The sequence below is a fragment of the Zea mays genome, chromosome 3, assembly GCF_902167145.1.
Source record: "Zea mays cultivar B73 chromosome 3, Zm-B73-REFERENCE-NAM-5.0, whole genome shotgun sequence".
NCBI classification, from domain to species: domain Eukaryota; kingdom Viridiplantae; phylum Streptophyta; class Magnoliopsida; order Poales; family Poaceae; genus Zea; species Zea mays.
Genome location: NC_050098.1, coordinates 223,315,632 through 223,381,110, shown reverse-complemented (window position 1 = coordinate 223,381,110; position 65,479 = coordinate 223,315,632). Strand labels below are relative to the sequence as shown.

General features: G+C 45.6%; 4 protein-coding genes and 1 pseudogene across 54 annotated transcripts in view; 1 reads left to right on the top strand and 4 right to left on the bottom strand.

Moving 5' to 3' along the window:
• Positions 1 to 16,667: 16,667 nt before the first annotated feature.
• LOC100217230 (uncharacterized) lies at positions 16,668 to 22,218 on the top strand. 6 transcript variants are annotated; one of them, XM_008674088.2, is made up of 4 exons: positions 16,679 to 17,030; positions 17,820 to 17,873; positions 18,685 to 18,752; positions 19,766 to 22,218. In XM_008674088.2, the coding sequence occupies exon 4, from the start codon at positions 20,029 to 20,031 to the stop codon at positions 21,961 to 21,963; it is 1,935 nt and encodes a 644-aa protein (XP_008672310.1). In that variant the 5' UTR covers positions 16,679 to 17,030; positions 17,820 to 17,873; positions 18,685 to 18,752; positions 19,766 to 20,028; the 3' UTR covers positions 21,964 to 22,218. The 6 variants fall into 6 exon arrangements, with proteins under 6 accessions (XP_008672306.1, XP_008672310.1, XP_008672307.1 ...); XM_008674085.4 differs by having other exon boundaries at positions 16,715 to 17,030; positions 19,763 to 22,218; XM_035965704.1 differs by having other exon boundaries at positions 16,715 to 17,030; positions 17,815 to 17,873.
• A 607-nt stretch (positions 22,219 to 22,825) lies between these two features.
• Positions 22,826 to 33,716, bottom strand: LOC103651477 (glycosyl transferase family 1 protein). Of its 2 annotated transcripts, none has more exons than XM_020550544.3 (14): positions 33,011 to 33,716; positions 32,813 to 32,899; positions 31,573 to 31,682; positions 31,377 to 31,427; positions 31,091 to 31,304; positions 30,668 to 30,988; positions 30,362 to 30,562; positions 29,763 to 30,251; positions 29,429 to 29,638; positions 28,828 to 29,016; positions 28,311 to 28,474; positions 24,700 to 24,858; positions 23,997 to 24,075; positions 22,826 to 23,688 (listed from the first exon to the last, which is right to left on the bottom strand). In XM_020550544.3, exons 1-14 carry the CDS (start codon positions 33,476 to 33,478, stop codon positions 23,245 to 23,247), a joined length of 3,186 nt encoding a protein of 1,061 aa, XP_020406133.1. In that variant the 5' UTR covers positions 33,479 to 33,716; the 3' UTR covers positions 22,826 to 23,244. The 2 variants fall into 2 exon arrangements, with proteins under 2 accessions (XP_020406133.1, XP_008675339.1); XM_008677117.3 differs by having other exon boundaries at positions 22,829 to 23,688; positions 31,091 to 31,262.
• An 11,996-nt stretch (positions 33,717 to 45,712) lies between these two features.
• LOC103652579 (DNA (cytosine-5)-methyltransferase DRM2-like) lies at positions 45,713 to 47,436 on the bottom strand (annotated as a pseudogene).
• On the bottom strand, positions 47,035 to 57,463 carry LOC100383208 (uncharacterized). Of its 9 annotated transcripts, none has more exons than XR_002267893.3 (6): positions 57,257 to 57,460; positions 56,799 to 57,187; positions 55,629 to 55,913; positions 54,778 to 55,013; positions 47,204 to 47,789; positions 47,035 to 47,126 (listed from the first exon to the last, which is right to left on the bottom strand). XR_002267893.3 is itself a non-coding variant. In NM_001318963.1 (5 exons), exons 1-5 carry the CDS (start codon positions 57,384 to 57,386, stop codon positions 48,342 to 48,344), a joined length of 1,209 nt encoding a protein of 402 aa, NP_001305892.1. In that variant the 5' UTR covers positions 57,387 to 57,429; the 3' UTR covers positions 47,916 to 48,341. The 9 variants fall into 9 exon arrangements, 3 of the variants coding, with proteins under 3 accessions (NP_001305892.1, XP_020405476.1, XP_008673163.1); XR_002267894.3 differs by having other exon boundaries at positions 47,058 to 47,117; XR_563532.4 differs by lacking the exons at positions 47,035 to 47,126; positions 47,204 to 47,789 and adding exons at positions 47,886 to 48,144; positions 48,251 to 48,510 and having other exon boundaries at positions 57,257 to 57,451.
• A 124-nt stretch (positions 57,464 to 57,587) lies between these two features.
• The window catches only part of LOC103651476 (uncharacterized), a 7,953-nt gene continuing 61 nt past the window's right edge, over positions 57,588 to 65,479 (bottom strand). Inside the window, exons 1-19 of one of the 37 annotated variants that reach the window (XM_035966470.1) lie at positions 64,990 to 65,479; positions 64,729 to 64,899; positions 64,556 to 64,609; positions 64,232 to 64,428; positions 63,960 to 64,109; positions 62,424 to 62,512; positions 62,078 to 62,202; positions 61,900 to 61,980; positions 61,759 to 61,819; positions 61,562 to 61,616; positions 61,096 to 61,360; positions 60,062 to 60,142; positions 59,827 to 59,888; positions 59,676 to 59,754; positions 59,499 to 59,581; positions 59,143 to 59,356; positions 58,958 to 59,012; positions 58,818 to 58,893; positions 57,588 to 58,068 (exon numbers count right to left, since the gene is read on the bottom strand). The exon at positions 64,990 to 65,479 is cut by the window's right edge and continues 59 nt beyond it. In XM_035966470.1, coding sequence (XP_035822363.1) covers positions 61,328 to 61,360; positions 61,562 to 61,616; positions 61,759 to 61,819; positions 61,900 to 61,980; positions 62,078 to 62,202; positions 62,424 to 62,512; positions 63,960 to 64,109; positions 64,232 to 64,428; positions 64,556 to 64,609; positions 64,729 to 64,899; positions 64,990 to 64,999 — 1,026 coding nt within the window. In that variant the 5' untranslated portion in view covers positions 65,000 to 65,479 and the 3' untranslated portion in view covers positions 57,588 to 58,068; positions 58,818 to 58,893; positions 58,958 to 59,012; ... (4 more) ...; positions 60,062 to 60,142; positions 61,096 to 61,327. Of the gene's footprint in view, positions 58,069 to 58,817; positions 59,582 to 59,675; positions 61,820 to 61,899; positions 61,981 to 62,077; positions 62,203 to 62,423; positions 63,117 to 63,392; positions 64,110 to 64,231; positions 64,429 to 64,555; positions 64,610 to 64,728; positions 64,900 to 64,989 lie in introns of all 37 variants that reach the window. The other 36 variants (XM_035966468.1, XM_020550535.2, XM_020550534.2 and 33 more) reach the window with 36 other exon arrangements.

The window sequence follows — 65,479 nt, the reverse complement described above, 5'->3', positions numbered from 1 at the left end:
TGTCATGCGACCTAACTTACCATTTGTCTCTGCAAAACACACGTTAGTCACATATAATATTACGTTGTCATTAATCACTAAAACCAACCAGGGGCCTAGATGCTTTCAGACTGTAAGTCAAAACAATCAACAGTGTGTGTGTTTGCCCTTTCCTTTGCCTTCTCTAGAAAGGTCTTAGGCTTTGGAGCCCATCTCTCTCCCTCATTCTGCAATCCAACTGCATGGGTGTGTCTATCATTAAACCATGCCACAAGCTTGTAAAAGGTAAATGTCACTATAGCAGTGACCGGCATACCACGTATGCCCAACAATAATTTGTTGAATGACTCGGCCATGTTACTACACTGGAACTCATATCTCCATCCACCTAAGTCGTGGGCTCTCGTCCACTTCTCCAAATCCGGCATCAATCCATTCAACCAATCTCTACCTTCGGCATTTGTTGTGACTTTGAGCTTTTCTAACTTTTCTCTAAAGAACTTGTCTTCCAGCTGTCGACATGTCTCCTGCACTACCGGAATCAATAGCTTCGCCGAGTGCCGGAAGCACTCGGCGAAGCCTTAAAAACACTCGGCAAAGCCTTTGCCTAGTGTAACACTCGGCAAAGAAGGCTCGGCAAACAGTGCATCGGCAAAGACTTCTTTGCCGAGTACTTTTTCTCGGGCACTCGGCAAATATCTTTGCCGAGTGTCAGGGAGCACTCGGCAAAGAAAAGCGACCGTTACGGCGCCGGTTGACAGAGACGGCGGCTTTGCCGAGTGTCAACGGTGACACTCGGCAACGAAGATATCTTTGTCGAGTGTCCTCCTGGCAGCACTCGGCAAAGCCGCCTTCTTTGCCGAGTGCCAGTTGGGACACTCGGCAAAGAGCCCGCCAGGGAGGGTCCCCATGTCAGGCTCTTTGCCGAGTGTCCCAATTGGCACTCGGCAAAGACGACCTCTTTGCCGAGTGCCAGCGACATAACACTCGGCAAAGAACCTAAGCCGGTGCCCAGGTCTGTGCTCTTTGCCGAGTGTTATGACCCAGACACTCGGCAAAGAGCCTCTTTGCCGAGTGTTACACTTGGCAAAGTGACCAGTATGTACCTTTTTTATTTGTTTTTTGTTTTCCATCCACACAAACAGAAGATATCACATATATATCACATATATACATCACAGATATCATCACAGACATAAATAGCCAACACAAACATAAAACCGTGACCACAAACATAAATATCCATCACAAACATAAGTGTTCAACACAAGTATTAAACACAAACATAAGTCTCAAACGTCGCAAGCTCTCACATAAGTATCAAACAGAAACATAAGTATTATACATAAGTTCTGAAGTCTAAAACAATGACTCATGGAGGTGGGCGGTTTGGCCGGGGTTGCGTTGGGCTGAACCCTTCCGGAGGGTTGTTGGATGCCGCCCCAGATTGGCCCTGCACAGAGAAGAGATAGCATGTGTTATACCAGATGCATTACAAACATCTAACTACAATTTTGATACTCACAGGAGTGTGGAAGAGAGTAGGGTCAACTGGGGGGAACAATGGAGGTGGTGGAGCGATGCCCTGTGCGGCGCCAAGGCTCTACATGTACTGGAACATCTCCGCCATCCTCTGATCAGCCGCCGCCCGCTCCGCCATTATCCTCGCCTCCATCTCTTCTAGTTGGGTCTGTAATATTACAAGCCAACGTTATAGTAACTCAAAGACTAGGTATATAACTAAAGGAAGGACGAGTTACAGAAGCACTAACCTCGAGTTGTTGTATGCGATGCTGTGAGCTGTCGTGCCGAGGTCGAATGGCTGGGCTCGAGCCTGTGCTCCTTGCTCTCACCTGAGACAGAGTGGGAGTGGAGGACGAGTCGATTGCCTCGTCGGCAATCCAGTACCGCTCATGTCTCTTGCCTCCTCCGACCCTCATGAGCACATCGGGGTCGATAGGCTCGGTGCTCGGATCATAGTCTGGGCCATGGACCTCCTGCGCCATGGCGGTGTAGTCATGAAGGCGGCTGTAGACGGCGGGGTTGGTGTAGGCCTCGGGCCCGTCATCCGGGTTGTAGGTGACGTCGGACGTCGCCTTACCCTTATGGGCCATAGCATAGGCCGAGAAGGTGGAACAAGGCCTGCCACCATGTGACGCCGACTGCAACGAAAACCAACGAGATAGTTAGAAATAATATCTAACTTAGTGCTATATATCTAAATAAAAAAGGTGGCGTACCCATGCTTCGGCATATTGGCCCAGGCTCCGGCTGCCTTGGTGGTGCGAGGGGCCTTGCATCTGCAAACGCCGTTCCCGGCTAGCTGTGTGCGCCTCGTCCCACTCAGCCGAACACCACCTATCCACCATCTGCTCCCAGCACAGAGGATGTGCGGCGCACCAATGTGGAATCACCTGCAAAGTAAACACATAAAGTGCATATCAGAAGATAAAATAAAATTCATGCATGGAGTACTGGTACCAAACATGCATGACTTTACCTGCAGGTACTGCTCCCTGGTCAACGACATGGTTCGGGCTTGAGGTTTGGTCACCTTCTCCCCAAGGACGGAGCCGTGGTAGGTGATGATGGCCTGGATGCGGGCCTCATAGTGCATGTCCACGACGAGCTTCTTACAGCACGTGGTGGCCACCACATCCGCCCTAGCCTCGTATCCAGCATCGCATCTGAAGAAATCCTGCATACAAAAACGATGTATCCATACATTATTTCAAGAATTTGCAACGAATGCGACATATTTTACATTATACTAAGACTTACCCACAGCTCTTGCTTCACCCGCTCCGCCTTGTTATTGAATTCCCTGCCGTCCCGGTCTACTGCATCGGGGGCGACGGCGTAGTGGTCGAAGGTGAAGGCTGGGCCCGTCACTCCGGCGTACTCCACAAGTCCAGGGAAGTGTTCCCTGCACAGCAGTTCGAGGATGTTGTTGGGGGGCGACGATGACCCCCAGCATAATCCAAAACCGTCCAAGACCTGTCCAAGTGATAAATAAAAAGTATTAGTTTATATTATGATTTTGAACACATAATATGAACAAGAATGAAGAACATAAAGTTACATACCTCTCCCCTTCCGGCCGAATCAACGGCCGTCTGTCCCGAAGTATGGGACGCGACGGGAGACTCGCGGGGCCTCGCAGGTAGATGCTCCTCGAACTAGAGCCGCCTGAACCTGAGGCGTCCTGCTGCTGGTCGTCGTCGTCCTGCTGCTGGTCGTCGTCGTCCTGAGGCGCCGCCTGCTGCTGCGCTGCCTGCTCTGCCTCGTGCTGCTACGCTGCCTGCTCTGCATCGTCCGCCGTCCTACTCCTCCTCCCCCTCCTCCTCCTCAGGAAACCGCCCACCATATTTGTTCAACAACCTGCAATTAAGAGTAAACAAATAAGCACATATAAAAAGATGTATTTAAAAACTGGTGCGAAATAAAAAGTCATATAGCATTACATCGATTAAAAATAATCTTCATATGTGTCGGGGTTAGCCGGATCATAACTCTCATCATCACTATCAAGCATTTCAATCTCAACACCATCGGAAGACGCAACCTCATCATTGCCTTCAAGGATTACTAAGTCATTATCATTTTGCACCTCATCATCCTCCTCATCAACAACCATTTCAATATCTACGTCCATTCCGATAGCTTCAGTTAAGTCTATCTCAAATCGCCCTTCTAGCCCATCTTCTTGGAAGAACTCTCCATCATATGTGTCCGGGTCTAAGTTGTAATCTTCATCGTTAGGAACAGGTAACCTCCCGTGCGGCGATACCTTATACACAACATCCCAACCCTTAAGATGTTCTTTCATTTGACACGCATATGGGAGATAATACACTTGTGTGGCCTGTTGGGCCACGATATAGACATCGTCTCCTGCTAAGGTGGAATCTTGTCGAATTTTGACTATCCCAAGATTAGAATGTGTCTGTCTCGTCACTTGAGGGTCAAACCAATGACATTTGAATATCACTGGAGTAAGAGGTTTGGAACCATAAAAATTGAGCTCATATATTTCTTCAATTCGTCCAAAATAATCGACATTGTCAAGGCCCGGCGTAAAGACTCCAGAACATGTTGTTTTCCGATTGGGCCGACTTTGGTCGTAGTGTGTTGTGCGAAAACGGTATCCATTGACGTCATACCCAGAATATTTCTTGACCCTATAAGCAAAGTCGTTGGCTACTTGTCTCAACTCGGCACTCATAGACGAATCTCTTTGGCCCTGCAAGTATTCGCAAGTTAAAAGACGCTAAATTGAGTTCAAAGACGTATCTCTTTTACAAACTAAGCACGTACCTTACGTTTGAACCAGGAAATGAAATCGGGCAACCCATTTCTCGCACCCTTTCTAAGAAGAGCGTCATATTCCTGTGGAGTGGGGTCCCTTGATCGACGCCAGAATTCATGAAGAAATTGTTCCATGTATGGCGTCACCTCTTCAAGGTTGGTCAATACGTATAGCATGATATGTCGCCACTCTTCATGTGTCAGGGTCTTCGTGGTCGAGCCACTTGCGCTTCCGAGTTGGCCTTGAAATATGCTAAGGTTCGATTCATTGTCGCCATCATTGTAACGAGGGGGTGGATTATGCACGCTCGGCTGTTTGTCACCATAATAAGTTGTTGTGAAGTTTGAGACCTCCTCTAGAATGTATGCCTCTGCAATGGAAGCCTCGATTTTGCATTTATTTCTACATTTCTTTCGAATAGTCTTTAGACATCTCTCGATTGGATAGCACCAACGTCCCTGCACGGGGCCCCCCATTCGTGCCTCATAGGGGAGATGAAGAATCAAATGCTGCATTGGATTGAAGAAGCCGGGTGGAAATATCTTCTCAAGCTTACACAGTAACATGGGGGCCAATCTTTCCAAGTCTGCAACCACGGTCCGAGATAACTCTTTTGCACAAAGCTGACGGAAGAAATAGCTCAACTCTGAAAGCGTTAGCCAGACATGCTCAGGGACATAGCCTCGAACCATCGCAGGAAGAATCCGTTCAATCCATATGTGGAAGTCATGACTCTTCATCCCTAATACTCACATAGTAGATAAGTTCACCCCCCTACTCAGGTTAGCTGCATACCCATCAGGGAACATCAACATCTTGATCCACTGAAGTACTTCCTTCCTCTGGGCCCTGCTTAGGACGAAATCGGCCTTAGGCCTTCTCCACATCTTTTCGCCACTTGGCGGCTTCATCTCTAGTTTTGGTCTATCACATAACGCTGCCAGATCCACTCTTGCCTTCACATTATCCTTTGACTTATCAGGAATGTCCATAATTGTTGCCCACAGTGCCTCAGCAACATTCTTTTCAGTGTGCATCACGTCAATGTTGTGTGGAAGGAGCAGGTCGTCATAATAGGGGAGCCGAGTCAAGCCAGACTTATGTGTCCACATATGCTGCTCACCATATCCCACAAAACCACCTTCTGTATTGGCCACGAGCCCATCTATCTGTTGACGAATTTCGGCACAAGTCATCGTTGCAGGTGGGCGGTCTGTCACTACGACACCTTTCGTAAAGTTCTTGATGTCTAGGCGGAATGGATGGTCATCAGGAAGAAATTGTCGATGTTTATCGAAGGACGAATATTTGCCACCCTTTTTCAACCAAATGAACCTGAGAGCTTCCATGCAAACTGGGCATGGGAACTTACCGTGAACACACCAGGCACAGAATAGCCCATACGCCGGTAAGTCATGCATGGAGTACTGGTACCAAACATGCATCCTGAAGTTTGTCTTCGTAGCTCGGTCATACGTCCATACCCCTTCCTCCCAGGCACGTACCAATTCATCGATCAAAGGCTCCATGTACACGCCCATTTTGTTCCCCGGGTGTCCGGGAATTATCAACGACACAAATATATTCTGCCTTTGAAAGCACACACCAGGGGGAGATTGATTGGGATAACAAACACGGGCCAACATGTGTACGGGGCAGCGCTCATTCCATAGGGATTGAACCCATCTGTGGCCAACGCAACACGTACATTACGAGCCTCTTCGGCTTTCTCACGGTGAATGTCATCAAAGTGTTTCCATGCTTCACCATCTGATGCGTGCACCATCTTGTCAGGATTGTATCGTTTTCCATTTTTGTGCCATGTCATCTGTTTCGCGGATTCCTCTGTCATGTAAAGACGCTGGATCCTCGGTATGAACAGAAGGTGTCGTAGGATTGTCAAGGGGATGTCGAGCTGCCTCTTCTGTCCATCACCAGAGTCTACCTCCATAAACCTAGACGAATTACACTTGGGACAGTACTTTGCCTCCGCGTATTCTTTCCTAAATAGCACGCAGCCCTTCGGACAAGCATGAATCTGCTCATACGTCATCTTGAGTGCACGAAGTAGTTTCTGTGCCTCGTACATGCTCTTTGGCAGAACGTGATCATCCGGAAGCAGACTCCCAATAACCGTCAACAAGCCATCGAATGCGTCTCTACTCATGCTGTACTGCGACTTGAACGCCATTACACGCCCAATGGCATCCAGTTGAGAAACCTTTGTCTGGCCGTGAAGGGGTTTCTGTGCCGCGTCGAACATGTCATAGAACGCCTTTGCAGTCGGCTCTGGCTCGTCATCCATACATCCTCCCGTGTACTGTGCCTCCTGATAGTCGTTCAACATATCTGCTACCCCCGCATCCGCGTCATAATCCTCGACACGTTGTCTCAACACCTCCTCTCTCGTACGATGCGCTTCACCATGAAATATCCACCGAGTATAGCCCGGCGTAAATCCATTCTTCCAAATATGTTCTACCATGACCTTCTTTGGTTTTCTTTTCCGATTGTCACATTTGCCGCACGGGCATGGGACTAGCTTCGCCCCTTTAGCAGCTTCGCCATATGCCCGTTCCACGAAATCATCGGTCTTTCTAATCCATTCAGTGGTGACATCGTTCCTTCCTATACGGCCCGTGTACATCCACTCACGGTCCTCCATCCTATAACATATTTAACCAAAGCCTATCAACAAAAAAATCCGGCAGCACCTCCCCTGCACGGGGAGGTTTTCAAAGCCTGTAAATATAAGTAGCAGCACGATGGCTGACATCCACACATATACATATCCACACATATACATTAATGCTTAAATAACCACATAAACATAATTTGTGCAATTAAAAGACTTACCTAATGCAAGCAAAGTGACCATTAGAAACCTAACTCTATTTCACAATACACAATCACACACAAAAAAACTGACTCTATTTCATACACAATCAAAATGAGTTTGTACCTAGTTGCTCGGCGTGGACGGTGCACGACGGCGAACGGGCGTGACGGCGTGGAGGTCGCGACGGCGTGGAGGGCGCGACGACGGGCTTGCGAGGGCGTGGAGGGCGCGACGGCGGCGAACCGGATGGCGAGGGGCGCGACGGCGGCGAACCAAGCGGGCGCGGCGGCGGCGAACCGGATGGGCACGGCGAGGGGCGCGGGCGCGGCGGGCGGCCCCGGCACGGCGAGGGCGAGGGCAAGCGGCGCGGGCGGGCGGCGGCCCCGGCGCGGCGAGGGCGAGGGCGAGGGGCGCGGGCCGGCGATGGGCGCGGGCGGACGGCCCCGGGCGGCGGTCCCGGCGCGGCAATGGCGAGGGGCGCGACGGCGGCGAACCGGGCGGGCACGGCGGCGGCGAACCGGATGGGCACGGCGAGGGGCGCGGGCGCGGCGGGCGGCCCCGGCACGGCGAGGGCGAGGGCAAGCGGCGCGGGCGGGCGGCGGTCCCGGCGCGGCGAGGGCGAGCGCGAGGGGCGCGGGCGGGCGGCGGTCCCGTCGCGGCGAGGAGCTCGGGCGGCGAGGAGCTCGGTCGGGCGGGCGGCCCCGGCGCGGCGATGGCGTGGGCGGGCGGCCCCGGCACGGCGAGCTCGAGGGCGGGGGGCGCGGCGGCGGCGAAACGGGCGGCGAGGGCGCGGCGGCGGCGACGGTGAGTGAGAGAGTGAGAGTGAAGTGAGGAAGAAAGGTTAATTGGCGTATGTATACTGTCTTTGCCGAGTGCCCGCGATCTGGCACTCGGCAAAGATTCTTTTTAAATTTTAAAGTACGCTTTGCCGAGTGCCCTAGTTGTGACACTCGGCAAAGAGGGCTTTGCCGAGTGTCAACCGGGAGACACTCGGCAAAGATTCTGTCCTTACGCTTTGCCGAGTGTCACCCTGTTGACACTCGGCAAAGCCCTCTTTGCCGAGTGTCATCTGTTGACACTCGGCAAAGTGTATTTTCATTTTTTAAATTTTGTCTCCCAAACTTTTTGTGGTATGTTCCTACACTATGTAGACCTACATGTATCATTTATGGATAATTATAACATAGTTTCCATAGTTAGTAGATTTAGTTCGTTTATTTGAATTTCTTCGGAAAATTCAAATTTGAACTGCAGGTCACTCGAAACTTGGAAAACCGTGCATGAAAAAATGATATTCATGTTACTTAGCATAAGTTACGACCGATTGCAGAAGCGTATCGGACACTTCGAGCAACATGCTCACTAAACATGGCCGTGAACTTGGCATCCACATGTTTAAAAATTGTATAAAACACAAACAAAGTCAGAAAATCATGAAACTTGTCCACGTGTCATGATATCATATGTACAGGCTGTGATAAAAATTTTAGAATGTTTGGAGAAAGTTGTGAGACACTATGTGTAGAAAACTAGAGGACTACACATGAAATCAAAGAGTTTCAATGTGGATCTCTTAGGTTTCTACACATAGTGTCTCACAACTTTCTCCAAACATTCTAAATTTTTTATCACAGCCTGTACATATGATATCATGACACGTGGACAAGTTTCATGATTTTCTGACTTTGTTTGTGTTTTATACAATTTTTAAACATGTGGATGCCAAGTTCACGGCCATGTTTAGTGAGCATGTTGCTCGAAGTGTCCGGTACGCTTCTGCAATCGGCCGTAACTTATGCTAAGTAACATGAATATCATTTTTTCATGCACGGTTTTCCAAGTTTCGAGTGAACTGCAGTTCAAATTTGAATTTTCCGAAGAAATTCAAATAAACGAACTAAATCTACTAACTATGGAAACTATGTTATAATTGTCTACAAATGATACATGTAGGTCTACATAGTGTAGGAACATACCACAAAAAGTTTGGGAGACAAAATTTAAAAAATGAAAATACACTTTGCCGAGTGTCAACAACTGACACTCGGCAAAGAGGGCTTTGCCGAGTGTCAACTATGTGGCACTCGGCAAAGAAGCCTCTTTGCCGAGTGCCAACCGTTGGCTCTCGGCAAAGACTGACGGTCGTCAGCTCTGGGACGGCCGCTGACGGCCCTTTACCGAGAGCCCCCTTTGCCGAGTGTTTGACACTCGGCAAACCATTCTTTGCCGAGTGTCGCCCTGTGCCGAGTGTTCAGCACTCGGTAAAGAGGCTCTTTGCCGAGCGCCTAACTTTACCGAGTGCGGCACTCGGCAAAGCCTTCTTTGCCGAGTGCCCGACAAAAGGCACTCGACAAAGAAGACAACACTCGGCAAAGCCTCGGATTCCGGTAGTGCTGGAAAAGCTCAAAGTTATCCTTGACACCATCCTTACGCAGAAGATTCTCAGCAAGGTGTCGAGTACACCACCTGTGATGCAAAGGAGGGTACCCATCGATCTGCTCACGGACCGCGTTGAGTATTCCCTGGTGCCGATCTGATATTACACCAACTTCCTGTCCTGGGCCAACCACATGTATCCGGACCAGTCGCAACAACCAGCCCCAACTGTCTTTGTTCTCTTTCTCAACCACAAGAGTAGGAGTCTCTCCTGCAACATGTACAAGATGATCAGTCCCACGTCAAATGGAATGAGCAAAGTGCTCATGGTCCAAAATGAAGATGTAATGCCAATAAGACTTACTGCAATTGGTTTGGGCCAAAGGGATACACGCAGCTAAATCTGTCTGCATACCATCTCCTGGCTGACTTAATGGGATCAAATTGGGGCCAGATTGAGCATCAGGAACAGTTGGCACGTCATCGATAGCACGATCAAAGTCTTCAGGGGGACGGTCTACTACAACCGGACGCACCACAACCTCCATGAGTTGCAAATGGGTCTTCATAGCCGAAGTAATATAATTATCCCAATCCAGTTGACAATCAATTGGGATGACTCGTCTTATGACATTTGGTGGATGACCGATATTAAGCACTCCGTCAACCGCAATGTCATCAGCTTCATGGTAACCTAACTTTTGTTTAGCCGTTGTAAACACATCTCTCAAGGAGGGTCTACCATCGAATAGTACCGGCACGTGTCGCATGTCAATGAACTTGGCATTTCCATATGGATCTTGTTCCACATTGCCTCCATGATACAAGCTCAAAAAATTGTCCATCTATTTGAAACACCAATTAAACATTCAATATAAACTGTGGATGGTTATTACCTAACCACAAACCACTAATTACTACCTAAATAAGTATAAATATAACCACCACCCACTAATATACTAACCACCTTATAAAATACTCATATATAATAATTGCAAATTTTGACAGCACCTCCCCTGCACGGGGAGGATAAAAAACATGCACATTTGACTCACATTCATAATATTCAATCAAATTAGCATTTATCACAATAACTAACATTCATCACATTCAAAAAACAACAAATTATAGCAAAACAATCTAACATAATTAACACAAAATGCTTACACAATAACAAAAACCATATAAAATTTACCTAGACGGTCGGGGTCGGGGATGGACGACGACGACGCGGGCGAGAGGCGGGCGCCGGGGCGGGGCAGCGTGTCGACGGCCGGGGGCGGGGCGCCGGTAGGGGACTGGGCTTCGCGGGGTTGGCCGGAACGGGGCGCGGCCGTGGGACGGGCGCGGGCGAGACTGGGCGGCGGCGCTTGTTGGGCGGCGCGGCGGAGCTTGCGGGGCGGGCGGGGTCGGCCGGACGCGGGCAGGGTGGGAGGGCGGCGTGGGCTCTGGCGGCGCGGGGGCGAACAAGGCGGCGCGGCGGCTGGCGAAAAGTTCTTGGGCGCGGGTCAAAATTAGGGTTAGAATTTGATCTATGTTGAATATAGGGGGTCGGCGCCAAGATCTATGGCGCCGACCCCCTGACACGTCACGTCCAGCAAGGCATCCCCGTCAGGCAGACAGTCGACAATAATATTGGCGCCGACACACACAAGCTCGGCGCCAATGATGATGGCGCCGAGCATAGGGTTCATTTTTTGAAATGAAACTGTCAGGGACATAATTGTGGGAAAAAACCCGAAAAGGGCCAATTTGCAAAAAAGTTGGTCTCCTGGCGCTCTGGTTTGTGATTTGGGCTACCTCCTCCTGCTAGTGCTAGGCTACCCACGTACGGGATGACGGGATCATGTGATGCAAGCGAACTATTCCAACAAACAGCGTCGGCCGGATCCGGTAATAGACAGACAATGTTTTCTTCTTCGGGCCAATATTTGAGTGAGCGACAGCGGCCGGGCAGGAACACAGAGAGAGAACAGGACGAGACAGACAATGCCTCTGAGTCTCTGACGCCAAACAAAAAAGGGCCAAAAAAATAGAGTCACGACTCGTGGCCGCGCGCACCTTGTCTGATCATCGCAAGGTTGACCTGTACACGCGGCCGGGCATGGAGCCCATGGAATGGAGGAACCAAGAATTTGTTCCATCTGCCACGGTACCCGACGGAAGATGCATTGCCGGAAAGGGGAGGCCCTCCGTCACCGAACAACTGCGGCCACAGATCTCCACCGACGCGTGGGGCCCAAGGGAAGACTTGCACCTGTTTTTTTTCGGTGCATTTGGACGTGTTTGAATATGCGTAACATAATAAGGCTCTCATTGTCAGCAATAAACATGTTTACCTAGCCACCATAACTAAGAGTGGCAATTGTGATCATATCCTTCTCCAGCATTGCAATTACGGCTTTGCCCCTTGATTTTCAACTTTGTGATTTTATCTCTCTCTTTTGAAAACGAAGTTATTGTTTGCCCCTCTCTCTTAACACGGTTAGTCAAATCAGAATTAGTGATTAAAAAATAAAAAAATAAGAGGTACATCAATTCTGTTCTTGCCTCCATTCCCACCTAATACTTCATGCGTTCTTAAATGTATGACGTTGATGACCTTTTTTTGAAAAACTTTGATCACTCATCTTATTTAAAATATTTATTCGAAAATATAAAATCTTAAATCATACTCAAACAACCTTAAGTGATAAAACAAATTATAACAAAATAAAATGTCAATAATTTTTTTCTGAATAAGACGAGGGGTCAAAACTTCAAAAAAAAAAATCAACAGTGTCATATATTTAAAAACGAAGGTAAAACATGTCTACAATTTTTTTACAGAACCTTCATGGATGAAATTACGGTCATCATTCGTCATTCCCGGAGGGATGTGTCCAAGAAAACAGTCTCATAGCCGTAATTGCAGCTGCAACATTAGTCTAGCGGAAAATAAACACCCCCAAACGAATCGCACAAACCTGCTGCTTTTGAACCTTACTAGTTTATTCTTATAAAATATAAATCACTCTCTAGACCCAACCTAAAACTACATTTAGGGCTTGTTCGTTTCTTCTTAATCAATGTGGATTGAGTAGGATTGGATGGGTTTAAATCTCGAACAAGTTAAAATCTTTCATATTTTTTTCCAATCTCATCTAATCTATATGGGACAGGAATAACCGAACACGCCCTTATGTGTGGCAAGCACTCCTAAAATGAGCTTCGAACCTCCCGTTAAAACCAAATATACACTGTTTACAGGTGGACATTTATATACTTCATCCGATGTCCTTTTATTTATAATTTTGAATAAAATTTGATTTAAACTTATAAAATTTTAACTACAAATAACTATTTTGTTATTTAATTTTAAAACCTAATATTTAGGAGCGTACATTTATCTTTAAAGTACTTTTATAGAAAGTATAAATACATCAAGAGTTTATTTATATTTTAACAAAAAATAGTTAAAGCTATATTTAGGAGAACGTGTCATTATTCTAAGTTGTTCTAAGGGCATGTACGATCACAACACTGCTGCAGGGTACTTCAAATATAAGGCACAATTAAAACAAAATATAATACAATGTGTCTAAAACTTTTGTCTTACTATATTCATCGTTCCAAACAGAACATTTAATAAATTAAATTGATCAATCAGCTAATTTTTATGTTTCAAGCATAGAACTAAGACACAGTGCCTTGAGTTTTTTTTACATTTACCCTCTCACACATTTATCGATTGTACATGCTCTAAATCATAAATAATAGATACCGGAGGGAGTACGGTGCTGATGCATTTTCGGTGCTGACTGCCGTGCCGAGGCACGAGGGGCGTGTGCAGTCCACTCACCCGGGGACACGGCGCGCACAGTGGACAAACGTGCAACAAGGCCACACAACAAAATCAAAGGACAGGGGGCGGCAGGGCACCACGGACGGTGGCGAGCCGCTGCCCCGGGCGGGCGGGCCCCTGGCTGGCGCCGCGCCGTGGCCACTTGCCGTGCCCCGTCTTCCGTCTGATATGTGGGCCCACCAGTGCATCGGGCCCCTCGGCGGGAAACGTGCGCGCCCGTGTGCTGTGCTGTGCTGTCCTCGGCACACGCGGCTGCTCGACGGCCTGTTTTTTTTTTCCGGGAGGGATAAAGTACTAGCGTCACCCAGCCATCGTCCCCGAATCCTGCGCCTGCCTGGGTGACGCCACTGCTGCCGCCTGCCGGTGCCGGTGCAACCACGGTGGGTGACGATCAAGACGGAAACGCGGGCAGGTTCAATGGATCTGCCGGCTTGTCATGTTCCGCGCGCTGCCGCTGGATAGATACCCATGAAATCATATACTTAGTACGCACTACGCAGTATACATAGTATGCTATTATCTACTTATTTTTATTGGATGTATAGATACGGTTTCAAATATTTATAGGTATAGATATTAATACAAAATGAACAGTCCCAATATAAAGCAGAAAATCGGGTGGGCAGAATGTAGGAACGAATATGCAATCATGCATGCTGAATTGACATTTTGAAATACGAGGTTATAGTTAGGTAGGCCAGTCCCAGTGACAGTTTCATGGTATTATTTGTAAGATAGTTTGTTACATAGAATAAAATAAAATGTGAATGAAACATCTATTCTTGATGCAAAGCTTTTATTCCATGACTTTACATACATTTAATTCTGTGACTCGTAGAGTTGATAATTGTGCCGAGAGAGTCTTATTTTCACGAAACTTATTTTTTCTCTCTTCGTAAAACATCGTCATGTCAGAAGAAATATATATAAGTTATTAAATGCAAATAAAACTCTCATGGCTTTAGAGTTGGAAAAAAATCAGATAGAGGACATGCTCATCATTTTGTTTTTTATATGCATCCATGTAATATGTGAGATCTTTTCATTGATATACTTTGTAAAAAAACTTGAAAATCTGTGAACCTTAGATTTTCATCACTAACGGGATGACATCAACGGTCCATTTTGTAACGCCCAATTGGAGGGTGGCGCACAAGACATCGCAACCCAAGAGCGGATGAGGCACACAACGAGGGAATTTTTTTTAACCAGACCGAAAAAATCGATTGCAAGGAGAAACAAACTCGATACTTGGAGATGCTACTCGAAAGCCCTTAACCACTAACATAGAAGCCCTTTCATGTCTATTTTGGTTATAGAGAAGAAAACACACCATGAAAAATATCAACAAGGGCCAAAAACTAACGTGACCTAGTTTAAAATATTTTTGATCTACTTTTAAGGGAAATGTTGGAGAAAGGGTTTAAATGTATCGCAGTGATTTTTAGATGCCCCTAAAAGCTGGGTTTTAGGAGTCAATTTCTAGAGGTGGAGATGCTCTAAGAACCACCTCTATAGTTGTGTCCCTGTATATTATTACTAAGAGCAAAGTTAATAATATAGTCGGCTGTTGTTGGGGAAATGATCCTTGGTCCCTGGGAACAATCAGTCAGAGCATGCTCTGAGGACAGAGCCCCTGGTCGCTAGGGCCCATTGGTAAGTTGAAAGAGGTGGATGCGCCAATCCTGAAAGAACTCGTCCCTCAGTCGAACCTCGCAGCACCGAGCCTGGGGTCGGGCGTGGCGGAAGGGAACCACTCAAGTGGATCCCATGTCCGGACCCAGACTAACCTACAGTAAATAACCGCCTGCATTAACCACGTCTAGCACCGAACCACAACACGGGCCTCGGTTCGCTTCACACTCATGACCTACGAACCCCTCGGACCGCATAGCGCTCATGACCTTTGAGCCCCCCGGACTGTGGCACATTTATGATTCGCGCGCCCCTCGGCCTATGGTGCACTCATGGCCTATTGGACTAGGCCAAAGTGCGTAGACCTCTAGCAGGGCGCAACACGACGGGTCGCGCCGAGCCTCAGGCTACAAAGGCCAGGGGTCGACGTAGCCTAAATGATGGCGCTTGGGACCCTCGCAGCCCCGCGCCATCCGCTACGGTAAATACGAGACTAGCTAGGCGATCCCGGGCACCACGAGTACATGTGGCTTTACCCTAGGTAGAACATTAGATCTAACATTGCCTTATGACTCCTTCGCAAGGAAGCCACCGCCGACCGACCCCTCTCACTGCCTATAAAACGCCTATAAAACGGAGGGTTGGCCTCTAGGCAAGGTGACGCTTCCAAAGGTAGCCAGATGACATTTTCAGATAGAGCCGAGCTCACCCGGACACGCACCCATAAGGACGAACCCCATACGAACAGGAGAAGGAGGAGCGCCGACGAGGACCAAGAGACCGGAGCTCCGCCACCAAACCAAGACTTAGTTAGGACTCCATTATGTAGCTTCTAAACTTCACATCCACCTAGATAATGAGACTTGGGAGCCTCTCCTCCCTCTCTCGCCCGCTTGTAAACCCCTACTACAAGTTTTCATCGTCAATGGTGCCGATAGCGTAAGCTATCGATGTCTGGAAGTAGGAATGTTCTACTCGAACCAGTATAAATCTTGCCCAACGTGCACACTCTCCGGAGCCCAGGATGCGTAATTGTCAGAGCGAGGTTCGAAATACGGACAACTGTGGGTTGTAAGGATCTTTATAGCCACCTCTTAGTCTATATGTGTAGTAGTTAGCTCTTCACTATTAATGTATGCCTCATTTGTCTGTCTTGCAGAATATTTTGGTATTTATGTTTAAGCTAGCTGTAAATTTATAGCTCGTTTCTCTCCTCCATTTTAACTTTCAATTGGCTTACAAATTATATACTACCATATAGCACATGCTAACGTTATGATCCCGGAGAAGGGTGAGTTTAATGATGACAGTAGCGCCGCGACGCGAGTGAGGGGAGGGGAAGGGAGACGCTCGAGGTGGCGGGATCAAGAGAGAGGTGAGACATGATACAAATAATATTGTCGTTGGATTTGAGTAAGGGAGAGGGAGTTAGCCACCGTTGTTTTTTATGGTGTATTAAATATTGTTGTAATTTGTTTGGTAGATAAATTTAGTTAATATTATGAGTGTGTAGATGATTTAGTTGGATAAATTTTACAGGTATTAAATTGATGCATTATATACTAAATCCATCCAGGTTAATGTCAGTATACAGACGATCGACGGTTGCATCTGGACGACAGGTGGCAACCCGATGCATGTGCAGTGTGCAGATACATCGCCTTTTCCCCCCCTTTGGCGTCCAGCGTCCTACACTACCGATAAAAGTGTACTAGGTGGGCAGCGGCGGGCGGTGTGTCCGCGTGTGGTGGTGGCCTCAGCGATTTTGCTGCCCCCCATCTCCTTTTTTTAGCACATCGCTTGCGTTCTCTCTCTGGTTTCCTCCTCTGCTCTGCGCTCCGCTTCCCACCGCTCCTCCCCTGCCGTCTCTCCTACCACAAAGCCGTGGCCCGTGGGCGCTGTTCGCGGCGGCGACGGGTCTCTCATCTCCTCTACCCTCTCTCGCGCGCAACGGCCTAAAAAAACCCTAGCGACTCGGTCGGCGCTCGACTTGGATCGTGCCGGGGGGCTAGGGGCAGGGGCAGCTCTCTTCTCTCGTCGTCGTCCAGGTGCGTCGGCTGTCCAATTCCCTCTCGTGTTGTTCGTGCCCTGTCAGCGCTGTTGACGCGTGTCTTCTCTGGGTCGCCGTTGAGGTGCTGGGTCGGCGCGGTTTAGGAGTTTGCGGTCGGTTGTGCCTGGCCTCGACTCTGCGTGCGTGCGTGCGTGCGTGCATAGCTCGTTTCGTTTGGGATCCTTTCTTCCGGTTCTTGTTTGATTCGTGGAATTACTTTCGCTCGCCGTCTGTTCCTCGCCGCAAGGGCGAGGTGAGCCTTTTGTTTTCAGCCTTTTCATCGTGTGATCTGTGATGGACGAACTCGTACAACTCTTCTTGGTTCGATTGGCCATACAATAAAAAGGTGGGATTCTATTCTAGCATGCCACCTCCTCCCTGCCGCGTGACGCGATCTTATTTATTGCCCCTTCTGTGTAAAGTCTGTTCTGGGTGGCCAATTTGGCGACACGAGGTCTCACGATCCAATCTGTTGGCCTGCTCCTTTTCTAGTCGTCGATTAGTTTACAGATTGCTTGCTCCGGTACAGGACGGACGCGTTAACCCATTTGATTTCGTCGGCTTTTACCGTTTTACGTCACATTCGTCTCTCTTCGCTTGGTCGCATTTGTTAACTGGTTGATGAAATTCGAGGGCCTCTTTTTTCGAACGGTTTTGAGGACCCTTATTTTTCGAACGGCGATCTTAATGCCTTTTCAGGTTTTTACTCCGTCATTTTGTCGAGTGTTCCTCGTTCGCTCGGTTACTAATTTGCTTTACGTAATGTTATATTTCTGCCGTAGCACAGTGACAATACTATCGGCCGGTACTCCTGCTGGCCAGGCCTAGATTGGATAACAACGTGAGCATTTTGTATCTGTACATTCCATTTTTACTGGAAATCTGATATTTTAGTCAAATGGGCATATACGTTCAGTACTGTTTTTCTCATAAATCTTACTGTAAATCTGTATTTATCTTGTGCTACTACAGTCTAGAGTATGTTTTTTAAGCTAGGAAGTTTAGCGGAGTTGCTTAATTTTCGTGGATAATCCACTGGTTAGTACCTGATTAATTGACATCGTCTGAATTATTACGCAATTCTTAGTTTTCTTTAGCGAGTTTGATATATAGTCTTTGCGATGCCATTTTTTTGCAACTTGTCATGTATCATATATTTTAACCAACAAAATGTTCTAGACACAAGAGGAACATATAATCATACCCAAGCTAGCAGCATATAATGCTAAGGTGTAGTGTGTTAAATTGTTTCGAGGGCATATTTTTCTGTTTCTGTAGAAACAAGGGTACTTGAGTGGAAAAGAACTTAATGTATGTATCAGATTGAAAATAAAAAAAAGTTGATCAAGTAGAACAAAATGGGTCTGGTATTCTAGTGCTTAGCTGTGGTTGGTATTCAAAGTTTATTAGCTTACATATTTTCTTCTGTGTTGGGCTATTTCCTCTATGCTGTGTGTCACAACTCACAAGGCTAGTAAGTTAGCCAATTTGACACTTTTTGTTTACTACTAATACATGATTGAGAAAAGTTTGATGCTTAATATGATTTAATTCTCTATCTGATAATTGGAATCTTATAAAGACTGCTATGCTTTTTGCAGTGCTTAATATAATCCAATTCTCTATCTGATAATCGGACTCTGTTTCTGCAGGACATTGTTGATAACTTGATACTGGATTTTCTTCCTTCTCGAACCTGTAGAGGGCTCTGCTTTATTTGGTATCATTCATAATCTTTGATACCTTTAATTACTTAGTCCTAATTAATAGCCTATATGTTTTACCACTGCTCATTATTAGGTGTATTATTTCTTATTATACATGAACCTGAAGTATGGGCTAAAATTTCCCTCAGACAAAAAAAGGTGGTGTTTGCCAAGAGCCCAAGACCCTTGTCCTTAACCTAGAATATAGCTACAAACTTGAATTTTACTTGTTCATCTACAAGCGTTGCACGAAAGTGGTACCGTTATACTTGCAAAGTTGTTAGAAAAATGCTTCCATTACACTGATGTATAATATTTTGGCAATATGACCGTTAGAGTTAACCATACAGGCTGCAATGTCCAAATCTATTCATCCTGATTGGCTGCACCTGTAGCTGTTGGAGCAGAGAACCAAACTGTTTGTCCCTGTGGAGTGCACTGCATGCGTGTAGCAGCAGCAACTGCAGCTACAACAGAATATGCACAGCTGATCAGGCCCACTGGGTTTATCATGATATGGAGCATACTCTTATGTTTATTAGCACTAGTTTTGTTTTTGGGAGGAAGCTAGAGTATAGATCACTTGGTTGAGGGTGCGGCTGGACACTTAGGCCAGATTAATTTGGGTACCTATTGTCTTATATAACGACCCAGTTCCTCTTCCTCCTAGGCTGGTCTACCTTTTTTAGTTTTTGTTTTTTTAATAATCAAAGGTTTACTATGTTTTTAGAAAATTCCAAAGGTTCTATATAGGTAAGGTCTATGTTTGGATTTTAGTGGGCAGTAGATTTGAGTATATGACTGCTTATTGAACTATAATTGTGAGGTATCATTCTAGGATATATCAATCTTGACAGAGACCCACAATTTTAAATTTTACTAGATTCTTGCACTGTTTGGGTGCTGGTCTCGTTTACCTTTATTATTTTATTCTATGATGTTAACTGGCTAGTTGGAGACCTCTTTCTAGTCCTCTTGTTTCATGATCATAGTAATTGTGACTGACTGAATTTTGCTTGACCAGCAGATTAGACCTTATATGGTTTGAGTGCCACAACTGAAACTTTGCACCTAAAACCCGAGGCCAAGTTCACTACTTTATTATATCCTTCCATACACAGAAAGTGGAGAGACATGGATCGTGATGATATAGCTGGTTTCGTCAGTGGAGGTTGCTATGAGTCCTGAATTTCTAACCCAGTATATATAACAGAGTTATGATATCCAGAAGGCAGACAATTGTTTCTTTTCGTTTTCTAGTTGGTTTGCATTTGATGTTTCATAATTGGAATGGATACAACTACTCAAGGCCTTGAGTTTGGTGGTGGTATCAACTCTCCGAAGCCATATTGCTATTGGAGCACAACTCAAGACACTACTGTGCACAAAGATAGTACACCAGAGGCATATTCCACCTTTTCTATTTCCAACTCAAAAGCGTCAAAAAGGAAGCAAGGTGCCATGTCTGGAGCAAAAGGTGGAAACCCTTTACTCACTTTGGGTCTAGGCTGCTCACCAAGTTCATCTTATAACAGCAAGCTAAGTTCTGGCACTGCTTGCATAACATCATCATCTTTATTAAAGGAGATTGATGAAGAGTCTTCAATAGATCTTGGCCTTAACCTTGGGTTGTATATTGGAAATGATATTGGACACTGCCAACAGAAATCCCATGCTGGTTTTGAAAATGTGCTCTCGACAAACTCTCCTAAACTGGATCTTCAGTTGAGTTTGTCTACCAGTTCGCCTGAATCAGTTGTCATTGATGCAAATAGGTCACCAGATGGCTTGGCGATGCCGATGGCCAATTCACCACTCGCCATTGTAGAAGAAGGATCAGTACCACATAGTTGGGTTTTCGAGCATTCAATTGTTTCATCATCACATGCTTCTAAGGCAACGCATGGCTTTCCATTATCAAAGAAAACCAATGGAGGCAATGCCTCTGTGCCTTCTCATGTCATGTCATCAACTATGTTTACAAGTGTGAAAGGTCCAGTTGCCTCTGCTTCTGAGACAACTAACTCCCAACAACGCAACAGTAACGCTAAAAGCTGTCAGTTTCCAGGATGTGTGAAAGGAGCAAGAGGGGCATCAGGGCGTTGCATAGCACATGGCGGCGGTAGGCGTTGCCAGAAACCTGGTTGTGAGAAGGGCGCTGAAGGGAGGACAATCTATTGCAAGGCCCATGGTGGAGGCAGGAGATGTCAATTTCTCGGGTGTACAAAGAGTGCTGAAGGGCGCACAGACCACTGCATAGCTCATGGTGGTGGCCGCCGCTGCAGCCATGAAGGTTGCTCCCGAGCTGCTCGTGGAAAATCTGGCCTGTGTATCAAGCATGGTGGTGGCAAAAGGTGTCAGAAGGAGAACTGTACCAAAAGTGCAGAAGGCCATTCTGGACTCTGCATTGCCCATGGTGGTGGAAGGCGGTGCCAGTTTCCAGACTGCACAAAGGGTGCTCAGGGAAGCACAAAGTTCTGCAAGGCACATGGTGGAGGAAAGCGCTGCACATTCGTCGGATGCACCAGAGGGGCTGAAGGCAGCACTTCATTTTGTAAGGGCCATGGTGGAGGCAAGCGCTGTGCCTTTCAGGGCGGTGGCGTGTGCCCAAAGAGCGTGCATGGTGGCACTCAGTATTGTGTTGCACATGGTGGTGGGAAAAGGTGTGCTAGCTTTGGTTGCACTAAGAGTGCTAGAGGGCGCACAGAGTATTGTGTGCGCCATGGAGGTGGCAAGAGGTGCAAGTTCGAGAGCTGCACCAAGAGTGCGCAGGGGAGCACTGATTTCTGTAAGGCTCATGGGGGAGGTACACGATGCCTGTGGGGCCAGGCGGACACAAGCTTTGGTGCTGGTGCACAGCAATGCGATAAATTTGTTCGGAGCAAGACCGGTCTCTGCTCAGCTCATAGTGCTTTGATCCAGGACCACTGTGTTCATGGCGGTGGTACATTAGGTTCCGCTATCTACCAGTCTGTGCATGTCAAACCGACTGAGATGATCAATGGTGATAAAACTTTACTGGATCCGGCTATCCCTGTTACAAACAGTGGTGTTCATCCTCCTGTCCTAGCTCAGTCTATGATCGATCCGCTGCCAGAGGGCAGAGTTCATGGTGGTGGCCTGTTGGCTTTACTTTCGCGGGGCGGAAGCAGAACAAGCGCTGGTGGCTCAGAATTGTGCTTCGGGCAAGATCGTGTGGATCTGAGGCTATCAGGATCTCCATGAAACTGATGACTGCCTGCAGTTTTGATCCAAATTGTGTTGCTCATGCTCGGGTTCCATAGGATCTACCCGGACGTGTACTGTGAATCTACCCAGACGTGTACTATGAAAATAAGAGGGTAGCTCCTAGAGCAGATGTGTTGTTTTATTTTAGTTAATTGTTTCAGTGCATGTAATCACTTACTTTAATGCTCATGTTTGGACTTGATTAACTCTCAGCAACTTAAGGTTGAAATATAATGTGCATTTTGCTGCTTATTCTGCTGAGTATAGTAATTTCATAAAAGCACTTCATACGTTGTCATGTATACTAATACTAGAAAAATGAGAATAAGCTACAGACTTGGATGCTAGAATCCAACTATCTATCTAGTATTCAAGAACTATTTACTACGCAAAGACAATAATCACTATACAAATAAGATCCACACACCTTTTTTACCCAGATATTTACTATAAGAACAAGATCCAAACAAACCTTAATCTTGCATGCTTATCACATTGATCCTTGTGTTGAACTATCTCCTAGTTGGTGGCGCTAGAATCACTTTTTGCCAATTACCAGGCTAATATTTGGAACTACTACACTACACCAAAACCAACTCTGTTCTACAAACTCTATCATAAAACAGCTTCACAAAAATTCTGAAATTTCTACCATTTAGGCACTCCACAAAGGACCCAAAGTTGATCCTTGAACTCCATTTTTTTGTCAAAAACTAACTCATCGAGCTGTCTCTGTTTATCACGAAATTAAAAACAGAGCTAAAAAATATAGAGCAGTCCCAGAAAGGTCCTAGACTGCCCCCTCGATGTTCTGAGGATTTTCATAATGACAGATTTTGTGTAAGACACCAAAACAATCGAAGATATAATGTGGTTTTTCATGTTACAGGATGTTGAACAAAATTCTCAACACCGAAACGTAGATAATAGCGCAGGTTCAACCAAATATCTGACAGACTGACACAATCAAGTCAACTCAATTTGTACCAAGGAGACTGCAAACGCGGAGCAGCTGTTGCCTGTTATTGAGAAGCTCGTAAGCGAAAAGAACAAAAGCATCTACGCTACGGGAACCCAAATTTAAACTTAATGGCCTAGATATGTTACAAAATCGCCTGTAAAGCACCCTGAACACCAGAGGGCACGATAAAACTGACCAAAAATATTCACACCTGCCGGGGGTACTCAGTGAGGACCGAGGACATTAGCCGTAACAATGAAAGAATGAACCAAAATTTTCCACGGTAAGAATTATCACCCTAAAGTATGGTCAAAATGCTATAAATCTACAGTCGTTGTATCGTTCGAGACAACTGTATCATCAGGTGGTGGCTTTATATACTTCCCCAACGTCTTTTGCCGAGCTCTACTCTTGATTCTCTGGATCTTCTCTCTGCTCTGCTGCTTCCGCCGCTCCTTCTCATGCTGCCGCATGCTACGCTCCCTCTCATAGAGACCCTGCCAGAAGACCTCTCCAGTTTGTGGCCAGAGCCACCTCCTGTCTGGGTGATCCAAGTCAAACTCTTCTGCAAGCTCCTCGTCCATGCTCTTCAGAGTGGCGTAGGAGAAAAACTGCACAGACATTTGACCTCTCCTGCCGCTGAGATGGTGCTGCTCCTGCATTTGACCAGTTGCAGGATTAACATAGACCATCCGTCGTGCACTGTGGAATGCCCAAACATTCACAATCAACTCCAGAAGACGGGAGTAGCAGTGCTGGTCCTGTACAAAATAAGAAAATGTCAAAGGGGCAACTTCTCATAGCTTCACTATAAATTAGCCACAAGCATCTAGTGAAACCTGCGCCATAACATCATTTAAAGGGAGACATGAAAGGCGAGTTTATATTTCTTTTCTTTTATAAGCACATGAGGGCAAACATATATTAAAATGGTGATGATCTCGATTCTTATAGCTAGGGAATACATTTCGCACTATCGATTATTCTATCTTCAGAAAATCTATTGCTCTGGGACAGGATTTGAAAAAAAAATATTTAATGTTATCTAAAGACGAAGCAAAGGGTTCACCTTGTGGAGACTCAAGATGCAATGCCCAGTTTGATGGTGCTTGTCATACATTTGTGCATCCAGTGCATCAACAAACATTCTGAAAATCAACAGCATAATGTAAACACTAAGGGCTAATCTGGGAACCTCATTTTTCTAAGGGGTTTTCATTTTTCCAAGGGAAATTAGTTTATTTTCCTTTAAGAAAATAGAAATCCCTTGGGGAATTGGAGTTCCCAAACTAGCCCTAATGAAGCATATAGAAAAGCCTGAATTTCTATGGCATATGACAGTCCTATCAGGTAAAAGGAATGAACATAGAACAATGTAAGCAAGCAAATAGCGACCAAAAAGACTTTAACCTTGTTGACATCTAGGATGCTGGATGCCTGTTATAACAACATAATCCTTCGAAATGATCAAATGACCAGATACTAGTTGAAAACTAATCTTTTTTGGACCCCGAGTCAATTAAAGCAAGGCTGTGCTTTAACAGGTAATTTTTCCACAAAGTACACAACCCCAAATTATCATTAGCAATATACTGCTAGCAATGCTGACATAAATATGCTTAGATCAGCTATATCCAAGTGCTCATTCACAGTATGTTTGATATATGCATATAACATCAGATAATAAACCAGTGCATACATATTTTATCTAGTTATACATGTAATAACACTTGCTTGATTGTCAGTAAGATTCCTAAAAACAAAACCCATACCTTGAGAACATAACAAATTCTAGGAATGACCGTGTAGGCAAAACCCAACTTTGCATCACAGACCACGTGTCTCCATCATTAGGCATATGTAACAGAGTATCCAGGTCACGATCAAGATGTACACCATACATCCTTTGAAAGGCCTCCAGAACAGCTAACCTTTGAGGTACAAGTGCAGAGTGCATTAAGTCCATTGTCGCAGAGCAATAACCACAATGACAATACCATTACATTAGTTAAGAAGCTCAGAGCATCTCCAGCAGCTCACTAATATTTCTGTGGGAAACCCTAACCCTATCTTAGGGATGGGTATTGTATTAATAGACTTGAGTTAACTGGGTCAGGCCCATTACATAGGGTGAGAGAGTAATTACATGGGGAGAACCCCAAACCCTAAACGGAAACCAGAGGGGTCAAACTCAATGGAACAAGAATTGTTGGTGGTGAACCGACGAACAGAAAGAAGGTTATGGGTGATGTGTGGGGCTAAGAGAACGTCGTTGAGATAGAACGGCCCAGGAAGAATCGAGGCACCTACTGAGGTCACCGACAGAGTGGAACCGTTTTCAACGACGATCGAGGAAGGATGGGAGGAATGAGGGGGATGGGAGCAAGAGAGCGTGCCTGCAGTGGGGGTGGTGTGGTAGGAGGCATCGGAGTCGATGACCCAGTCAGAGGGTGGGGCCATCACCATGGTGCTATAGGAGGCGGAGAGAGCGGCGGGGTCCCAGCCTCCAGCCAGTGGAGACCAGGGAGTCGCGATGGGGGTCCCAGCCTCCAGCCAGCGGGGACCAGGGAGTTGCGGTGGGGGTCCCCGACAATGGGAGCTGAGGTGCAGCCGGGGTCGTCGGTGGCACGTCGTATGGAGGCGGATGAGGCATGCCGTACGGAGGCACTGTCATGAGGGCAGGCGCCGGAGGACAGAAGGCACTCGAGGCCTGTCCCGGCCACATGGTGATGGTCCCGGTCCAAGGGTTGAAGAATGACGGCCACGCCTGGCCGCCACCCCGACCTGAGGGACCACCCCAGGTGGAGCTGCCACCCCCGCGGCCGGCCTTGCGGGAGCGACATTCGACAACCTCCGTTGGCGGTGGAAGCCGAACGAGGAGCTGCAGGGACCGCGGGAGGAGGATGAGTAGGAGAACCGGTCGACGAAGGACGAGGGGCCTATCCGCCGGAAGGCGGCTAATCGCCGAGAGGAGTGTTGTAGAGGGCCGGGGCAGGAGCAGGTGCCCTCAGTCACCATGGTGAGCTCCTTCCGCACAGCATGGAATGTGGGAAATGGCACGGTCCTCTTGATGAGAGCCTTCAGGTGGCCGTAGCGGGGGCTGAGGCCACATAGAAGATTCAACACCAAGGTACAGTCGGCAACCGGCTCGCCGAGGTCGCAGAGGGAGTCCGCCATGCCCTTCATCTGACGGCAGTACTCCCCCACGGAGAGGTCCCCCTGGGAGAATTGGTGGAACTGGGCGTCGAGGTGGAGTGCCCGAGCGTCCCGGTTCCCGAGGAACTAGTCCTCGAGAGCGAGCCACGCCTGTCAGCCAGTGTCCGCCTGGTCGCGGATGATGTCCTGTAGCTCGACGATGATGGTGTCGTGGAGCCACGAGAGCACCACCATGTCCATCAGGCACCAGGATGGAGACGACGGGGTGTCGAGGTCGTCGAGGACGTGGTCGGCGAGAGCGTACCGCCGAAGCGTGAGGAGGACCTAACCCTGCCAACGAAGGTAGTGCGAGGACGTCGGGTCCAACACGATGGACACAAAGGATCAAATGTTGTGTAACCCGGCGGCCTGAGCGTGGAGTGCGGCGATGTGGTCGACGTCGAGTCTAGAGGTGAGGGGGGCCTTGAGACTGAGTGGGGGAGCCTCATGGACGACCGAAGGAGGGTCGAGGATGAGGCGTTGCGTGGTGGCCATCTGGACGGTCAAAGCGGCGCCTATGGCCCGCTCGTGCTTCAGGGCGAGGGACGTGGCGCACTCGCGCTCGTGTGAGGTGGCAAGGGCGGCTTGGATGGTGGCAATGGCGGAGACCAGCGCGGAGTCGGTGGAGGGCGCCGGGGGAGCCCAGGTGGCGTCGGTGACGAGCGGGCGAGTGGCGTGGAAGCTTGGGGGTGGCTACCGGGTGAAGCGGGCCGACGAGATGGGGCCTGATTCCACGGTGGTGGCGAGAGCGCCCGTGCACGTCGGCTACCCTGGGAGAAGGCTGGCGGCACACGCGCTGGTTGCCGCGGTGGTGGTGGCCGCGAGCGCGGAGGTAGTTGCGGCGGCGACGCTGGCCATGGCGGGGTCGGGGAGGGCTGTCGGGATGGAGGCGGCGCCCACGAGGAATGCGGCGACGCGGTGAGCGGCGGTGGCCGCGCCGATTTGGCCGGGCGCACCGGGGGGGCGCCTCCGCCATGGGGATGAGCCGCCGAACCTAGGCGGCTAGCGACGCAGGGAAGGAGGAGGCAGGCGACGCAGGGGCCGACGACAAGGAGGAGAGGCTGGCGACACGGTGGAAAGGGGTCGACGGCGCAGGAAAGATGTCGACAGCTGGGAAGGGGAGGCCAACGGATGGGACAGGGGAGTCCAGCGGCTGGGAAGGGGATGGGGTGGGGAGAGAGAAACTAACCTAGCTCTATACCATGTGGGAAACTCTAACCCTATCTTAGGGATGGGTGTTGTATTGATAGGCTTGAGTTAACTGGGCCTAGCCCATTACATAGGGTGAGAGTAATTACACGGGAAGAACCCCAAACCCTAAACAGGATTCTAACAAATTCATCCCCAGAGAACGGTATTTGTGGTTAGTACTTCTTTGGAATATTGGAGGAGATGCTCCAGTAGATCACCAGTAATCTTCCCCAACACATGGGATCCACATGTCAGAATGGAGGATATGGGAGGAAAAAGATGATAGTTGTTGTGGTCCCAATGCTATTGGGGGAGATGCAACTCCCCCCCTTTATTTGTGGGAAGGTGAGAGATTTTTTGGTGACCATCAGAAAAGGGAGAGCTATTGGGGAACTACTGGAGCAATGGAATGGCCTCACCTCTCCCAATATGACAGTTTTATGGACATGCGAGATGGTATTGGAGAGCCTTTCTCAGTCAGGGCTCCGATTGAGCTTCTTCTTAATATAATAACCGTTGGGGCGATCTTTCCCCTAACGACTGAGTTTTTAGAAAAAATACACAAACATGTACAACATCAAATTAGATTCACCAGCGACATCATGAAATATATTTTGGTAGTGCATGTATTTGATATTTTAGATGATACATTTTTTCTATACTTGGTCAAAGTGAGACAAGTTTGACTTAGGGCAAAACTAAAACAACTTATAAGTTATAACTTGAAAGGGGGGGTATTGTATAAGAAAAGAACATAAAAAGATTTAAATGATTGCTCAGTAAATGTTTGGTGATTCTTCAAAGAATTGACTATGTGCAGGTGCAGCAGTAACAAGGAGGTGCTTTGTTCCCAAGCAAAGTCGAGGTAGGTTAGAAATGAAATCCAACAAGGGACTAAAAATAAACAAACAGAAAAAATAACACAAAATTTGCTCAGACCATTATATTTGCAGAGTTGAAAATTAATACAATGATGAAACATATTTATCTGGCTAACCTGCAGTTCCCAGCATTGATCACGTCACAGAAGGACCAAAAATCTTTATTAGCGTGGTTTCTTGGATCTTGATCCATCCGAACCCAAAAATAAAAGGAATCTCTATGCTTTTGAGATTGAATGGCTTCTAAGATTGCAGATTCGGCATTGGTTGACAAGTTTGCCTGTTCAGGGAAAAGGCTAATCAGTACAATTAGGGCGTCAATTGTTCTGGAAGACAATGTGGATTGTTCTCGCTGCACTCAATGCACGTGTTTCCTACAAACAAACACTTGCTTACTCATCATGTTATCAATCAGATTCATGAAATCCATAGTATCCAACAAAAAAGATATTTAAAAGAAGAAAGAACTCTGTAGTATATACGGCCATGACTGGTTTGTTGGCCTTTGGTCGTTTCTTAGTTATTTTTGGTGATTTCTGTTGTATGGTTGTTCCCTTTAGCGGGTCTCTTCTTAATATAATGATACTCTGCTCTCCTGTGTGTTAAAGGAAAATAAACATACTTGATTGTTACCTTTCTTGCTGTAGCTCTCCAGGACTGAAACCCTATCCAAGAATTTTTATGTATTCTGTCAATTCTGTTGGCAAGAGCAAAGAAAGCTCCAAATTCACCAAGAATATCTCTGTAGTAAACATTATTGAGAAGTGGAAGACGAGAAGAAGCATCAATATCGTCCGCTCCTGGTCTTCGACCTTTTGAAGACTAATGAAAGAGAAGTAAATTATCAACATTATCCATCATAATATATTTTTCTAGGCTAAGTTATGCCATTAGCTAGTAACCAACAAAATTTAAACCGAAAACTCAGTTTGTACATAAAGAAATAAAAAATACAAATTTTATTAAGGGGTGGTGGATTGAACCAACTCAAACATGTGGAGGATAAAATGAACTAAAAATACTTTAGGGGGGTTATATGAACATCGTCCATAGGTGATGGGAGCAATTTGGACTTTCCCCCAAAAAAATGCTAATCTATGTGTTTACAGCTCATATCCTCATGTTAGAATTGTCTATCAAATGAGTTTACAACATCAGAATTGTATAAACTCATCTTTGGAACATTCAAGGTGACCACAATTATTTATTATGCTTAGTGGTAACAACAGCTTACCAGACCAACTCCACGATAAAGAGAGCTCTGGTGCAGAAAGGGCCAGGTCCCCTCCCCAAAGAAAGGTTCGTATATACAAAGTGGCTGACCTGTCCGCTCAAGCTCCTTGTCATCTCTTTCATGCAATTCATTTTTTAACCTCTCTACCCTTTTCACATTTCTGTACACCTCCTCCCATGTTCCATGAGGTTGGTCATTCCTGTCCTTCAACTACATAACAATCAACTCCCGTTGGCGTTAATTACTTCAAAGCATTAAAAAAAGAAAAAGAAAGAGAAAGAAATAATGAATGACTATGCAAACTCTTATTGGATATGCAACATTTGCATTTTACCTCGTCTTCCTCCATTTTTCTTTTGATGTCCATAACCTCATTTACTCTCTGTTCCTCCCAGGCAATTGCAGAGAATGCGTCATTGATATTTTTTGTACTCAAAGAAGAGTTTTCCATTTGGTTGCTATGCCACTCCTGCTCTAGTTTCTGGAGTATCTTGTAGCCAGACAAACTCGTATTCACACGGTGTAAATGCTTCACGTCGTCAAATAGGTGCCATTTCCACTCTTGTTTCAGAGCTAAAGGTATCTCATCAGCAGTTAAAGGGCTTAGTGCATCAGTGGGGAGCTTGACAACATTTTTCAATAGCATAGCATAGCCTTCAATGGTCTCAGAAGCCATAAGATTCTTGGCATGAGCCTTCCCAGCTGAAGCAATTTTTTGCCCTGAAAGAGACACTTTACTATTTGACACTGCTCGAAGAAGAACTTGAGCTAACATGCCAATATTCTTTCTTGGAAACAGAAGTCCGTTTACTCCATCATTGATCTAGGCCATATGACAACCATGTAAGTTTATTTAACATACTATACACAGTAATCAGTATTTGAATCTAGAGATGAATCACAATCTAATATGAGGTGTCATTGCAAACATACATGTTTTCTAATAATTGCAAGGTCTGGGGCTATAACCAGCTTCTCAAGACTCATGGCTTGGACTAGCACACTGGGGAATAATTGCTCCTCGAGACAAGAATAATATATAACAAGGTCAGCTGTACCAAGGAGGTTGTCCTTATCTTCAGCAGCAACATGCTCCACTGCACCTCTTGGGAAGCCAACACTTAGAGCAACAGACTATCAGAAATCAGAAAACTAATACACGGTTAGATACAATTTAAAGCACTCAGACTGTAAGTAACAGTTCACTTGATCAGACAGGGCATGAAGACATAAATAAACCTCAAGGGCCATCCTATGCTTCTCAGTTATGTTCCCAGTGAAGATCTTTACTTTCAGTTCAGATTGTGCGCTATTCTCAGAGCGATATCTCTGTAACAGAGGACTCAATGCTTGCAAGACAAGTGCCTCTTCCATCAAATTATCACCGTATGAAAATGAATTACCAACAATAGCAATTAAAAAATCTTTAGGATTCAAGCCCAAGCTGATCTTCACGTCTTCGTGGTAACTTTTAGCAATAAAGCTGTCAACCTGAAATGCTTCTGATGGGGGGCCTGGAATCACGAAATAGTTACCAGAATCAAATGCAGCATACATCACCTGCAGGGAAATATTTAATTATAATTTTTGGTCAGAGGATCTTCATCCATATGACAATGACTCAATGATTGTTGAAATCACAATCAGATCAGAAGTAAATACCGGTAATATATAGTTTGGGAAAACTATAACATTTGTCCTGCTGAATACATCTTTCCAAGCATTTATGAGCTGAATCATTCCACTCACATTATATTCTTTAGCACGATGTGCAAGAGAATATTCATGCACAGTCCAAATGATAGGTATAGATTTGAAAGGCTCATGCAGAAGACTGTAGGAAGCCACAGACACATGGTCCAAATCAAACATCTGACTTTGAGAAAGTATTCTATCAATTTCAAACAGAACAAACTATGGTCATACAATTCTAGGTATCTGATACTACCTTGAGAATACTGGTCTTGCCTCAATAGAATTGACAAGTATGCCATCATAGCTGCAGAAATAATGCAAACAAACCTGATGAGGAAATAATTAGAGAGTGAGGCTGAGGCCACATATCTTATCAGTAGAAGCAGGACAGGACATATAATACTGTAACCAAGAAGAAAACAACAGGAGAGATAATTTCTGAAACTTACTCTAACCAATCTACTGAAATAGGTAGGTTTGCGTCCTCAGGTAGTATGCTCACTGGTACTCCAATGGCTCCCCAGATGTTACCACATGGGCCATCCTCAAGTGAGAAAACCTGGATTGACAATTTGATAAGGGAATTAGAGGGAGCAATTCAGCAAAAGTATTTTGATGTACATGATAATGCTGAATCTTATTTTGATGAGTCTCAAGTCAAATATTGCTAATTCACAACCTATGCAGGTAACATTTTATATTACACACAAAAAGGGTAAAAGTACCAGTTCATTCCACATTTTAGCACATAAGACTATACACCAAAGAGGCAAAGTTGATCAATCTGGATACCAAAATGCTTCCAAGTTCTAACAGAAACTTATTAGAGGAAGCAACTCTCAGGACAAAACATAGTAGAGGAAGTAAATTCAGCAAAAAGGATTGCATCTCCAATTTAGCCCATAAATGTTTTTCCATACCACAGAAACTGCACTGACACAAACCTAGCAAAATACAGTCCGCATTACATTACTTCAACGCTACACCAAACTGCAGAGCATTTAACTGCTATGCATCAATTGAAGTAACCTCACAGTTAGCTTTGTGTATCTTCCTTTTTTTTGTTGAACACGCAGGTATTAATAAGAAAAGGGGAAAGACCCCGGAACAAACATTAAAAAGAGAAAACACCCACACACACACACAAGAAAACCCCACCCAGCCCAAGCTTATCAGTAGAAAGTGAGGCTGAGGCCACATATCTTATCAGTAGAAGCAGGACAGGACATATAATACTGTAACCAAGAAGAAAACAACAGGAGAGATAATTTCTGAAAAACTTACTCTAACCAATCTACTGAAATAGGTAGGTTTGCGTCCTCAGGTAGTATGCTCACTTGTACTCCAATGGCTCCCTAGATGTTACCACATGGGCCATCTTTTACTCCCTAGAAAGTAGAAACTAGAACATAGAGACCAACAACGAGGCTCATGCACTACTGAATAGGTGCATACATCGTACATGACAACGGACAACCCAACTTGCTCCAAAATATTGACGATTAATGACAACAGCCCCCCGCTTACCCATGAATGTCCAGTTCTTCACAACAATCTGCTAGAAGAAAATTCTAACAAAACAAAAACCAAGGACGCATGTCCCACTCGAATCAGTACATCCACGAACTTGTCTGACGACCAAGTAAATTTCTAGTCTATGGTTCGCGAGACAGCATTTCAGTGACGCACCTTCATTTCGTACCCCATGGCCTCCAGCACCGAGGCGACGCTAACCATCTGAAGCTGCATTGCGCTGGGATACAGGTCTCCGAACACCTGCAGAAAGTTCGAATGCGGGCAGCGAGAAAAATCAGAAACCTCATGGCAAAAAGTCAATCCCCCTACCCATACAAATCCTGCCCCACGCCAGCAATCCTCAGTACTCACCATGGCAAGCCGCGGCTTCCGTACCCCGAGCCTCCTTACGGGCGTCCCGAGCTCCGCCAAGCTCTTGGCCTCCTCCCTCCGCTCCCTCGCCCATTTCTCCCTCAGCCTGGCCGGCTCGAACTCGAACGCCGCGCCCGCCTCCCACCGGACGAGGCCGCTGCGGTCCTCAACCCCGCCTCCGACGCGTCCCTCTCCCGCGCGGCTCGAGGGGAGCGTCAGCCTGGGCCGCTCGATGACGCCCGACCCCGGGAGGAACGCGACAAAGACGATGGCGACGAAGAAGAAGGCAGCGGCGGCGGCTATCCACTGGAGATAGTCCACCTTCTCCAGCAGCAGGAAGCGCGCGAGCCTGGATCTCGCCCGCGCCTTACGTGCGCCGCCAGCCCGCAGCGCCGGGCCCGGGCCGCGCTTGTAGCTCCCCGCCGCCGCCGCGGCTCCGGCTCCGGCTCCGTTTTCGAGGGAGCCCATGTCGAAGGCTGAGCCGCGCTGCCGCTCCTAGGGTTCCGCGGCCATCATCAATTGGTCGTGTATACGAGAGCAATGGATTGGCAGTGAAGCGACTGTGCTAGGACTCGTGAGCGAGAGCGGGGCGCACCTACTCCGAGTATTTCCGCAGCGAGGCGTTGCGTTTCGTTGAGCTTGTTTGCGGAGGAGAGAGACTAAGAGGGAGGGAGGCCAAGGACGAGTACGACCGACCAGAGGAGACTGGGCAGGGGCCGAGGACGATGCGTTGAGCGAAGCAGGGCGCGCGCGCGGGCGTCGGATGGAGGTCGAACGGTCCAACATCGGGCTCCCCCACTCGCGGAGCATGGGGCAGCGTGTTTCGGGAAGCGGGTCGGCAGGTGCGGATGGGTTTCATTCACGCCGTCTCGGGTGCCGTCCAACAGTTGCTTTAAACGATTTATTTATCTAGATATAACCTTAATTTTATTTTTGATATTATGGCTAGATGAAGATATAAATAAGAATAATTCTGCAAATTAAAATATAAAAAATAATATAGATATTAAAAAATATATAACTGTTTCTAAATAATATTTTAAAGAGTGAAATTTTAAAATACTACTGGTGACGCGCGAAGCTAAATCCTTAAGCTGTCTTCGTGTAAAATAGCGGACATGATGCTATAGATGATATTTTTTGACAACTATTTATAAAGTAAAGTTTGAAATAGAGAATAGAATAGAGAATGAGATAGGAAAGCTGTTGGAGATAGCCTTAGAGCATCTCCAACAGAGACTCAAATTAGTGTTCTATATTAAAATATAGAGCTTAACTTATGAAAATCGACTTCAAATGTGTCTTATTTTACAATTTTTTATCAAAAAAATATAGGCTACAACTCATATTAGTGTCCTGTCCTTATTTTCTATCTTATTCTCAATATTTTCATTCTTAGTAATATAGTCTGCTTCCTAAAATTGATGATTTATGGCTTAGCTATTGGAGTTTCGTTTGTTTTTAGTGCCTTAAATATGTTGGAGTTCAGTGTCTTTTTATTGCCCTAAACATGTTAAAAGATGTACTACCTCCATTATCAAATATTTATTGTTCGCTAATTTATTTTTAAATTAAAACATGATAAATAATAAAGACTGGAGGAAATATTATTTTAATTTTGTGGCCACTATATCGAGGCACTATATTGGAGATGATGTATGTACATGCGAAATCCCGCATGTAAGAGCAAGTTTAACAACAGAGCTTATTATTAGCCCTAACTCTTTAGCATGTCGTGTAGAATCAACAATAAAAAATATTTATATAATAAAATTAGCTATATTTTTTTTTCAAAAACGCACGAGAGCTGTGTATCATTAAATTTCTCTTAAATTTTTTTCTTATCTCTTTCTCTTTTATTCTTTTATCTTGAAATTTATGGAGTACATGACTCTTGCATGGGAGCTCACTTTATCGACTTTTTGTTGTCGTGTGGTGGCGTTCGGTTTGCGAGGAAAAGCAGACTCTGTTTGGTTACTTCGAGTCCGGTGACATGTTTTTCTCGAGTACTCCACTGTTGTCGCGTAAGCCAAGGATGGAATAATGAAATGGACATTTGCCCGTGCGCATTCTCTTCTGGACACCAAATTACGGTCGGGGCATCTTACAATTGCTTTTTTTACACACAAATCTTCTTGATCTTTAGGATTAGTTTAGAAACTTCATTTCTTCAAAGAATTTCTATGGTTACCAAACTAGCCCTTAAAATCTTTTTGTCTATGAAAGTATAGTATATCCAATCAACTATACTATACTCAAGCGATTGCTTAACGCTAGCATTATGGTTTACCAGCACGCAAGGAAAAGTGGCAGGATTTATTTATTTATTTATTTTATTTTTTTGCGGAAAGAAGGCGCTAGCTCCTGATTTCTGAATCCAGACTCCAGAGTCGAGAGGCGGTCACCTCTGATTCGTCCGCAGGTCCGCTCAGCCCGGAAAGTCTTGTGGGGAGCGCACGGAAAGAAGATTACTGCATGTCGTCTCTTTGCGACACGAACGAAACGTTCCTGTCGCCGAAAGCTCAAGGTGCACGGTTGGTCGGAGGCGTGACCGAAACCGAAACCTCATGCCGCGGCAGCAAAAAAAAAAAAAGAGCAGGTACGCCGTGCGCTGCAGAGGTGGCTGCAGAACCTTGTGCATAAAGTAGCGTAATTCTGCTGTATCCTTGTGTTGACGCTTTTTTGGAGCGTCAAACACCCAACAAGAACCGTGGTGATGCTCTTTGGTCAGGCGCGGACGGTCCGCGGCCTGGGCCAGATGGTCCGCGACCTGGCGCAGGGGCTAGGGTCTCCTGCCTGACGGTCGGACGGTTCGCACCCTAATACCGGACGGTCCGCGCGTGCACAGGGGCGGCGGAAGATCGCCGGCGGCGCCTGGATCTCGCTCCCGGGAGGGACCCCGTCGGGAGGAGAGATACTAGGAGTTGTCTAGGCTCGGGTCGGCCGACCTAAACTCCTCTAATCGGCGTAGAGTCGAAGAGAGACGAAGAATTTGGGGATCGAGAGACTAAACTAGAACTAGACTAGAACTACTCCTAATTGTACTGAAAATAAATGCGAAATAGAAGTGATATTGATTCGATCGATGATTATAAATCGGTCGTATACCTCTCTATTTATAGAGGAGGGGGGCTGGACCCTTTACAAACAAACTTCCCGAGCTAATTCCGAGAATCTAGCCAACAAACACAGCAAAAAACTCAGAACCCTAATCTGTTCTGCGCACGCGCGGACCGTCCGGCCCATAGGCGCGGACTGTCCGGACCGCGGACCGTCCGGCCTCAAGGGCCGGACCGTTCGCCCTCTTTTTGGTGTCGAACATATGCCCCCTGCCTTTTGGTGGAGCTGAGCGAACCAAAAGCAACTAACTCGATGCATCACATCGGTTTTCTTAGGCATCTTGCCACTTAATAGGATGGTACGCAGTGGCTTGGTCCTGATGGTTGACTCAACGGACGTGACCCCTTTGGCTTTGATCGAATTATCAGTCCCAACACCGCCGAGCGTCATACTGGTCCTGACCAATTCGTCACCTTCCTTTCCTAATTTTCTAAATGTTCTGGTGTAGCCTCATAGTCGACCAGGTCTTCTCCTTACAGGTCGTCTTCCTCCATGGGTGTTGGTACGTCGTTGCAGATGTCATGGTGTATTACGGATGATTCGGCCTCAGTGGTCGGACGGTCCGCGCCCTGTACGGTTGGTCCGGTCTTTATAGCGGGCTGTCTGCCATACCTGCAAAGAGCTGCACAGTTGTTGTTTTATTTTCTGTCTCTGTGGCCGTTTGATTTTCCTCAACGGCCTTTGGTCTCCATCTCTTTTGTGGTGGTGGATACTGCGGATGTGTGTCATTGAATATTTTTTCTGCCTCCTTCTCCTGATTCTCCTTTGTAATTTTCGCTTTTGCGATCGTGTCAATCCCGATGGGCACCATCGGGGCATGGAGTATTTTGGATCGGCTGTTTTGTTGACAGTTGTACCTCCTTTTTTGTTTGTGTTGGCCGATTCACCAAAAATCATCGACCCTTCGTTATTTTGTTGTACGACGACATCTGACGTTCCTATTTTAATGATGTCTCCTTTTTTCGTACTGTTGGAGGTTGTAGCTGTATGCCCCCCTGCTGGATTAGTCAGCCTTTGGGGCCGAGTTGTTCGATAATCTTGTTGGGCCTGTGCTCGTGGACCAGATTGAGGGGCTCTCAATCGGTCTTGTACTGGAGATGTCAACCTATTGAATACAGATGTTTGAGGTGCCCCCCAAGCGGGGTACTGTGGCATCCCAAATGGATATGGTGGCATGCCCCACATTTGATTTGGGACATATGGTGGAGGTATGTATGTGTATGGATATGGCATATGTGGATATGGTGGTGGAGGTGTCCATGCAGGTACGTTAGGTCTTAATTAAACATTATGACCTCCCGTCCTTTCCGATTGGTGTGGTGGTCCAATCGGCCTAACCTGTTGTCGCACCTGGGTGGGTAAGCGAGGTCGCTTTGGTGGCCAGTTGATGGGGCCAACCTTCTTTTTCACGTATTTAGACAATAATTGATCAAATGTTAGGCTGAATTTTACCAACTGTCTAGTTGCCTTGAATGTGTTAGTTTTCCACATACCTATTTCTGGTCGTCGTGGTTTGAAGGTACGTGGTCGACGCGGCTCTTCGGCGTTGCCGGACCGTCCGCTGGAACGCTCTGGATCGTCCGATGATGTTACGGATCGTCCGCGTCTGGGCACCGGACCGTCCGCGATGCGTAGTATGGGTTCTCGCGCATATCCCCTCGTCTGCGCTTGCCCTCCAGTGCCGGAGTTTATGATGGTCACTTTCAGTGTCTCTCCTCCATCAGGAGTCTTTTCGGCCACCACTTTCCTGCAAGAGATTTTGTTGTTTCCATCGGCCTCCCGTGAGTTGCCGATGATGACTTCTTTGTCTTTGCCCTTATCGACTGTGCTGGGCCGAATTAGGACCCTTTTGCCCTTGAAGTCAATCATATTCATTGGAAAGGGCTCCGTGTCCTCCTGAAGTTTCAATCGTCCCTCGTTAATGGCCGATTGGATTTGTCGTCGGAACACATTACAATCATTAGTGGCATGGGAAAATGAGTTGTGTCACTTGTAGTATGCGCGACGCTTTAGTTCGTCGCAGGTGGAACGATATAATCAATTTTAATGTTACCATTTTTTAGTAATTCATCGAATATCTTATCACATTTGTCAACATTAAATGTAGACTTAATCTCCTCCTGCCGTTTCTTTTGAACTGGCTGCAAGGAGGAGCAAGCCGAAGATTTGGCCTGCTCAGGCCAAACTATTTCGGCAGTGCAAATTTACTTTGGTTCACCGTCCGAACTACTTTGACTATGTTCTACTATATGGACATTATGATGAACCGTTTTGACTAGTTCTTTGCTTCGGCTTTCACAAGCCGAAGCTCTCTGATGTAATTGTGCTAGCGTAAAGAACTGGATGCCTTCTAATTTCTCTTTTAAATAATAGCGCAATCCATCAAAGGCTATTCCCGCCAGTTGTTTATTTGTTAAATGAATTTGAAAGCATGGATTTCTCGTATCCCAGAATCTCCGGATGTAATCACTAACCGATTCATCTTTTTCTTGTCGTAGGGCTACTAAGTCTACTAAATCTAGCTCATAATCGCCATAGAAAAAATGTTCATGAAATTTTTGTTCTAAATCTCCCCACGACAAAATGGAGTTAGGAGGGAGCGTGGCATACCATGTGAATGCAGTTTCTGTTAAAGATAATGAAAATAAACGTACACGGAATGCTTCGGTGTCGGCCAATTCTCCTAACTGTGCTAAGAACTGGTCTATGTGCTCACCTGTGCTCTTTTCTTGGTCACCCGAAAACTTTGTGAATTCAGGTATTCTGGTCCCTTGTGGGTATGGGAGCCGGTCAAACTGGCTATCATAAGGTCTCCGATATGACTGCCCCCAGGGACTATACTAACTCCGAGCTTATCTCGGAACGCCTCCCAGCTATTTCCTCTCTTACTATATCGATGGCAGCCGGTGGGAGACCACCGGCTCTTTGATCCAATATGGGTGAGTTTGTTTGGATGTTGGTATGTTGTTTTCCTCCCCATTGGTTTGGGTTTTGCAGCGTGTTAATGCATGCCCTATGAGGTTCATAGGACTGGCCATTCCTTTCTGGCCTTCTAGGGGCCGGAAAGTACTCACTTTCATGGGTTTGATAGATTATATTATGGTGCTGGTGTGTCATATGGTGAGATGGGGAGTCTAGCTGGGACGGATACGGAGTTGGATATCCATCCTCCTTAAAAAACTCTGTGCCGGACCGTCCGGTTAAATACGCGGACCGTCCGACCCCGTGCGCGGACTGTATGGCCATGTGGCCGGACCGTCCGACATTATATTCGGACTGTCTGGCGCCATACGCAGACGGTCCGAATGGGTTATCTAGGGTTTGCACGACATGTGGCGGCTTGGGTGCAGGTCTCGATAATTCGCTTCTAAAAATGGGATCGACCACCGCTGGCCCGGACGGTCCGCGCCCACGTACGGACGGTCCGGACATGCGCAGATCGACAAATTTATCGCCGATGTGCGTGGGAGGCTGTCGTTGCCCAGGGTACATGTCCATCGGCATCCCATAAAGGGGTTGTGACTGGTCGTGACAACCTGTAGCCGATGAATTATGTGTGTATTCCCTCAATTCAACCTCGTGTGAAGGAAGATTTGCCATAGTAGACTTATCAAGCACACACACTAGCCTTTTATGATCATTTTTGTATATCTCCTACGGTACGTTGCAATTGTTCTCGCTGCTCGTCTATGTAAGCTTTAAGAGATTGGAGTTCGTTGGTGTTACTTACATTGGGGGTAATCGCAGTAGATCGGAGCGAAGCCAGATCCGTCGCCCGTTGCCGAACGACTTTGTTGTTCCTGTCCACTTTGAAGTCGGCCAGGAACTTCGCCTTTGCTTCTTTGATCAGCTGCTCCTGACGCTCCTCGAACAGGAGTTGTTCTTCAGCCGGCAAGGTTTCCCATGTCGGTGTGATGATATTGCTGGTGGAAACTTCAGAGCTATCCTTTGAACCGGCCATTGAGAGCCGATTTGATAGGTCTATATGTGTTGTCCCCAGCGGAGTCGCCAAAAAGTATGTTGACGCCTTTTTGGAGCGCCAAACACCCAACAAGAACCGTGGCGGTGCTCTCTGGTCAGGCGCGGACGGTCCGCGGCCTGGGGCCGGACGGTCCGCGACCTGGCGCAGGGGCTAGGGTCTCCTGCGTGACGGCCGGACGGTCCGCACCCTGGGGCCGGATGGTCCGCGCGTGCGCTGAGCGGTGGAAGATCGCCGGCGGTGCCTGGATCTCGCTCCCGGAAGGGACCCCGTTGGGGAGGAGAGATCCTAGGAGTTGTCTAGGCTCGAGCCGGCCGACTTAGACTCCTCTAATCGGCGTAGATTCGAAGAGAGACGAAGAATTTGGGGATCGAGAGACTAAACTAGAACTAGACTAGAACTACTCCTAATTGTACTGTAAATAAATGCGAAATAGAAGTGGTATTGATTCGATTGATGATTATAAATCGGCCGTATACCTCTCTATTTATAGAGGAGGGGGCTGGACCCTTTACAAACAAACTTCCTGAGCTAATTCCGATAATCTAGCCAACAAACACAGCAAAAAACTCAGAACCCTAATCTGTTCTGCGCACACGCGGACCGTCCGGCCCACAGGCGCGGACTGTCCGGACCGCGGACCGTCCGCCCTCTTTTTGGTGTCGAACACCTTGGATATAGAATAGCGGAACCTAGGATTTAGATAGTAGAATTATACATAACTATTGGACGTCTAGCAACGTCCTCTATCCAATCCGCTAAAATAGCGGACCTTGTGCAGCATGTATCCTTCCAAATAACTTTGACTTCGTGTTTGTTTGATGTTTCCTCCGTGGTGGGTCCGTCCGTGCGGTTGCCACAGGTGACCACGCTATCAAAGCAGGGCACGCGTAATGCTGCTAATCGATGAGGTAGTGAGAGAAATAGAGATTAATTCATCTACTAGCGGAATGCCGTGCGTTGCAACGGGAATATATAATACGAGTATACTACGATAACTTATATACAAAATGTGTGTTATACCGTTATTAGAAAATGTTTTATAATCATTTTTTGATTCAGACCATGCATAATTTTTTTATAATCTATTTGTTTTATCACTACATTGCAACCATCAGTATCATACAGACTTCGATATATGTCACGATTTGCATGGTCTCATCATTATAGAGCACGTTCCACACATACCGGAAGAAATTACATCGTACATCGTTAGTTATCAGACACATACCACCGTACGCTTTTGCTTAAACAAAAAGGCAAGTGTGTGTTTGCGAAGAGAATTAAAGGCAAGCCGGCACAAAAGCTACCCAACGGTGGCGAGGATGACAAACTGGTCATTGTTGTCGGTCCTCCTCTGCGTCACCTCTGGCGCCAAGATGACGCCACAGTCCTCGATATAGTAGTCATCGAACGCGCGCGACATACCGAGTACTAATGACTCTTGGCTGGGCTGTAAAACGAAGTGCACCCCGGGCTCATCAGCAAGGTAGTTACTTTGACCGTTGCACCACCGGATGCGCTACTCCTCTACATACATCGTGTTCAAGGACACTCATACAACGTCAGCAACGCCCATCGTCTCAGCGCACAAGAATTCATGGCCAGTCAGTAGCGACTTACGTGGCAGGTTGGGCTTCAGGTGGACGATGAGCTGGACGACGTGATGACATCGTCGTTGAATGCAGTGCCCAGAACAACCCGAGAGTCACCGATGTTGGCGACGACCATGAGGTCCCCCTGCTTGACGATGGACAGCGCGGAGCAGCCGCTCTGTACCGCGTCCAAGCGGTGGCGGCGCCAGAGCTTGTCGTACATAGCGGCACATGGGGCCATGTAGGGTTGTTTCTAGAGGTCGAACTGACAGTCACCAAGTTTCTTCTTGTCGTCGATGAGCGACCCCAACGCGAGTGCCTCCTGCTAATGATGTTTGCTCGGGGTTTTCAAGTAAGAAACATGGATTCATGTTTGGCGTTGGTTTATAAAAATGACTCACAAGTCAGATCCATGGAAAAAATATTACAAAGAATAAATGTCACGCATGCAAAAAAGGAATTTAAGTTGAAAATATTATTCATACAAAAGAAATTGCATGTAAGGCTCTTCTTTAAATACTACTCACTCCATCCAAAAATATAGTTCAAGAATCTCGGTGATACTTATCTAATACTACGCATTGTGCAATGATAGCAGGTGAGCTTGGGGAGAGATGTAGTAGATGTGTTTTCTGTTATAGATGTAGTCATAAACACACATGTGGTGTAGTGGTAGAGATGGCAATGGGTACCCGCTACCCGAAACCTGGCGGGTTTTTGCTCTATTAGGGTATGGGTTTGGGTCAATTTCTCTACCCATGGGTTTGTTAATGGGTTCAAATAGAAACCCAACGGGTACGTGGGCATGGGTTTGTTCTTCCACTACCCATACCCGCAAACCATGGGTTTTTAAAACCCACCTTAAAATCAACATTCATTATAAATATGTCTCATAATATTATTAATTGAATATGTTCTAATTGAAATAAACTTCATGTAACAAATTTTAGGCTAAAATTAGTTATCACTTGTTCTTTTTATGCTAGCTTATTAATGTATTGATCATCATTTACATGATGAATTTTTTTATGTTGATGTTAGTGGGTATGGGAAACCCGTTGGGTACCCGAAATCCGCATGGGTATGAGTTTGGGCAAAATTTTATACCCATCATGGGTATGAGTTTTTTTAGCGGGCGTATTTTTTCTTCGCGGGTATGGGTTTGGGCAAGTAATACCCAGCGGGTTTTTACCCATTGCCATCTCTAGTAGTGGTAGCTACTGTTAGCATTTACTTGAGAGGTTGTGGGTTCAAATCCCCTTGGAGGCATGTGTATTTTTTTTTAAATTTTAGCTAGGCGCCGGCTGTACGAGGGAATGAGAATGTGAATGGGTTGTGCGCGGGGAGAAGAGAATCGGAATGGCAGAACGCGGAATGACCGACTACTATTGCAGCCTTAATAAGTAGTAGAGATTAAAATCAATTCAGAGCGGCTCGGTCGATGCACCGTCACTATTAAATTCAATTCATCTTGAGTACTAGTATTGATTAGAAATATTTTGTTAATATAATCACAAAATAGTCTAAATGGGAAAAAAATAATTACGCCATATTTTTCATTACTTACGTCAATTCAAATTATAATTATATGCAAAAGAGAATAAATATTGTAGTTTATAAAATTTATTAATGTTGTCCGTATAAAGAACTGAATTTAAATTTAGAAAACGTTGCTAAAGATAAAGAATATATAAATAACTGAAATTTTTAGTGGATGCTGTAAAAGGATAAAGAATATTGAGAACGAAATTTATAGACGATGTTGGACGATGAGTATTCGTGCACCACCGAGGCGGTAATCGTCGGCCAGATCTGCTCGCCGTCGCGTTAGATGTTGTCAACGAAGTAGGAGGATCCTGTCTGTCACAATCACATCGCTTTAGGACCACGCACGCAAGCAAACAATTTCATCATTACGAATGCGAACCAAATATCATTAAAGAACGTGCGGGCAGTCGGAGCTCGCTGCTGGAAAAGCTATTCATCCAATTGGGGGCACCCACACAGGTCGCATGAATAAACATCGGCCCCGTTTGGATGGGCTTATTTTGGGATTTTGGCCGCCAGAAGCTGGAATCCCAACCAAACGCCTAGCTTTTCTTCTGGCTTGTGGGTGAAGCGCTTCTCCCTGAAGCCGCATTGTAACGATGCGTGAGAAGCGGGCTCAAGGCAGCGTCGGCTAAAAGCTAGGCAGCTGGCCCATTTATAAACCGGATAAAAAAACAAACACAAACTTACATGATATTTATAAAATAAACTAATTCGAGCAGAATTAATGTCAAATACAGTTGGTATAAAAATTAATACAGAATACCAACTCATAGCACTAAGAGAATGCCAACATGTCTTACTGTCAATGCACACAACATGCCCCAACATTTTCGAATTTTGTGTTGATTAGTACGACAATTTGTTGTGTCATTGTATTTACTTCACAATCCGGTAGCTAACATTCAGGTCATCCAAACATCTAAATTTTAACCAGCAAATTCTCTACAGTTGGACATGTTCAGATGTTAACAATACAATATTTTGGACATTTAAGCATATAGACTTCAGACACTAATATTTAATAATCCGGTCAGTCCCGTAATGCACTAGTTGGTTGTGTGTATTTATCTATTTTCTTTTTTAATCAGAATCTACAATCTCATAATCTGCGCATCCAAACACTCAGATTCTACCCACCAGCTATTCTCCACAGCAGCCGAACCAAACATCCAGATTCTAACAACCAGCTTCTCCTCACAGCCAGCTTTTCTCCACAGCCAGCTTTTAAGAAAAACTCTTCAGAAAAAAGCCAAACCAAACAGGCCCATCATATGGTCCACTGCGCTGTCCCCGGAAGGGCAATCACAACTTGTTTTTTTTGAAATGGAAACGCATTCCATGGCTATTAAGCAGCTCCAGGCACATCGCCGGAGACAAGATTACAAATGAAGTCCGGTGCATGATCTAGCCATAAACTAGAGTCAACGTCACCTGAATTTGCTCCATGAGCAGCTAAACAGTCAGCAACTAAATTACAGGTTCTTTGACATTTAGACACAATACAACAAGCAAACTCAGAAAACATCCTACTCCTTATTTCCTTGAATACTACGCCCAAAGCAGATAGGTCATATTCTTGTGAGGTCAACGCCGTCTTCAGGATCGCAGCATCGGTTTCAATCATCACATTTTGCATTCCAAAGAAAACAGCCAGCTCCAAACCTTTCATACAGGCGACGCTCTCAGCATGAAGGGCAGAGGATATGCCAGTCAAAGCGCCCGCCCCCGCAACCAAGAAACCACCATCGTGGCCCCTGATAATACATCCCCAGCCGCCCAAACCTGATTTCGCCAGATATGAGCCATCGCAATTTATTTTGTAAAAGCCTGCTGGGGAGGCTGCCATTTTAGGTTCATAGGTGGGCTCTAGCAGATTTTCCTATCTGAAGTTTCTCCATATTCATCAAATGGTAGGCAACAGTATTGCACACCTCTTCAGTAGATCACAACTTGGTTGATCTAGATCTAGGCACCACGGAGGTTGAACCACAGAGCTGCCGACGCTAATAATTCAGACCCATCCCAGCCACAATGGCAGCGACCAGCAGAGGTTAGAGGTTTGACCTCAACTTGCCGTTACCACATATAATAATGATATAAAAGATAAAAAGAACACCGAATTTCAGCAGTGCTGATGGCCTGCCGCTCAGATCTCGTGGAGTCTACAACCACAGATTCCAGGCATCGTAAACCGCGTTTGATTTTCTGACAATCTTTACAGTACACATCCAGATTTCAGCAAAAGGAGTGGCTCTTGAAAGGAAGAAGGTACCAGGCTTGCTGGCAACACTAGGCATGTGCTGCAAATTTAAGATGATACACGGCAGATCCACTTGATGGACAATGGGAATGACTTTGCCATGTCAAGCAACAGGCTGCAGTTCTTCTTCTTCAGGAATAGAACCTTGGAGAAGGGTGTCATGTCTCAAAGGAGACATGTTCCAAGTCAATGTAGGATTCTACAATACACTGAGTTCGAGTTCCTAGGGATGAACAATTAGCATTAGGTCCCATGGAAAATGGTGCTATGCCACTACATGCATTTCTGTTTCTGTACAGTAATACCAACTTGAGCCTACACCCGCTGCATCACTGACTGACTTGAGTACTTGACACAATCCAAGATTCTAGAATAGTGGTAGAACAGGGACGAGTGCTCACCCTCTAAGCCACCACGGTGGTAGCGATTGCTCCCAGTAAAATTGTTGCACGGACTGCCACCAATTACCAAGTCCAATCCACCTATTTCTTTGATAGTTGACTCAAGCCAATCAGAGGTAATACTCTTGACATCAGCGATATCAATCAATGTTCATGTTTGGGTCTGATCCCACCAGGTTTTCAAGACAGACCTGTTTACTTTGGATACCTCAACAGAGACCATTGTCTTCATACGGATCCCAAGCTTGTGCAGAGCTATCTTAGCTCCTCCAATCTCAGAGAACAAAGAGAGAACATTCATGCCATTTGGAAACATCTCCCTTAGCACTGAAAGATGGTAAGCAACTGTATGCACTTGGAATGAATTACCTAGAGATCTGTACCTCTCGGTGCTGTTGATTCCCCTGGTATGGTCCTTTGGAAAACCAAGCAGGAACTCTATTTCATCAGGCTCGAGAGGAGCAACTCTGTGGCGACCAACCCAGACCAAATTCCACTTCCTACATTGTCCCAAGACATATTTTTGAACTGTTGCACTTGGTGGGTCTTCACTGTTTGCAAGAGCATCAAGAATATGTTCTATCAGCGCTGAACTAGCTCTACATGTTTGGATGCAGTTAAAACGTGCCCTTATGTCCCATGAGGGTCACCACTGTTTGGTACATGGAAAGGCATCATGTATCGTCCTTGGAGCGAAGGGAAGTAGAGGAGACCTGCTGTCAATTGGGAGGTTATGTATGTAACATCTCTTTCTTGCAGCAGCGCAGAAGAACTTTGAATCAATAAACTCGGGTTGGATGTCATACAGGAAACTTGAGATGGTTGCCCAGACACCTTTTGGAGCAAGAGCCACGTTTTCATAATAGAAAAAGGGGGTCCAATAGCCTGTTTGGGAAGCAATCTGATGTATCTGTCCATTGGCTTTACCCTGTCCCCTGGCAAGTTGAATCCAACCATTGGGTTTGGGAGAGGCATTGACTCCTCAAGCCCTCATGCCTAACAAGGGAAGCAATTTGGGGGTGGGGCCGTGGGGCACAACAAAGTAGAGGGCCCATAGATGTTAGGCTAACATCTATGGGCCCTCTACTTTGTTGTGCCCCACGGCCCCACCCCCAAATTGCTTCCCTTGTCTCTTCTTCTGTTCCATGAACTTTGCCAGTTTCCTTCTCACAGAGGTACCAGAACAATCCAAATCTACCTCCTACAAAAACTATAAAGAAACTGTGTTACTCTATTTGATTAAAGTAACAGTTTTCTGTGTCAGATGAACACTTTAACCGCATATACCTTGTTGTTTCCATAACGCTCATAGTAACCAGCTCCAGCAGCCTCAGATTGACTCAACTAACATAGATATATCTGTCTTGCCCTGAGTAATATTAATCCAAGTAGAGATAAAAAAAACTTGGCCTGCAAGAGTAATACCACCCCATGATATTTTATTAAGAAGAATATTTTCTCACGCAAGTCGATAAGCTCTCGAACTCTGTCCCACCCATACACAGCGGCACCATACCCATGTGAGTACGACCACGACCGGACCTAGTCTAACCTAGGCCTTAGACCTGTGCATTGGCGTGAGATAGATGAGGGGGGTTTTTAACCACAATCTGAGAATTTGCTCCCACAGAAAGTCAAACCTAGGATCTGAGGAGTATTGATCAGACCACCTAACTAACTCGGCTAGAGATCCTTTCGCAGTCCAAGTAGACATAACGAGTTAATTTCATTCGAACAAGGTCAACATTTACGGCAGATTCAAATGAGACGTACTACATCTAGTAATTGCCATTTCGTCTTCATCCTCATGAAAGCCCATGCTCACTTAGGACTTGACCTTCTTGTCCCTCTATGACATCTCATGTAGAAATCCCTGCACGAAAGTTCCTCATAAAGCTATACAGCTAACGCCAGTTTAAGTACAAGGGGCAGATTCAAGTATGCCAGATGGAAAATGGAAACACTGAGATTAAGAAGAAACATGAGCAAAAATGTTTAAGCATGATTAGTTGGAACCGTAGCAACGTACGGGCATCCAACTAGTAATCCTTATAATTATTATTCAACCATTCGATACAAAACTTTAGTTAGTAAAACCAACTAAACACCTAGAAGAACTCCCCTCGGAGAAGGCACCGAGACTGGACGGTTTCACAGGAATTATAGCAGCTCTGATTTGAACAGCCACAGGCGCCGCTGAAGCGGACTGTGCCTGTAGCCCGGCTCTCCTACGAAACCAGGTTGCATGCATCATGCATCCCTTCTTCAGTCACATGAATAATGGAACAGATAAACAATGAATAAAACTAACAGATAAACAATGAATAAAATTACATTTAATTTGCTGCCGATATCTCCACAGGACATATCCAGGCTTCAATAATGAGTATGTCTTAAAAAGGTAGAATGCAGACAACACTACGAATCAAGCAACAGGCTGCAATCCTTCAGCAACAGAACCTTGGAAATGGGTGTCATATCTCAAGCTCCTTGTGACATCAAAGAAATGTGCTACAGCTTCTTCGGGTGTTTTCTGAAGTACACCGTGGCCCAAGTTAAGTATATGACCTTTTGTACCAGCTGCTTTCACAACCCTGCAGAGCAGGCAGTAAGAGACCAAAAAAATCATTAGCAGTTCATAGTGTGACTAAACTTGATTAGGCGAGATAAGAGCGCCCTCGGGTACTGTAGCATATATATAGGCATATGGGCCTTAACACCCCCTGTCAAACTCAAGGCGGAAGTGGAGGATTTGAAGCATTGAGTTTGATTAGATAAAACTGATGTTGTGCCCTATTTTGTGCTTTTATGAAGAAATCCGCAAGCTGTAATTCTGAGGGCACATATTGAAGATCAATGGTCTTCTGATGACAATGAGATCTAGTGAATGAGACATCAACACCAATGTGTTTTGTGAGTTCACGCTTCACTGGATCATGACAAATTTGTATAGCTCCAATATTGTCACGGCGAAGAAGTGTAGACGAGTCACAAGAAACGCCTAGATCAGCCAAGAGCCAACGAATCCAGATAATCTCAGCAGTAGTAGTAGCCAGGGCTCGAAGTTCTGCTTCAGTACTAGATCTAGATACAGCAACTTGCTTCTGGGATTTCCAAGCAACAGGGGATGATCCAAGAAGAATACAGTAACCAGTGATGGAGCGACGGTCTGTAGGATCACTGGCCCAGGTAGCATCAGAGTAAGCATGAAGCTGAAGTGGGGAATTTGAATCATAAAATAAACATTGTGTTTTTGTCCCCCGTAAATATCTAAGCACACGAAGTAAGTGCTCATAATGAACTGATGTAGGAGCAGAGACAAATTGACTCAAGATCTGAACCGCATGAGCAATATCTGGCCTGGTGACAGTAAGGTAAACTAAGCTGCCAACAAGATGTCTATATTGAGATGGATCCTCCAAAGGTGTCCCATCAGTCGGACGGAGAGATAAGTGAAGATCCATAGGCGTGGCAACAGTGCGAGTATCACTAAGACCGGAACGATCAAGAAGATCTTGTATGTACTTGGCCTGAGAAAGATAAATACCATTTTGAGTCTGCAAAACCTCAATGCCCAAGAAATAACTGAGTGCCCCCAAATCTGACATTTGAAATTCCTTACTCAGAGACGCCTTCACATGAGCAATATGGTCTGGATCATCGCCTGTAATCAACATGTCATCAACATATAGTAATAGCAACATGCGTCCTCGTGAAGAAACATGAATGAACAATGCAGGATCATGATCACTAGAATAGAAACCACAAGCCTTGATGACAGAAACAAATCTCTCAAACCAAGCACGAGGAGCTTGTTTGAGACCATACAAGGCTCGACGGAGACGACATACAATGCCCTAATGGAACCTCTATCCCAGGAGGTGGATGCATATAGACTTTCTCATGTAAATCACCATGAAGAAAAGCATTTTTGACATCCATCTGAGAGATAGTCCAAGAAAAGGAGGCCGCAACAGCAAGTAAAGCTCGGACAATAGTCAGATGGGCCACAGGTGCAAAAGTCTCATCATAGTCAATACCCTGTGTCTGTTGAAAACCTCTGGCCACTAGACGAGCTTTATATCGCTCAATAGACCCATCAGATTTGGTTTTAACCTTGAAGACCCATTTGCAGGTGATAGGTACAACACCAGCAGGTAACAGAACAACATCCCATGTACATGTGCGATGAAGGGCATTTAATTCATCAGTCATAGCAAGCTGCCACTCAAGTATACCAGAAGCCTCTTTATAAGATGATGGTTCAGCAATGACTGCACCAGCACGAGAAAACCCATAACGTTCTGGAGCTGCAATAGTGCCACGATCACGAAGATGATACCCCTGATTAAAAACAACATGAGAGTCATCAGTGTTAGTACAAGTATCAGCAACAAGATCGTCATCAGGACTGGTCGTGGGAGTAGAGCGAGGACGACGAATGTAAGTCTGAGTGACAGGTGGTTTGGAAGAGTAAGACTGAGATGGTGTGGAAGTGGAAGGTGGTGTGATGGGAATAAGGACATCTGGGGTAGAAACAGTAGGTGGTGATACTGATGAAGTTTCAGAGATGGGAGGAAGGCTCATGAAGGAGGTAGACTCTGTGGAATAAAAAGAAGAATGAGTGGAAGAGTTGTAAAAGAAGGGACGATTTTCATTGAAGCTCACATCTCGAGAAATGCGCATGCGACGAGAAGATGAATCATAACATCGATAGCCTTTATGTTCAGGGCTGTATCCAAGAAAAACACACTCAACAGATTGAGCAGTCAATTTAGTACGTTCACGAGGTGATAATAGTACATAACACGTACATCCAAAAACTCGAAGGTGGTCATATCGTGGAGGAGTTCCGAAAAGAACTTCACCCAGTGTTTTGCCAGAGAGTTTGGATGACGGTTGTCTATTGATGAGGTAAACCGCAGTAGAAACTGCTTCACCCCAAAAATGTGAAGGGACAAAAGAAGATATCAACAAAGTGCAAGCAGTTTCTATAATGTGACGATGTTTGCGTTCAACCACATCGTTCTGTGCATGAGCACCAGGGCAAGAAAGCTAAGCAAGAGTACCCTCTGAAGTCAAAAACTGGCGGAAATTATCAGATAAATATTCACCACCAGAACCAGAACGAAAGGTTTTAATGTGAGTGGAAAATTGAGTGTGAATCATACGAGCGAAGGTTTTATAAATAGAAATCAGCTCAGAGCGGTGTTTCATGAAATAAATCCAAGTGTAGCGAGAATGATCATCAATAAAAATGACATAGTATTTATATCCACCTTTTGACACAAAAGGTGCAGGACCCCAAATATCAGAGTGAACCAAATCAAAGGGTTCAACGGAATGAGAATGACTAGTAAAATATGGAAGTTGTATTTGTTTTCCAAGATGACAACCCTTACAATGAAAATCAGACTGAACTGAAGTATGACCTGAGCAACCTGACTTTATTAGAGTAGACAATCTAGATCCACACAAATGACCTAGACGATGATGCCACTGGGCAAAAGACGCAACAGAAGCAAGGGTACCTGAAAGCACATGCGCTAGAGACGTAGCCAAGGAGGGAAGCCGCAAAGTGTCCAAGATGTAGAGGCGAGGAGCAGCTCTACAGCGACGGCCAGTCCCAATCACTTCCCCTGTACGAAGGTCCTGTACAAAACAAGATGAGTCATCAAATCCGACAAAGCAATTATGATTCGTAATTTGGCCTACTGAAAGAAGGTCCATAGATAGCTGAAGAATAAAGAAAATATTAGGTACTGTAAAGTGTGGATCTGAAAGAGAACCCTTATGAGTAATGTGGCATACAGTACCATCAGCTGTCTGCACTGAAGCACCATCTGTTACAGGTGTAGTAGAAGCCAACTTTGACTGATCAGATGTGACATGAAAGGAAGCTCCTCAATCAAGTACCCAGGCCGACTCTGCAGTACAGGCGGACGAAGTGGCAGCAATAGTAACTAAGCCTCTATTAGATGGTCCTGGACCACGACCACGAGCAGCACGTCGTGCATGGAAATCGGTCAACTTATCAGGGAACTTGACAAAGCAAAGCTCAGATCGATGATTGGTCTTGCCACAATGATCACAAGGCTTAAAATATTCTTAGGTTTCTGGGCAGCAGCCAACACACTGTGAGGATTACCACCAGTAGAGGACAGAGAATTAAGACGAGTCTCTTCAGCAAGTAAATCAAACAACGCCTTAGCCATTGTGAGAGTGTCAGAACCCTGAAGTAAACGAGCACGAAGAGAATCAAACTTGGCCCGAACGCCCATAACAAATCTGTAAGTGAAGAACTTCTTAATAAACTTATGAGCCGGACACGGATCAGTGGTACAAGCAGGCACCATTGATGTCAAAGCACTCATCAGGCGATCAAAGGCTGAATAGTACTCATCAATACTCATATCATTTTGCTCAATAACATGTGTCTGCTGCATGAGAGTGTGTAATAGAGCACCACTGTCCTGAACAAAACGCTCCTTCAAATGAGACCAGATGGCTTTAGCAATTTTGAATTTAGACAAACTCATAATCATAGACGGTTTGACGCTGTTCACCATAGCAGCCATCACTTTACCATCATTAAGCTGCCATGTTTTGATATCAGCAGCATTGCGACGATCGTTAGCAAGAACAGGTGCCGCATCGGTCAAATGGAAGAGTAATCCATGTCCCCGGAGTGCAGTCTCAACACAGAAAGCCCACTCCGGATAATTTTGACCATCAAGAGTGATATTGACCACAATAGCATTTGTCGCCATATTGAATTGAATCAAAAATCAAGGAGAACAGGAGACCTGAGACCAAACAAACCAGAGCAACCCGAGTTGGACGAGTTGACGGGGGTCCTGGGCGCGGAGCCGAGTTGAACAGCGGCTGGCGGGAGCAGCGACGTCACAGATCCGCAGGCCTGTCCGCAACGGCGGCGGTTTGTGCAGATTTCCGGCGGGAGCAGCGGATCCACGGCCCTGCGCGCAACGACGGCTGGCGGGAATCCGCGGAACTTGTCCCAGGCGGCGGAACGGCGCAGGCAGAGATAGAAATCCGCCCCTGGCGGCGGATCGATGTAGCGGACGGCGCTCTGCCCCTGGCAGAGGACCCCTGGCAGCAGAAGGCGCGCTGCCCCTAGGGAGGACGGCGCTCTGCCCCTGGTAGAGGACCCCCGGCAGAAGGCGCGCTGCCCCTGGCTGACGGAGAGAGGGAGATCCGCCCCTGGCTGATGGCGGATTGATGAAGAAGGCGGGCTGCGCGGCCGAGATCCCTAGCGGCGGACGGTGAAGTGAGAGAGGAAGATCCGCCCCTGGCTGACGGCGGATCGATGAAGAAGGCGGCGGCCGAGCTGGCGGCAGCGCGGCCGAGATCCCTGGCGGCGGACGGCAGGCCGAGATCTGGTCCCTGGCGGCGGGATGAAGGAAGGGGAAGACCGCAGAGGATGGATCGCGACGGCGGCAGAGGAGGGAAGGGGGTGGCCGCGACGGCAGGCCGGAGAGCTGGCCGCGATGGCAGCACAGCGACGGCGCCAAAAATTTGGATCAGAGTCGGGTTTAGATGTAAACCCTAACCTGCTCTGTTACCATGTGACTAACCTTGATTAGGCGAGATAAGAGCCCCCCTCGGGTACTGTAGCATATATATAGGCATATGGGCCTTAACACATAGCAACTAATCCTAAAAAGGAAATTGGAATGTAATGACTGGAGGTAAAGCCCATTTATGCTTGTGCACCAACCATTACCACCCCCATGCAACATAAAACAAACAGTAAGGCTTAATGATGCTATACATGTTTCACGATATTACTGAAAACATGCAGAAAGATACAGCGACACCCTAAGATCGTGTGACGTAATCATTTATTCCCTGTTCTTCAGTCAGTAGCTCAATAGACCTAAGGACCAATATCCATTAGTAATTTGGTGATTAGTTCACAAGCTTTTTCCTGAATACACAAGGGATATTTTGGTACACAACTGAATGTTTGAATCAGAAATGAGATGAGCTTTGCAAACTGTACAGCTGAGCTTAACGATCAAAGATTGATCACTATTGAGATCATTGTTGTGAATTATTACGGTGTAATACAAATACATGACGGAACTGACTGGTGGTGCATAAGCCTATCATGAGGCTCAATGCGATACAACTATTATTTGTGGGGCATACCTTCTCTATCAGGATCATATATCCAAGCCGAAAAAGTGCGGAGTAGGGAATCAATATTATTTTAATCCATCTCTAGGCCGTGAGAAGGCGAATTAAAAAGAAATACACAGATTGGGGATTCAAATAACGCTGAGAAGGAACTCAATTGCAGCTTCAGTCAATTGGACAAGTGTCAAATTTGGGCTGACTGCTGGCCATGAGAAGATGAATTGTTTTCCAAGGAGACGATTTGTGATTAGTAGGAGGAGCAGAGAGAGCAGGAGAAAGGAAGGCCTGTCGCTTTGGATTTTGGGGACAGAGGTGACAATGATGTTAATGTCATATGACCTGGAACGGCAGAAAGGATGAGCGAGATGGAGGTTGAAGAAGAGTGATGGAGTTTAGGCCTACCACAGTAACAAAGAAGTGACTACGTCCAACTCAATGCAAGCAACCAAATACAACCTCCTACAATGAAAAAGGGATATGCAAGCAACTAAACACACCTCATTGCAATGAAGTCATACAGGGGTTACACTGCATAGAGTGTAATGCAGGTTTATCATAGTGCAGGCAACCAATCATACCCAACATGAAGATGTATACTACTCAGGCAGCGTTTTATGTTATCTCATTAATGAATTGCACATGAGCATTAACCAAAAACTCAAAATAACATAAATTAAATGAATTTTTTAGTCTTAACTAACCTACGAATTTCATCAGTCAGTACTGGTAATGGTGAGAACAGAAATGCTGGATCCACATTCCCTTGTACACTAATTCCATTACCAAGGCGCTTCCTTCCATCAGCCATGTCCACTGTCCAGTCAAGCCCAATAACATCAACTCTTGTGTCCTTCATGCGCTCAAGTAAACCTCCATTTCCATTTATATACAACACAAGGGGTACATGAGGGCACTCTTTCTTAATCCTATTCACAATCTGTCGAAGAAATATAAAAGCTTAATGAACAGAATCAGTAAATCAAAACCTTGCATGAAATCTTTTAATTGAGCTCTAAATAATAGTCTACAAGCTATATGATATTTTGCACATTTTTCAAGGTCAAGATGAAATTCTGGGCACTCTCTCTAAATACACCAAACTTGTGGAAGTTACCATTATGACCAAGTAAAGCAGTTTTATACACTGTGCTAGTTGCAGTCTTGAAGATATGCAAACCAAATTATAGTAACATACAGTATAAAAAATTCCAAATCCATGTGCACTGAGAACATGCTGCTGATGTAAGCACCAGCTACTGATTATTTTGAGAGATTGGTTTTTTCTCTCTAAATTTCACTTTCGTGGTTATAAGGAACTTGTGGTCATAACCATAACAATTCTTGCAATGCGGTACCAGAAATTGTAGGGGGGTAATGCAATTAATCATATGAGAATCATTTCGGTATAAGAACAAGGGTATTTCTTAGGAGATACTGACCTTTAGAGCATTTAGTGGGAGCCATCAATGTTGTTCTATAAGACAGTGCAGATACATAGCAGCACCGCCAATCATGAAGTTGGTAATACATGAAAGCAAGAAAAGGAAGTCACCTTTTTGATATATGGTTTTGACCACTGCTCCCACACATGAGGTGGAAGTTGTCCACCCCATGAATCAAATATCTGTATACACTGGGCCCCGGAGTTAACTTGGTAAATGATATAGTCAGATATCGCTTCTGCAAGATGAGATAGAAGACACCTCAAGACATCGGGAGCTGTATGGCACATGTTCTTTATATTTGTGTATGTGTTGGTCATCCCCCCTTCAACAATGTAAGTTGCAATTGTCCATGGGGCCCCCACAAATCCTAGCAAAGCAGCTTTTCCATCAATCTAGAGGATAGAGGAGGCAAAAAGATTTATAAGCATCAAAGTGTAGGGCAGAACGCTTTGCTGAACTATACCCATACAATTGGTATCAATAAAACAGCACTCGCAAATAAGTTGTTAATGTTCAAAAGTATATATTATGATGAGAATAAAATGGTCAGCACATATTCAAAAACGAGAGCAACCAGAAGATGACTTTGGGTTGAAATATACTACATTAATAGGTTTACTAATGTTTGGTTAGGCTCACAATCCACTAATTACTAATAGTTTAAATTAAAATGCCAACTTCGTGTACCAACAGAGATTTCAAACAATCACTGGAATAAATATTTAATTCAGATAATAATAAATAATAAGCATTTTCTGAAGTTGCAAGCGTTGGAGATATCTCAAATATGTCATTTTTTTCTCATTAACACATAACAGATCTAAACCTACAACAAAACACCCATAGCAACCTCTATTTCGTGAAATTTCTTTTCATCTCTAGATATTCATAAGCAACCAAAACACTCTTGAAGCTACCAAAGTGCACCAAATTTGTGATGGTAAGGGTATAATTAAAGTACAAGTGTACAACTGCATCAGGATCGCACTGATGACCAAATATTCCAACATGAGGCCAGCACTAACCACTAACTACACATAGTTTCATCCATCGTGCCATTTTCCTAACATGCAGCACTGAATTTAATATTACTTGAATCCTTAACACATCAATGCATCTGGTAGGTCAAATGGCAACACAAGCATTGACTGATCATAATACCTTGTACTACGTTTATATAGCTAGTACTATAATTTAGTAATCCCAAAGCACTGTGACAAGTACCTCACTGGGACCAAGCTTTCTGTAGCATAAAAATGTAGGGATACGAGCACTACCTCATTTCGCAGAATCTTTAGTGACTCTCCGACGAACTGGAGCATATCAAGGTCGATGGGGACGAGCTCCCTCACCTGCCCTTCGGACCGCACTGGCGATTGGATCACGGGCCCCTTGGAGTCCGAGATATCGAACGGTACCCCGATGGCCGGTAGGGGCGTGAGTATGTCTGAGAACAGGATGACGCCGTCAGGCGCGAAGGCACGCCACGGCTGCAGCGTGATCTCGACGATGAGGTCCGTGTTCTCGGAGCGCTCCCGGAACGAGGGGTGGCGCTTGGCCAGCGCCTGGTACTCCGCCATGTACCGCCCTGCCTGTCGCATCATCCACGCGGGTGGGCGTGGGAGGCCGTCCTCGCCCCGCGCCGCGCGCACCAGCAGCGGCTCCTCTGGACACGCGGCGTGTAGTTCAGATTAGGGGCGAAATGGTGGGGAGAGAGGAAGGGAGTTGGGTTTACCCGAAGAGGAAGGGGACGGCGAAAGGGATGCGGAAATGGCAGGAAGGCGGCTGCGCCGACGGCGGGTGGAAAAAGGAGGGGGCGCCGCGGAGAGGAAGACGGGCATCGCAGTGGCCGTCGGGGGCACCATGACGGTGGCGGTTACCGTGGCTTCGCCTTGGTGAGAATTTAGCAAACATGACACCACCTACGTGTAACCATAGTTAAAGTTACTAGATCAGGAGGCGCACTTCGTGCGCCCTACAGTAACCATGGTTATGACGAGACATATCAAATTAGAATTATAATAAAATCTTAATTTACGGTAACAATTAGACAAAGCAATATGAAATGCAAGAGAAACATAATTAAGTACATCTCTAAAGAACACAGTACCACGCATGGGATCATATCATAACGCTTGATCAGATAGGTACAGGCATGAACATAAGACAAGATTTGCCATCAACAAACTAAATATTTCTCTCATATGTGTCCTCACAGGATCGCAAGAGCAACAGAAACACTGGGAATCCTTTTTACATGCATCAGACCCAAAAACAAAGTCTGAAAGTCTTAATGCCATCACAAGATTTTTCTGCTTAACCACCTAGTGGGACTTGGGACTTAACATGGACCATAAAAGAGGCCATCCACAACGAAGTCTTTTACCAAAGAGCCATCCCTGGCTCCATGGACCACAAAAGCTTGGAGATTTTCGGGAAGCCACGGCTCAAAAGCTTAGAGATCTCCAGCATCCCAACCTTATCCCTCTCACCAAACAAGCTTTTGAGTGTGGCGTCACAGTTGATATCTGTTTTCTTGGCTTGGTTCTGCAAACCATGGAGAGTTTTTTCTTAGTTCAAGACACAAAACAGTCTCGATGCAGACAGCTACAGTAACCTGGTATTACAAGGCAACCAAGAAAATTACAGAGTACTCTCCAATCTAACAAAGCAAGGAGGCTATGATTCATCAGGCGTGTTACTAATTGAATTCTTTGACAAAATCAGTTAAGTCACTCATGATAGTCATGAAGCTAGCCATCAACTATGCACTGAATGGAAAAAGGAAAGCCAACACAACTACAGTTATCTCGATCCTTCGAACTGTGCAGGCAATAATTCAAATAAATATATATATATTCTCAAACACCAATAAATAAACATCTACGAGAAGATCGATACCTATGTAAGATTCGTTTTTCATATACACGCAATGCACAAGCTTCCTACAATAACAATATTCTCAAGACAAGTAATCAATAATTCAGTGAGATAATCTGTGTTTGTTCTCAGAACAACATTCTGTTCAACCTAATCAATAATTCATAATGTTTTTTATAGTTAATGTCCAAGTTAGCAAAAACAGACAACAGTGGTAGACTAAAACTCCAAGTGTGATACCATAGGGTAACACACTTTTTCTGTGGTATAAATGTGAGAGCAATTTTTTACAACACACATGGAATTCTCTCATAAATATATGTAGCACAGTCCACAAATGCATAAGCAATGTGATTCAACAATTGTGTGGGCCAAGTAAATCAGCAAGACAAAGTACTGAAACAAGATTAACTGACCTTAAGCTGGAAGCAAAATGACTTTCACTATCACACTTTGTTTGAGCCCATAAATTTGTTTTTCCTCATAGCAAACCTGCAAGCACGGTGAAATAGAAGCGGATAGCTAAAATGACTAATTTTAACAATAGTAACAGTACCTTTTATAAACCTTGTTGCAGTGTGGTTGAAGTTTTCCAACTGAGTGTAGGTACACTGAGATAGACACCAAACTGAAGTTTAGTACATTATTCTGTCATGAGTTTGAAAGCTCTGATCAGCAGAGGAGATGCAACAAAATTATCATTAACACTTATGTGGATCCAAGGAAGGATGCGAGGGATACATGGAAGCTGAACAAGAGGACTGATACAACTGCTGTCAGAAGCATTACAACTGAAATTGAATAAACCTGAAAATACATAGTCAGTAAAACTTGTAATGCAACTGCGAGCAGGTGTCAGCCAGTGCGACACCGCAGCCACCGGGGCGAAGGGTTGCTCAGTGATGGAGTCGCCCGAGAGCACCAGTTGCGAACAGACCATTTATCTGCAATTCACCTGCCCGAAAGTAGAATGGGAACATTTTTGGGGTGACAAGAACAATCTCCTATTAAAGCAGATATCAAACAAAACACACACACTTATGCTTGATAGGAAACACATTATGATTGAATGAATGCAAGTTCTTGATTTCAAATACTTTCTTATGCTTGGCAGTAGAAATCCTCGGCACACGCTGCGTCGAACCAACAGTGGACATAATTGGGTTTTTTATACTGCAAACTGAAAAGGGGAGGCAAGTCAACAGAAATTATAAAGGGCAGGCGAATAGAGGTTTTTTGGCACTCAAGGGAAGCGACTGAGGTGGTCATGTTACCTGGCTGCAAGGCTCATTGCCTCTGGAACGGATCCACATACCATTTGCAAGATAAATCCACATGAAAGCGAAGCAGGACCTGAAAGGTTTGGAACTTTGGGTAAACACAAAGCCATAATAGAAGTGTAATAGCAAGGTTAGACAGACGTACCAGCATAGGAATATAATTACATTTATACAGTCCATACTGGAAAATACCATTTCACGTCTTTTCTTTAACCCATCCGATCGCACAGAAAATAATATAACCAGTCCATAATGGAGATCATTTATTCAGTTAGATGCCTAACAGAGATCTAATTACAAAGAAGAATCTACATAAACTTTAATCTTAGGAATTCAAACACCTAGTCGTTATAAAAATGGGAACAGAGACAAAACCTCACCATCTAAATTCTACTTGCATGTGCAAACCTCGCAGCAGCCTCTGACTTGACATGGATTGAATCAAGCTGCGCCCTCCTCTCCTACACACACAACACACATGCACCCGCATCACCGCACATCATCATATGTACTATGTTGTACATGATTTCATTTTGATTTCTCTCAGGTTGTGGAATATCACATTTTGGCTGGTTCTTGAGTGTGAGTATAGACAGATCTAAAACCATGTTTACATCATGAACCATATGATGCTCCATGTAGTGCCTTGGTAAGGAGCAACACAACTACCATGGCTAGGAAAGAAAGTAAAAATGATTTCCTCCATGCATGAACTGTGGTATGTTGCTCATGCCATATTACCATCCACCTCATTCTAATCTAAGCTGTCTCAAGGTAAGGACTATTGTTTTACTGCCAGAGCTCCAATGTATGAACCTTAACTTAGGTGTACTTCAAATCGGGAAATAGTTTCATATGGAGCTAGGTATGGTTCTGTTTACCTAAAGGATCACTTAGGAAACCTCATGGAAAATGTGTTTTAATATGCCTCAATGGTTTACTGTCTTGGGGATTGAATATGCAACCTCACCTGTCTGTGCCTTAGCGCACGTATTGGATGACAACCATCTGAGCTATGAATAGTTACCCCTGTTCTTATTTAACTTGGTGATTCCAATTTACAGGCTTCAAGTTTAGAAGTATTTGACTATAGTATCTTGGTTTCAAATTTAAGAAGCAGACCAAGGGAACGACATTTATAGGCATTCAGACCATCTATCCCTCCCTTCCCTTCACTGTTGTTCAGATGATGTGACTATAATATCATTCCTTTTTATTACCTTTTTTAGCTTAGAAATTTTATAGGCTCCAAAATTATAAGTAGGTTGCTCAGTGTTGAACATGAGTTCATTTGAGTCAGGCATCCCCACGAATAAAAATACTAAGACAAATTGATACACTGCACATGGATCAGCGAATTAAAACAAGTAATAGGCGACTACTGAGAGCACAAAAGATATAACAGCAAGTTTACCTATTTTAGGCCTCCTGGAATCTTGACTTCTTGATGCGTGGAACTCATTTGAAGGGCCAAAAAAGTTTTGCAAGCAATTAAAATAGAATGAATTGTTGATGTATACCGTTAATATCCTAAGGACATGAGTGACTGTCTAGTTCAATGCCGTGACATGGATAAAAGTACTAAGTCAGGTTCAACAATCAAGCCCATTAAGACAGGCTTACCTTCATGGAGCCTAAGGAATTCGTCATAGGAGGAATACACATGTCTCTCCACACACCTGGAAAAGCAATATGTACTATTCATGGTTGCAAACGTTATCACGACCAAAGAATAGGAAACAAGCATGGGTAAATTGTTCAATGCTTAATAGGCTCCTCCAATCCCCTTCAATCCGCTCCTAGCCAAACAAGCCCTAACCCTTAGGAGATGTGCTATCATAGAGATAGGTTAACAGCTTTGACCAAATGTTGAAACTTGCCTTCACAACTATTTCAACACCAGCGTCATTAAATCTTAGCAATTCCTTGGCATTTCTAGCAAATTTAACAGACATTTCAAGTCAGTACCAGAAAAGTTCAAGATGAAAATATAGACAGTACATAATAAGTGAAGATGTGCAAGCTTTGCGTGTTTTTGAATAAGTATTCAGATGCTAGTAATGCAAAAAGTACTCACGGCTTAGCAATCTCTGTAATATGAAACCTAGGATCAAGGCCTTTCCCAGTACCATCTAGAACTACACAAAATGGAGACAGTCTGAGTACACAGTATAATAACAATTTCCTTGTAAACATGTAGATTATTAGACATTGAAACCTGAGAATGCTCTGACCACAAATGTAAATGTGGCAGGGAAGCGAAATGGTTGATCAGCAGCAATCGCCAAAAGATCCTCTCCTACAAAATTTAATTCAAGTCAACATAATAAAATTTGTAGAATAAACCCGGACATATTTACATCTATCTAGTTTGTTGGTAGGTCACACAGCATTACCGATTGCAGCAAGTCTCTGCTTCCTCTTTTCAAACTTCTCCTCCTTAGTTAATTGCTTTTTGAAACCCAGTTCTGCGGTTGCCATTTCTCTCTCCTTCCTTTGTGCTGTTAGGCACTCTTGAAAGCTATAAATAATAGATGAAAAAAGAACAAAGCCAAACATCATGCTCATCTTGTTCAAAAAACACCATGCTCATCCAGTTCAACAGACTCCATCTGCTATAACTACAAGGTAACATCTTCTCATGGGCAGTGTTGTATTTGGTTACTCTTTTTTCGTTAATGAAATAACACACAACTCTCAAGAAGGCTCGAGGAAAATAAAAATTCAAGGAAAAGTAATTACCTATTAAGGAAAAATTGAGCGGTTCTTCTGACAACAGTCATATCTCCAGTAGGAACAAGGACACCCATTTGAACCATTGCTTGAAGCACCTGCAGGAATACAAGATTCAACACTTCCCAGAACATCACAGGGTATAAACTATCATCTGCAGGATATTATGCCCTGAGAACTAACTTTGTCAGGATCCTTTTCATAAACTCCATAGAATACTTCAAGCAATCCTTCCCGAATATTTTGATTGATACTAGATTAATGATCTACTGCTACCATTTAAATTGCAATATGGAGATAAATTTGTCTAAGTAGGGATATTATGCCTTCATCTGCTCCTATAAAAGAAAGTACAAATATCTTTACCTTTTCTTAGTCTGTCTCTTAGTAACTGAATTTTTGGAACAATGATAGATAATCTAAATCAATGATAGATGACTCGTATAAAAGATATTTGGCCAACGTACGCGTACGTCTCAGCTACTGTGAGAGAACCCTAATTGAATACAACGACCCCTTTGTGCCCGTGTGCAGCTGCCTCCAAAAACCAGCGAGAATTTCTCCGGCCGGTAAATATATGGTCCTTACGTGTATAGACGACATACCAATTAATAAGTCTAGTGAAAGGAGATGGCAGCTTAGCTTATGAAAACATATCTCCTACTCATCACGTACGTTGCTTCACAGGTTTCTCTGCACTACCTAGTCAACAAAGAGCTGATATTAGTGGGTGGATGGGGTTAATTAATTAGTGTTTATGTGTGCTTTCGCCTTTAATTTGCGACATGAGTTAACTACGCTCTTAAAGATGGCGCTAGCTAGCTAGTGGGGGGATGGCATGCCATTGCGATGGCGAGGCTCGCAAAGGTACAGAGACATGCACCTAACACGGCCTGCTCCAAATCAATGATAGTTGCACGCCAACCTTTAATAATAAGTGCAAACTGGAATCATTTAGGAGATGGGGATTTCACTAACCATGCCGATGTGCTCCTCGTGCAGTGCTCCAAGACCAAGACCCTGCTCCAAGACCAAGACCAAGACCTCGCCGCGCTGGAGGACCTGCTGCCCGGCGGCGTCCTCGGCCTCGGCGCGCTCTTCTCGGCGCACTTCTTCCGCACGAGGGCTGCGTCCGCCTCTAGCAGCCGCTCGGCGGACTGGTCCCACGAGCTGCACGACGACCGCGCGCTCGGCACCGACAACCTGGCCGACAGAGAGGACTCGTCGGAGCTCTCCCTCGCCGGCGCTTCTTCAGCGTTCGTCGTCGCGACCTCTGCTGCGGCCGCGGCAGTAGCTTCGGCTGGTGGAAGGTTTAGAGTTTAGGGAGGGAGGCGGCGAGGTCGGAAGGAGGAGAGGGAGGTGGGCAGCGGGCACCGAACAGCGGACTGGAGGGCTACACGGCTCAGAGCTCATTCGAAGAAAATTTTCGGGTCCGGTCCGCCAGGTGTTACACGCGGACAGGCTCATGCTCAAGGAAACGCGGGGAGGGCTCGAATCCCTGGCGCTAGTTTGGCAACAGTTTGGTGTAGTTTGTAGCAAGCATACCTCCAAGCATATAGTTACAACCAAAGATTGATCACCCTCTGATTGGATCATTTGCTTTGCCTGGTCCTTGATCCGGAGGATCAACCTTTTGTCGTCAGGAGTGAGAAAGCTAGCACAGTACCTGAGAAGTGCCTTCTCCATCTTGAGGCACTGGAAAGCATTTTGATTGTTTTTGCAATGGTGCAAGTTAATTTGCAACTGAACCAATATATAAAATATAAACAAGTATGGCAGGCCACAGTTCAGTAATGCAGAGGTAGGGGGAACTATACCAATTTGGCTGCAGCAATCAGGGCACTCTTTTTAGCAATAATCCATCCAAATGGATCAGGCTTCTGCTCGGCACAAAGAAAAGCTTCACGATTATGGTCGAAATAGTCCCCAAGGTATTTCTTGAACACATGCCACTCAACATAACCAGGTCTGTAGGGCACCAGCCTCTTCCATCCCCATCCCGTCTCAAGAAGATCTTGGCATGGGCAACGAAGAAGAGCTAATTAGATGCAACGTGATACGTAATAGGCAAATACTGTAGTAAAAAACTAAGAAACCTCCAAATTATAGAACAAAAAACACAGATAGGAAGGGGGGCATACAGCCTTGGCACCAAACCGGCATCATGAGCAAGCAGGAGCATGTATCATATATCTCTGTTAACATATTGATTTTTACAGCAAATCAACTAACATCTCTTCCCTAGATCGGTTGAATCCAGCACCAGCCACACAAGGAGAACATGAACTGGAAGAAATATAAAAGAAAATCGCACCTCTGTTCAGTATCAAATACACCGGCGGAAGCGCCGCCACACCGGCCACCATCCCCTCCACAGTTTCCATCCAACTCAACACATGGTATCTAGGGACGTACGAATAATCGGTGATCTCCTGTGTGAAGGCATCTTCTACTCTGGCTTCATCTGCCATAGGGTCATCTGCGGCTGAGGAATCCATTTTAGGGTTTCAGATGCGGGGTGGGGAACAAGTACGGAGCGGCGTAGGAATTGGATGCAGAGTTACGATTTACGAACCGTTTGCCATGGGCTGTTGCTGGTGCCTGCTGTACGCCTGGACGCCGTGCCGCAATGACCCTCCGCCCAGCTTCCCCTGCTGCCGGCTGATGGCTGACGTTGGTTGCTGGTGAGTCGGTGACGAACAGCAAGTCGTCCGGCAGATCTGAGGAAGTCGTGCCGACTGCTAGCCTGCTACGCGCAGACGTTGGTGAAGATTGAAGAATCGGCAGGGGCGTAGGAGGGGAGGCCGCCGGCACGGAACGAGTATATTTGGAAGATGATATAGGCTTGTTTTGCTACAGCATAGGAAAAAGTAAAGGACTCTCCCTCGCCGGCGCTTCTTCAGCGTTCGTCGTCGCGACCTCTGTTGCGGCCGCGGCAGTAGCTTCGGCTGGTGGAGGGTTTAGAGTTTAGGGAGGGAGGCGGCGAGGTCGGAAGGAGGAGAGGGAGGTGGGCAGCGGGCACCGAACAGCGGACAGGAGGGCTACACTGCTCAGAGCTCGTTCGA

Bases quoted from the DNA above. Each gene is read 5' to 3' on its own strand.
- LOC100217230 (XM_008674084.4), top strand. From the start codon at position 20,029: ATGGATACAACTACTCAAGGCCTTGAGTTTGGTGGTGGTATCAACTCT.
- LOC103651477 (XM_020550544.3), bottom strand. From the start codon at position 33,478: ATGGGCTCCCTCGAAAACGGAGCCGGAGCCGGAGCCGCGGCGGCGGCG. The intron at 24,859-28,310 runs GTTAGCCAGATA...TGTACCTCAAAG, and splicing joins ATCAATGCTGGGAACTGCAG to GTTAGCTGTTCTGGAGGCCT. The intron at 24,076-24,699 runs GTATGGGTTTTG...GTTGATTTTCAG, and splicing joins GAATTTGTTATGTTCTCAAG to AATGTTTGTTGATGCACTGG.
- LOC100383208 (NM_001318963.1), bottom strand. From the start codon at position 57,386: ATGGTGCCCCCGACGGCCACTGCGATGCCCGTCTTCCTCTCCGCGGCG. The intron at 55,914-56,798 runs GTAGTGCTCGTA...TCTATCCTCTAG, and splicing joins TAAAGATTCTGCGAAATGAG to ATTGATGGAAAAGCTGCTTT. The intron at 55,014-55,628 runs GTGACTTCCTTT...TTTCTTCGACAG, and splicing joins CAAAACCATATATCAAAAAG to ATTGTGAATAGGATTAAGAA.